The sequence below is a fragment of the Alosa sapidissima genome, chromosome 14 (assembly GCF_018492685.1).
Source record: "Alosa sapidissima isolate fAloSap1 chromosome 14, fAloSap1.pri, whole genome shotgun sequence".
Taxonomy (NCBI): Eukaryota; Metazoa; Chordata; class Actinopteri; order Clupeiformes; family Clupeidae; genus Alosa; species Alosa sapidissima.
In genome coordinates, this window is record NC_055970.1 from 28772082 (window position 1) to 28844170 (window position 72089).

Sequence of the window (72089 nt, forward strand, 5' to 3'; positions counted from 1 at the left end):
TCCATGGTCACTGGTAATGGCAAATGCATAGTGCTTAACTTTAATTTGAAAGTGCTCCTGCATGAATTATGTATGAATGCAGCATTAGACTCTACGGAGTAACATGAAGTAATTGCCCTGACCTCCCACCGTCCCACTTTTGCCTAAACCCTAACTCGCTGCCTGGGGGGATGTGCGTGTTTATGTGTGTTGGGGAGGGAGAGGCTCGACCGCCTACTCCCAGCCCTTCTCTCAGCACCTCTGGCATGCCACAGTTGGCCAACATGGCCATGAAAAATACATGATTGTCAGAGTGTTGTTGCGTGTACCAGAGGAATCATCCTGTTGGGTGCTATTTGTGAAGCGGCTCAGTGTGGTGTTGATTCATGTTGTGCTGTGATAGTGGTTTTGACATTCCCTCAGAGTCGCTCTGCCTCCACACAGCCTGGTGCTGTAGGTGCTGCGTGCTTGTCTCGCTCTCGCTGTCCGTCGTTTGAAAAAGCCTAATACCAGATGGATCGTTTGCCCCCTTATTCAAAATAAAACGCTTAACTGATGGGATAAAACTATTTCACGGCTGGAAATCAGAATGCTCATGAAGTCACAACATCTGAATGCAGAAAACCCATAGGTTACAAGCGGATACAAGTAATTAATGCATCGCATGAACATATCCCATCCAATATAACCCACATAAAATCCATATTTGGAGTTTTTTGGAGTTTGGTTTGTGAAATCAGTTAACATTACCATACGTGACCATCATCTCAAAGAAAATACTCCCTTTTGCACAAAGACATTTGATAGCATGGAGAAAAGATTCTCGAGTGATAATATTCCTTCAGTTATGTTGTGTGGTTAAAAAGCCACCTGGGTAATCCATAACATAACATGTCTGTTGTTTATTGCTGAATCAATGAAAAGTTATGACGAAAACTCATGTAACGCTGGAACACTAGATAGAAAAGAACTGTGTGAGATGTGCTCGATCAATATGCTCCTTATCATCAGTGCTGGGTATTTATAAACATATTTCATTGCAATGGGACTGGGAGATTTTCCAGCTGTAGCTGAGCGGGCAAAGGCGGAAAATATTGATAGGAACTGTAACCTTGGTTGTGCCAGGCAGCTCGATCCAGGACTTAAAAAAGAAGTTCCTCCCCTTGGGTTGTTAAAAAAGGACTTGGTCCATCACAGGGCGCCCAGGCCCGGGTGGAGAGAGAGGTGAGGACCCCCTGCAGCAAGGCTGATAGGATAAATGGAAGTGCTTTAATAGCGGCCGTAATCCAGCCTCTCACATGCCCAGCGTGAGCTCTCACAGGCTCCAGGCTGGGCAGCACTAACACCTGACGACTGACTCTCCATCCACTCTTTCATTCCGCTGACCCTATTAACTCTGGAGATAACAGCGCACTGTGGGACTTTCTGTCACTCACTGAGCAGTCGAAGGGTGAACTTCAGCCTTGAAGGAGCTTCCTCAACTATTCCATCCCAATCAACATCACATTACCTCCTCTAGTCTTTAACTGTCTACGTCTTGATGAACCTTCATAGATTTGATATTAGTCACCTTACACATCACAGAGAAAGTAATTCTGCCATTTAGGCCTATTGCAGAATTGTACTACTTATAAAAGGCCCTTGACCAGGTTATATTTTTATACAGTTTTGTCAATGTAACTCTTTATCAGCTCACAACAGTTGAATTATCATTTGACAGACAGCTTTGAAGTGTTTATTAAGCACTGAGTTGAATTTGAATGTATATTGAGCTTTATCATTATCATTATCTATCAATATTATTATTTTAAAATCAATTTCACTGACAGACATTTTCATTTCAAATGTCTGTCAGTGAAATGGAATGTTCATTGCCTGTTTGTTGATCTAAACCTTTAGCCCCAGATAGAAAACCAAATAAATTGCTCTTTCATCAGAGTATTTAAATCTACAGCAGAGATGGTTGTATGATATAATGTATAGCTAGGAATCCAGTCAGAGATAGTCATACTGTATTAAAAGACTGTTTTCATCCAATTAATATGTCTGTTTAGACATCTATCTTATTATTGTGTGTGTGTACGTGTGTGTGTGTGTGTGTGGTTATCCTTTTGAAATTTTCTTGCTACACAAGGTGAAGTGTGTGTTATTGGTAGCATGTTATTGGTTTCTAGAACATGGCAGCCCCTTTGTAAAAACATTGTTTGGGATTATAATTGGTTTCCCATCCCGACATGCTTGGGCATCCCCTGTCTCCTACACACATTCACACACACACTCTCTTATTTCAAATGTTTGTTCTGCTGGACGGGTGCCACAGCGTGTGCATGTGTTTATATTGGAGCTCTTTGGCACAGATGTCCTCTGCCTGGCACTTGGCATCTGTAAACAGGGTCATGATGAATTTAAAGCATGAGGCTTGTCCTGCTGTCTGTCCACGGAGACAGGGGTCACTGAAGCAGGGCGCAGACCAGTCTCTCATTACAAGAAGAAAAGATGAACTGTCACTTAAGCAGTTTTCTCAAGATGATTTAAGCGTACCAACAAAAATTGAATACGATATGAATACTCAAGCGGATATGAATACTTATATGCTACATATTTGTTTACAAGTAGACTCAAAGCTGGTGCATGTGTTCACTATTGGACATCCCAGACAGCACGGAACAGACTGTGATTTGCCATACTCTGTTGCCTATTGCAGTATGCTTGTTCATGGCTCCTCATTAAAACTGGCAAGCATCATAAATGCCATGGAGGGACGTGAGGGGAGAGCGTTGGTCTGTGATTTAAGTCCCATTCTGAAGGGGTACTGAGCTCCCCAGAGACGAGCCACATCCTCAACCCCTCCCTCAAAGGTTATGGAATAAATATGCCTCACCATGTTATTTTCCCAAGCCTACTTTAATGATTGACCTGTAAAAATGTCAAATGGATTTTATGACGCTCTGAATTAATCGTCTCCTCCTAATGTCATGGTTCAGCCCGAGTACAGGCCTCTAGAAACAGCAGTATCAAAACTTCACAATCAATTTTTCCAATTTTCTGTCTTTACACATACAGCCATGAAACCAGTGCACCATTGCCCTGTCAGCTTGCTAGTCTTAACACAGTGGAGTGTTCACAACAAATGGGAATTCATAGCAAATGACTCCAGAGTGTCATGCAAAGGTCACCACAAATTTCTGCAAAGTGCATTTGTTATTATCTATATTAAATCTAATTTTCTAACACTTTAGATTTATGAGGTAGTTTCAAAATGGTGTTCTTGTTGTATGGTCGAGTAAAACAAGGTTTGATGGCATCCTTGAACTGACTTTTTCTTTGTATAACACACATTCTCAAAATAACAGTCTGAAGACATTCTCTTTGTTGTCCTGAGAAAAAAGGCTGAAGCCATTTAAGAGAGAAAAAAACTGATAACAGAGAAAGTGTTGTTTTCCTGTGCCTTCTGTTTGATGATTTAAGGAAAGGCAACTGGGTTTAATTAAACATGCAACAGGGATAAGACCACAATAACAGCAATGTCAGATGAAAATGACTGCGGATTACACATGAGCACCTATGAATTCCCTAACACATAAAATAGTTATGAAAATTGTATTGAAAGACAATGCAAATACAAGGCAAACAGCACAATACTGACTTAGCAGTACAACTGGTTAATGGAGCATTTAATCAAAAACACATTTGAAATATCAGCTCACAGAATGAGTTATACTTTCTCCTCACAGGTCTTCTGATTAATACACAATTGGAACCATACAGCATTTTATACAACCAGCTTTATAGGGAAAACGTTTGGATGAATCTTTCAACCTGCTTGGGAAATGTGCAAAACAGTTTTCATCAGCTCTCTTTAACATTATCTTCATCATCTAAAGGATTCTGATAGAAAATAGCTATATCCACACCTTAAAAAGACAGATGAAACCTGTGAATATCACTCATAGAGAAAAGTGTGTGCTTATAACTAAAATGTTGGATAAATTGACCCCCCTTATCTCATCAGGCTGCTTGTGTGATGATTGAGAGAGATTTAAATCATGCCACCAAAGGGTGTTGTTCTGAGTAGTGGTGACTCTCCCCAGTAGCTCTCTCCATCACATAGAATTCCAGTTTGGAATAAAGTCTAAGCTGTGGACTGGAAGGGCATAAATGGGACCTGTATGCACTGGCATTCATACTGTTAATTACAACCTAAATCATGTTCTTTCAGATGAACAAGGACTGAATAGTTACATAAGTTTACTGACAGGGCCACATAGAAATGTAGAGTTGGAAAATTATTATAAAACGATAATGAAAATTCCGAGAGGCCAAAGTTTGCCTTGGTAATCATCTGACGTACCAGGCCATTTAAGCTAATGTAAATTAGTTTGAACATACCTATGTGGTGAGAATAAACTCTATTCATTATATTAACTTCATTGAGGAAGAAGAAAATCGGAGACTTATGGGATGTAAAGTTGTTATTTATTCAAAATATTGCAAAAAATAGAATGCAAAAGAATTGCATAAGAATTGCTCATTAATTGATGGAGAGCTGCAGCATTAGTCCTGTGCTTTGCCACACCATCCAAAACAGCGGATCCAAAACCGCTGAAACCAAGCAAACATTCCATCATGAGGTCACATCATGACATGACACACAGAGACAAAAGAAGACAAAAAGACAAATAGCAGGCAACAGCACATTTCAATGCGATGGAGATGTATACAAACCTTCATGCGAGACCTGGATGCCGGGCCAGTGTCCTCTGAGAGGCAGTGCTCATCACCCTCCCCCATGTCCACAGGGGAGTGGCGACCACTCTCCTCATTCTCCACATGCAAAGGCATGGCCTCCTGCGCAGAAGTTAATGCTACACACTGGGCTTCAGAGACGTCCTGGAGATGAGCGGAGGATTCTGGTCTGGACATTTCCATCTTGCCGTCCTGTGCGGAGACTTGAGTCTCATTGTCCAGTGGCACAACTTGATGAGGCTGTTCTGAACCATGGTCAGGCTCACTGAGGTCCTCATGGGTTGAGTCATTACCCTGCCTCCTCAGTGTGGCCATCCAGGGAGGCTCTATCCAGCATGGGAACTGGATAGGCAGTGCCACACATAGTGCGTCACATAGCTGCCAAACGTCATAAAGGAACCAATATGAGCACCAGAGAAAACCCAAACGTTTGGCTCTACTGAAGCACACCTACCATTAGAGCTTCTTAGCATGACTCAGTCAGCGCGTAACACCTTAGTTTTCACCGAAAAGACTGAAATACTCACCTTCAGAAGTCTGGTCATAGCTGGGCATGATCTAACTGAATGAGCTAAAAAGACCGTTGCGACAGCCTCCGCATATTTAAGGGCCTCAGCGAAGTGTCCTGCCCCGAGCAGTCTACAGCTGTAGAGGATCTTCATAGTCTATAGCACAAGATCCAGACAGTAAGCTCATCTAGCGTTAAAATAGCAAAATGACTGATGCACATATAGTAAAACATTGATTAAAAAGTTATCAAAGTCCATAGGTGTCCCTGTGCACAAACCTTCAGTTGAACAGGTGCAGGTCAGGCAGGTAAGTATAATCCAAGAGTGAAAGATCAAGAATCACCGCACACTGATTACTATTAACTTAATTTCTATTTTTATTTTTAAAAGAAAAATTAAGTTAATAGTGATCAGTGTGCGGCGATTCTTGATCTTTCACTCATTGATATATTTGTGCATTAACTTTGACTGCAAAAAGGCTACAAGTATACCTGGAAACGTAAACATTGATTCCCTGTGTTGAAAGACAAAAGGTACTCATATGCCTCAGTCCGTTGTATTGCAGCATCACATACAAACTCCTTCAATGGCATGCTACAGAAAGACAAGATGCAGATCTTGTGTTACTTAAATGAATGTTTCTTAGTTTGGACGGACTTATGTCTGTTCCATGACTAACCTGAAATCCTGTCCAATCAGTGTCAGCTTAGAGTCCCGATGATAGTAACTAGGCTCTATGCGCATGGCCATATAACAGAAATGAGCAGACCACATGTGCCCATTCCTTGCTGGAAGACATTATGGTTTGATTCAATTATTATTGACCTCTGTGTCGTGTACCAGATGTATGGTCATCTGAGAAATGCTTATTCATTTCTTACCAAGAGTATCAGCCAGCATGTTGACCATCACGTTCTGGAGTTGAGGGCAGATGGAATTGGCCAAGATGATGGCCAGATGGGGGCACCACTCTCTCCAGCTCATGTCCCCACATTTCTGGAAGGGAGTTGCCATGATGAAGACAATGACATAACATTCATATTAATCATGCTGCAAAGACACAGTGAACAAATCAACACACACTCCTTTGCATGCATGTACACACTCAAAGAGCTCAAATATACTCACTGAAACAACTCCTGGAATTTGTCCTAGAAAGACATGGTAGTATGTCTTCATTGGGTCAGAATCATCCAGACTGCTGATGAACCTAAAAAAACAATAGCACTGATCACTGTTCCAAGTCTTACAGAGTCAAATGAGAATAGTTGTCACTGTCTTGACTGTCCATAATTCATGAAACTGTCCTTACCTAGTTATGGATGGGACACATGATGCTTTCCTAAAAAAGCTGTCCAGTATCAATGCATGCTCCCAGTATTCATTTTTAATGGCAAGGTTTAGAGCTTCCTACAACACAATATCATCAAGTTTAATATTAGTCATACATAGATGTTCAGTCAGACTCCATATCGCTGCATTTCATATCTGACGTGTGTTTGTATCATCTAGAATCTAGATCTTGCCTCTTTCTTGTTCAGAATGAGCAATTCCACAAGGTCTTGACCATGACTATCTGGAGCTCTAGTTCCATGCAGTTGCTGCAGCAGTTGGATGGCCAGGTCCTTGCCAGACACCATCTGGAAAAGAGAACAGTCTGTCATCAAATATGTAAAGCTCCTGAGATATTTTTTTTTACATTTTCCATAATGATACTATGGAAGTATAAAGGGCAGGCCATGATTCTATCTCTGTTGTATCAATATCTGCCTGACGCTTGACGCTACATAAAAACATCCCAGCTCAAGCAACCAATGCTTTACTTCAGTCACACTTACGCCATTCTTTCTCCACATCATAGCCAGCATACGCCAGACCATGTCAACTCCTGCTTTGTCTTCAATGGATTCATCATTGATACACCGCTGCCACTCAGTCAGAATGTAGTGGTATACTGCTCTATGATCCGTCACACCTCTGCAATCATTAGACCATATATTAAAGTAGTTTCCAAACATTACAACGAGGCTTAAGTAAAAATGTACAACTTGGCTATTCTTTACTCTCCAGATCTCACCTCACAAGTGGCCCAGGAAATATTACTTTTCCATTAAGAGAATCCATCTTCAAAGCCAGCTGAAATGTTGGAGAATGTAATAATTACTGAGTGTGGATATTTTTAGGTAACATAATAGGTATATGAATACAGAATTCTGAAGAGTGTGATTCTTTCTGTACTCAGCACTGATAGCACTATCGGCCCTTACCAAGTCTCTCTGTATCACATCTTCTTCATCAGACTGACTGTCTGAGTCGCAATCCAGATAATCAAGCTAAAGGATCACAAACCACATTTAAAATCTCTGATTATATCTATAATAGTAACACAGCCAAATGGAACTTTCCACACTACAGGATACAACTATCAAAAGGGAATATAATAATAACAAAAATTTGCTTTTTCACCAAATTGGCGAAAAATACATTTGGCCATATGCTAGCAACCAAAGGGTGTTTCAGTTAAGGAAAACTTCAACGTTTCTCTGTTTCCTACAATCAAAGCATTGAAATAGTGTAGCAGATAACTTTATATGTAAAGGTAGATTTAATTGTGACCAGGATTTGGTCTAATAGCCAAAATGTGCAAGTTTTCTGTTACCTTGGGGGTTACAGAGGCAACCTGCGCAAAGAAAGCTTCATATCTCCCAAAGTAGAAATCCCACCAGGCGGCATGAGATCTGCCAATCATAAAAGTGCAGCTTTCAATGTCTTGCACCAAACAATATTTTTTAATAGCCTATATATTTATATTTCTGAATAGTCTGTATTGTAAATCTGCATACCCTGCGTTGGCTCTCTCAAGCCTTGCTTGACAGATTGGCTTTTTAGCCTCAGTCTCACCCAGGACATCCACTTTATGCTGTTAAGAGAAAATAGCTCAGTACTTTAAAGTGGCCCTGTGTCTCCAAACTGAAATGCTGAATGAACTTCACATTCATATTCACAGTTGATATACAAAAGTTTTTTTTTTTTACCAAATTACACAATATAACATTATGGTGATACCTCATGAATCCGGGCCTCACTAGGAACATCTACCAGTTTTTTGACCTGCAGGTGAAGTTCAGGTGAGAGGAGGGCTCCACAAACAGCCTTCGGCTTACGAATATTTCCCTCATTCGACATTTTCACAGACATCTCTGAGGCCAAGCTCACTGTCTCGGAAGTCATGGCGAGGACAGCCAGCAGACTGTAACTTTCCGTTACTCGGGTAGGCTATGCGCTTACAAGTCCGACAAGAAAGATTATTCTGAATGCAGACTGTCGAAAAACGTGCCTCTCTGTCTAAACTCAGGATCGATTTTGAGCACGTTCATGTGCACACACACACAGCTAATGAAATTTAAACATCACAATGGAAAATGTCAAGTAAGTAGCCTACTGCGTCACAATGTTCTGGGTGGAATGATTTTTTTTTTTTTTATAGCGATTGTAGCCAAAGATTCTAGAGCGGAGCTCGGGTCTAGAATCTTTGATTGTAGCCACGGAGAAGGCTCTCTGGCAGAGGCAAAGCACTCTGGAAACTTTGGTTCTTGCAGGGCCGAGACTAACTTAAAACAAAGACGGTTGATGAAAGACGATTCATAACATAAATGTATGCCTTATAGAGAATGTAAGTCCTATATTGACAGTGAGGTATAGAACACAATAAATTAAGATAAGTTGCTCATTTTCAGCACTTTGAACAGCGACGATGTCCAGCAACAAGCTTGTAGGACAGCTGGTCTATGAGCCATTGATGAAAATAAACTATTCCTTTGTCAGTAAGACAGAGGTAGTCTAGCCTACGCATCAGAATTAACAGGAAGCTGGTTATGTTCCATGATAAGTGCTCTGAACTTGCTAAATAGGCCTAAACATTTTTTTGTTGTTGTAATTCTAGCTTAGTTAGGTTGCCATTACACAAACGTTTAGGGAAGCTATCACTACATTTCTCTGAAGTCAGCACATTTTCCATTTCAAAATTCCATACTTTTTCCATACTCAGATTTTCAAACTTCTCGGTAGATTTTTCTGACCATATTCTAGATATTGTCAATGGAGCGTTCTACTAGCATTGTGAAGATCTGTATAATAATGTTTATTATTAACTTGTTAGCCCTCAGAAAACACTTGCCCATTGTTGGATACTTTTCGTTGGGGGGGGCTGTGTTGGAAGGTGCACTCACATTTTTAGTTCTCTAGATACAGCGTAGCCTACATGTGTTGGAGACTAGTGCACTGCTGACAGAGGCCTCAGAAATCACCGAATTATTTGTTTGCAATAACAGTTTATCAGATAATGCAGTATCCATGTCTTGGTAACTTTTACAAAATCCAAAAAGTCTACCAGTGTTTTAGCCGAAAAAAAGCAGAGCTACGCAAACATACCAGTGCACAATGGTATAGGGCACGTGCATAGAACAGGGGTTCTCGATTTGGTTTTGTTACCAGGGTCCCCTTGTGAGGACCCCCATTCAATTGTATCTTGATGATGTGGACTGACAGTTAAGCTACACAACAGTAGGAATGGTTCATGATGACCTGAGTGAAGTGATTAGTACTGTAGATGTAATAGTCTGGAAACATAAATATTTCTCCATACCCTTGTTTCTTTTTTCCATACTTATCTAGACCTGGAAATTACTCAAATCAAATTCCATACTTTTCCAGGTTTTCCATACTGCGTAGGAACCTTGTGAAGTGCTCCAATGCCATCGGCTTTGGTCTACGGTAAATTAAACAATCGGCTACAAATGAATGAATAATTTGTTGATAGAACAGTCCAATTAGGCTGATCTAATTAGGACCACTTGATGGCAATATCCTGGTCTGCTTTTTGCCAGTCAGGCTCTGTACAGTAAAGGGGACAAAATTCAACAACAGGCTACAAAGTTGTTCTATGTTTATCCAGACAATTATGGTGGTGACATTTAGGATATTTGTGTCATTTAGGTAGCTCTCTACGTCAGGCTAAGCTCTCTACCTACTTTAAGTTGAAACTGTTTGCTGTCCATTGAGCATGCACCTATGCTTGTATAATAGGCTTGAAGGCGCTCTAAGCGATGCTGGGTAATGTCACTTCTGTTGACGTTCAAACAAAACAGAAAGCTAGCTCGCTACTCCCTCCCCCTCCCTCCCGTGCACTCTCCTAAACGCGCATCTCTATGGTGATTTGCTGGAACAGTTTGCTTAGTTTTTTTGGGCAAAGTTTGCCCAAGTTGTTTTGTGGCTGTTTTTGGAACCTGGGTTGTCCACAGAGATTGCGTTTTTTTTTTTTTTTTACAGTGTATTCAGGACACAGGCAGCTAGCGGATGGTGAGGTGATGTTTTTCTGTAAGTGACAAAAAATGTTTTAGCCTATAAAAGGGGCAGTCGTGGCCTATGGTTAGGGCTTCGAGCTTGTAACCGGAGGGTTGCCGGTTCGATCCCTGACCAGTAGGAACGGCCGAAGTGCCCTTCAGCAAGGCACCTAACCCCTCACTGCTCCCCGAGCACCGCCATTAGTGTGTGCTTCACGTCACTGTGTGTTCACTCTGTGTTCTGTGTGTTTCACTATATTCACGGATGGGATAAATGCAGAGACCAAATTCCTTGTATACGCAAGTATACTTGGCCAAGAAACCTGATTTATTTATTAGATTTATTAAAACGCATGACATCACTTAGAGTACCTTAAGTGTTATTAAATTAACAATCCTTTGCCTTCAAAGTTTTTTGATAACCAAGATCAGTTTGCAAGAACTACATTTTATACATCCATTTATACATCCATTTAATCCATTGATAGATGGCATTTGCGCTCTCTTTCTCTTTCTCTCACTTACACACACACACACACACACACACACACACAAACGGCAGCAGTGGTGCCAGCTGCCTGGATCTGGGTGATAAAGGGAAGGTCTTGAAGGTTCGGAAACCTGAGGTTGTCTGTGAACCCTGGGCAATAAAGACGGCGCATACTGAGGTAGCACATCTGGGCCCTGCTAGATTAGTGACAGGTGCTGACTGAAGAGTGAGAGACCCAGCCCCAGCCTGCACACTTACTGATGCTTAAAGCTGGAGAAACAGGCCATTTCACCCTTGGGAATCATTATATACAGCTCTGATGGCCATGGAATACATAGTTCACATAGTTCACAATATTCTTTTTGGCCAATATTTTCAAACCTGTGCGTGATCCTGTCCTGGAATTCCAATCATCGCCTTCTAAAATGTGTGGAGACTTGCAGTACCCTAATTTTCAGGCATTCCTTTCCCATTGATTTCTTCAGTCAGGTTTTGACACATCACAATTCTGAATGCTTGTCTTCGGCAGATGAAATGGAGGTGAAAAAAGCAAGGGAGAGGATATTTTTTGACTGTTTTTTTTCTTCTTCTTCTTGTACCGCTGAGGGGATGCTGGAGGCATCCATTAGGCATGTCAAAAATGGCAGATAAAAAAGAAGACGAGAAGTGAGGGAGCGCACAGCAGTAGTAAATCTCTCAGACGTCAAACCTGTAATTTGAGAGACGGAAATTATTCAGTCATGCTTGCTCTCAGAAATCTTGCCCTCATCAAATTGCATCTGGGTTTGCTGAGCTCCAAACAGAAATTGGTTTCTGCCAACTGGAAGATAGTGTCACTGCAGGGGCTCATGTGTTTTGCTCACGTGATTCTTTAGGACTGGGGGAGAGACACAATAGCAAGTAATGCCCTGGTCAACAAACACTCTTGCATTGCACTTTGTGATTTACATTTTGTTTAAATTTGAACATTATTTTCTCTGGTACAGTATGAGCCCCATTATATATTGGCCCTAATATTGAAAGAAATTATGAGAACAATTGGGCTGTAAATGGCATTCAGACAATGTCCATGCCCAAAATGCTACCATTACACTCCATTAAAGTCCTATCTCCAAGTGCAACATTATGCCTCCATTTCCTATGAAATGAGCTTTCATGTTTTTATATTCTAGCCCTCTAGATTAATTATGATGTGTGTCCCTGTGCTATGTTGTTTCAGGCAGCTCTCTGTAACTATTAGCAACATGCTTTTGCTAGCTTGCTCGTACTTTTAAACAAACATCCATTCACAAGAACATTTGTCAGAAAACTGCAATCAGACAGAAAAAGAAACAGAAACAGAAATTCATTCAACATTGCAAGCTATCTGTTTCTTTTAACCCTTACCATGCATTCTCAGAATGTGGTAGGAAGCTTATAGACTATATAATCAGCTGGCACATTACAGGACTGAAACATAGCCGAATACCTTTCTCTTTGGGAGAGTAAGGGATTTAACTGTGCCATCATTTGATTGATTTGGTCTTATTGTTCAAGGTATAAGATTAATTAGCTATCATTAAGCACCATCAAATTGGGTTTTGATGATGAAATACATCTGCTCAATTGCATGAAAGACGTGGGGAATTCTATGGTCAAGCTTAAAATGGTCTATATTGTCAGTGGCACTGAAGCTCAGGACTTTAACAGCTGATCACTTATGACAAGGCAAAGTCTGTGTGAGCAGAGACCTTATCTCTCTTTTTCATCCCTTCCTTTTGGGTTTCTCTTTTCCATCCAGAAACTAATCAGAAGTGTTTATCAGTAGCTCTGGAAATAGCTTTCATCTCTGTCGCAGATACTGAGGGCCGATGACCTTTTGTTTAGGAAGGCTAAATGGGGGAATTTCACAGCTCACCGCTCTGGGGTAAGTGGTTGAGAAATGTGTTGCAGACGTTTAGTCTCGGCGATGCTCCGGGCAGATTATGCACAGAGAGGGCTTGTGGGTGTTAAAACACATTACCGAGACAAAACCTACATGGAATTTCATCAGCTATAGATGTATGGAGCTCACCAGTGTGTGGCTATCAGGACTTGTGGATACTATTTATTCTGACTCCAATCTTAGCACATGTTGACATTTCACTGGAATCCACTTGTGCTTACCACAAATCTGAAGAGGTTAGCGCAGTGTCCATGCCCATTAAAAAAAACTTTTACGCACAATTACATTGTTTGAAGAAAATATTGTTTGAAGAAAACATGTTTTATTTGCGATTTCTACTACACTACCCCACCCCACAAAGGAACACGGCACCATTTTATGTAATTGGGTTATTCACCATCTCCCCTAGTGTTAGATACAGTAAGTGAACAAAAACAGGCGAAGCACTGCTACTTGGGTGCAGAGATATCACACAACACATGGGTACCATTTTTCACTCGCCACAACACAGACAATCTCTGCGCCCAAGTAGCAATGCTTCGCCTGTGCTTCGCCCCAATATAGTCCCAAGTCAATGCATTACTTATCTAACTCTAGGGGAGACAGTAAATTTAAGTGTAAAAGCAGTGTCTTTGATAGTTGGAGATCTAGCTTGGGAATACCCATACGAACCTTTGGCAAGTTTGGGATTTAATGTGCTGGTCCGTCTGGCCAAGAGGCCATTGACGCCCTTTTCCAATGTTCATAAAACCCAGCCATGCAATTACAATCGCTAAACAGGCATATTTTCTTTGGAATTGAGGAAACAGCTGCATTTTGAACCTTCGTTTACAAGACTGCTGCATTTCTGAAATGATTCATTTCTCTGCTAGTTACGCCCTTGCTGAAAGTCATAAGTCAATGAATCCTTTCCAGACCCACTCTCAATCTTAATTAAAGAAGGGTCTGGTGTCAATGAGACATTGCTATGGAAATGTTTCTCTTCTGCCTCAACGCACGCTTGTCACTTATTTGAACAAGATGGTAGTCGCGGTAGTGAGGACCAATGAGTGGCCATCTGATAAAAACATTTTTTTCTCATCTTAAACATGTAATTTGCTCAATACAAACAATTGGAAGTTAGTCACCCTGTTGACTCAAATTCAACAGAAAGCTTGAGGAAAAGTATCATTGGAAAAGGTATCATTCACAATTGTTGATGATTAGTTCCTTCACTGTGAAAATGAAAATGGACAGTCTGGTACCTTTGCCTTATTAGCACAAAATCAAATGTTCTATGATCATGATTCACCATTTAGCTGGTTGGCCTGAGTCCAGGCATACAACTCTTTATTTACAGGTTTTTCGAAATGTCAATGAAAATGTCAAACAAAATAAATAGGAAATATACTTCCAGAACCGGACTGTTGAGCTCTCTTCAAGAGTCTCTGGCATAAGTGATGTCACACACTTGAATTTCCCCTGGGGATCAATAAAGTATCTATCTATCTATCTATCTATCTATCTATCTATCTATCTATCTACACTCTGCACTCTGTGTCTTTAGCTGAAATGGCCAGAGTAGCCCTCTGAATGTTCCTTATGAGTGAGAGTGTGACACTATGGAACCATCCTTCAAATTGGGGCTGTGCAGTTGAAATTGTCACTTGTTTATTCAAAGACAGTGTATGATTGGCATGCTCGGAGTGGCAGTTTACGAACAAATTCTTTTTTGAATGTTGTTTCGAAGAGATGCAACCCAGGTGGAAGTTAACTTGCTGTTGAGGTCAATATCCATGAAATGTTTTTATGCAAACAAACCAAATCCAAAGGTGGTTTCTAAGGTCTCTATATTGTTGATGTCAGATATGTTTTTAAACGTTATCTTTCATATTTCACATCCAAACACCTAGATACAGCTCTCACTTGCGTTATTTTCTGTAAGTGTGCACTGACTGAGTGCTGTGCTGTTAATGGGAAGGGGGAAGGGAGTGACTGGATGGGCAGGAGCCAATAGTTGCTTCTTTGAATGATATTTTCTGCATTGTTTATCCAACCAATGTCAAACTCTGCACTCTGCAAACACTGCACTCGATTGTGCCCTTAGCAAGACACATGCCATGTTTGAAGTCGGTCAGACAAACGGTTTGAGAGATATGCGAAGAACAGACAGACAGGTCTGATCAGACAAATCAGACAAAATCAAGGAAAAGGATTGCTGCGCCGTCTCAGATTTTGTTCAAAGTTTGTCTACCCAATATTTAGGTCCCAAAAACCAAGACCTGTAAAATATTTTTGTTACATGTAAATTCCAATGTTTTCATACATTTTAAGGCCATGATTGGGCATTAATATCTCAGAAAGTATTATTTCTGGCCTGCCCAGACTTTGTAGGGTGGAATGTTCTCAGTATAACTGGATGCCCATTAAGTTTTAAAGCCCTAGATTGCAAAAACTGGTGATATTGAGGGTCTTGTAAACTCAGTTTTTGTATCCACATGGCACCGATCATTATTTTGTCTGCAAATACAATACTTTATTAATGTTGAGCCAATGTTTGAGGTCTCTGTAACAAATGCACATTTGCATGTACTTCCTGGTTTGAAGGCGTGTCTTATTACTAAGGTAAAGGACACACACCATATTTGCACTCATGGCAGCATATCAGATCTGTGTCCTTATAAATTTAAGACATTGTTAGGGAAAGGAAACTTTGCCTATATAGGTGCAGTTCAGTGGAACAAGTTAGACCAGCAAATGAAATGTGTTTATGTTATGTCATTGATTATCACACACTCTGAGTGAGTGTCTTGTCTTGTCCTGGTGTTATGTGTTGAGGACCACAATGGAAATAAGTCCTGGATTTTATTGTGTTGTATCCTTGATTGTATCTGATGTCTGTGTATGTAAGGCATTCTTGATACAATTAAATCAATCAAATCAAATCAAATTCCGTACAAACTTTAATGGTTCAGTCATACTGAGAACAAGTTTGGGCTGCCTATGAATAATACTTTTCATTATAATGTCCAAACATTGCATCCCAGATAAAGTGACCTTCAGGCTGTAAAACTGAAGTAATTTCAAGGGCTGAAAATAATATGAAGACATAAGATTTGAACAGAAATAATATATAATGCAGGCCTATTCTTGATATAGACAGGGTTTGAACAAAATCTGAGACGGTGTCTAACCTTATCTGATTTGACATGGAATGACCCCAGCAGATAGACAGACGGACTTACCTGCAATCATTAGATAGATGATGGCCATAGAGATATCACTGTCGTGGAGAAAAAAAATTGTGTGTGTGTCTATGTGTGTTTGGTATTTTTTTATGACTCATGTCTCCATATCACCATGTGCATGTTTACACTCCCACCAATTGGAAACGGTCAATCAATTCTAGACTGCATGCTGTAAAGAAAAGGAAACCTTCATCTTTGAGTAGACCAGTGTTTCTCAAACTTTTTTTCTGGGGACCCACTTTTTAAAAATGACAGACTATCGCGACCCAACTCGTGACTGTGGTAGTTAACAAACTAGATCAGTGGTTCTCAAACTTTTTCTTTCATTCCCCACTTTGATCAAGGGGGCATTCTCGAGCCCCACCTGTCCCTCATCGCTCTAAGAAAGTGGTATGGTCAAGCTTAAAATTGTCAAATTTATTGAAATAATGACAAGTTCTAAATATATCCTCTTCAACAGAGTTAAAATCAGCTGGTGCTGCAGATATAATAATAAATAAATACATAACACACATATTTCTGTTTTCCAGCAACTTATTAGGAAGCATAGGCCATTTTACAGCATTGTACAATATATTCAATGAAATACCAACATGCTGCATTAAATGGATCCATAATCCAGTCATACTGAGCACTGCTGGTTGGGAAATATTTTTGAAATAAACTTTGCAGGGATGTGATGTAGGCCTACTGTTTAATACATGGGATCACAAGAGTGCCTCCCAATCAGACGTTTCAGCAATTTCGCTCAGAAATCTCAAAGGCATAATACTGTCGCTATCGAGGCGCCTGTCCCATACTCAAGTTTTTTTGGTGAATGCAGTAATCTTATTTGCTAGGTGAGGTAGGTGCTTGTCTTTGCCTTGTAACTGGACATTTAACTCAAATGTATCGCTAAGATATATCAAATATATCGCTAAGATAGGCCAGCTTCGTCAAGAAATGTTCATTAGTGAACGTGCTTGCAGATTTAAACATGCGCTCTTCCTCCAAGAAGAGGCGACTCGGAGCTCAAACACGCACGACAGCACTTTACCTCGGGAAAGCCACCTTGCCTCGCTGTGAAACAGTACAGCCTTTTGGTCAGCTACCATCTCTTCGCAAAGTGCGAAGAATGAAGAATAGACGCGCTTTTAAAGGCCGGGTTTTTAATTCACCACTCTCACAACAACGTTCAAAATCTCATGTAGGTCGGGACTAACTAAGCTGCCTTGACACGAGCGCTTCCCTGTGAGTAACACAGTGTGTCCATTGCGCATCGGGTGCTACCTGGGCCCAGGCTACAGATGAAAAAATAAAATTTTAAAATCCTGTTTTTCACGTCAGTTCGCGCCCCACCTGGCATGTCTCCGCGACCCACAGTTTGAGAAACGCTGGAGTAGACACAGCTGTGTGAGCATGTTTCAGGAAATATTTGCTGTAGAAAAGTAGTGTTGGGAGCTCTATAGAAGTAGTGTTGGGAGCTCTATATAGTGTCATCAGAGGTGAAGGCAAAGTATGGAGTGGAGTGGGGGTGGCCAAGCAGGTGGGATGGCATATGGGCTTCTTGCTGGGTGTTGTGGTCACAGAGGCTAAATGACTCAGCCTTTATAGATCAGCCTTAGAGCAGGTAAATGTCTATGGCCTGTATGACAGATCAATGCTTATGTCTCTTCCTTTATCTAGCACCAGGGTTCTTTATGGCTCTGCTGTTCAACAGTTAGCACAGCAGCCTGGTCTTATGCAAACTGCGACAGTGGTGACAAGCATTGTGGTGACAAGATATCTTACAGAAACATGCATATCTAAAGGTTAGGCCTGTATCAGGAATCCACCTCTCTGGAGGTTAATAGTGTCAAAGAATGTCCTCAGAGTTCATACTTGTGAATTAATGGCTCAGTTTCTGAAAGTCCCTGAGGAAATTTGTACCTAGTGTGTGGTCCAAGTGAATTAAAGGTATGCCTGACACTGTAATAAGGGATCAGCTTTCATTTTTACCTTTTCCCACCTTTCTTTCCTCGTTCCATAATTGTGCTGCCTGTTATAGTATGGCTTTATTAGAGTTTGTAGCCTGCATGGTGAAAGGCCAGAAGGAGTATAGGAAATGAATGCCCAGGGTGATAAAGGATACCACAACAATCTTGATATGAAAGTTTAATGAGGCCCCCGTCTGACATAACAATTTCTCTTCTGAGAGCCTGAGAGAGCAGGGCCAGAAGTCATATGTAGATGAGGGGAGGTCTGGCGGACGGGCAGGCGAGGGGGAGGGGGCGAGTGAGAGGGGCGTGGCGGGCAGCAGCCGGCCAGGGCAGTGGGTGAAGAAATGACGCGTCTCTGCTAATGCGACGGGAGAGAGACGAGCGCAGCGCAGCGCCTCGGGGCCAGGGTAGTCAGGCGATTTGTTGTCCTGTCAGGGCCTGTCTGGCCCTCTGCCTGTCTTTTATTGGTCTGGACAGTGGGGAGGGTGTCAAAGGTCTCGTGTAATATGAAGAGGTGTGATGGTATTGCAATTAATTTTGGACCCGCCAGGCTCCAGCTAAATGAGGGACTGCTGTTGTCACAGGTGTGCATCTCTGTGGTAATGGCCATTAATATGACTAGCCACAGGCACATAAGATGAAGACGCACACACATAAGATTAATCTTTTCAAAAAGTTTATTGGTTTATGTAGTGCTTTTATCCTGATTGCCCAATCTCGTTACTTCTGAAGGTATGAAAACATGCTTTGACTAATGTGAATGAATTTTTTAAAAGTAAATATTTTGGTCTGTATTTATCCTGTGGTAAATGTGTATACAAAATAATGAGAAGAACTTTCATGCAGAATACAAACCAATGCTCTGAAAATGCAGACTTTGGAAATAGACGAACAGTCCCACTGATTTATCTGAAAAGCCGTCACTGATGTTTACAAACCAAACTCAAATGTATTCCTCTGGGTCTGTGGGATTCTGACCAATGAATTAAACATGGCGTGAATAAACACATTACGGAATCACTAGAGGAGAAAAAAAGCTGTAAATCATTGTTCAACTGTCAGAGTCTTCGTGTACACTTCAGTAGTCAATTCTTGACTTTGTCAGGGAAAGACATTATCAGAATAAAAGATGAATATATGAATGATATAAATTATTTTTACACACTATTATGTTTGAAACATTGTTTGCTTATAGTTTTATTTGAAATGAGCATTTGCTGAAACCATGCAGTTGACACCTGGAGGAAACAGTCTGGGGCACAGACTAATTTCTTTTGAAGTATCACATTGCTCTTTAAAAGGCAGAACAAAGGAAACACCACAAATATAAACAAAGAATAAATAATCAGGTAAAAAAAAAATATTAAAAGTATACTTTTTGAAAGTGTACTAAGTACAGTTTGTACTTTTTTCGTCAAATCAAAGTGTAATTAAGTGTATTGAATTATGTATTAAATTCAACTTAATACTAACTTGACTATACTTTGAGTGTAATTAGTGTGCTAAAATGGAACAACTTTTTTCAAACTTTAAGTGTTCTTAAGTACATTATACAAAAAGAGATTTTATGAGCATTCGGAACACAGTCGCAGTACAATTTTGTAACATCCCAAGTGTATTGGAAATGTACTTAAAAGGCATTACAGTATAACTAATAATAGTGTAGTAGTGTATTTTGAATACACTCCTATTATCCTCATTTCTATTCATTTGGCATGCTTCTGTAATATTTTAAATTAACTTCAAATGTACTTCCTGACTACAATAAGTGCCTTGAAAGTTTGCAGTTATGTTAATAAAAGTATAGTCTTAAGATACTTTAAGCATTATAAAGGCATGCAATTTAAGTATAATATTAGTGTTTTAAAATTGTACTATTAGTACTCTCCTACCTATTCTGTTACATGACAAATTACACTTTGATTATGAGAAAAACATTTTATTGACATGAATGAAAACAAAACATAATGTTCATCCATAACAAAAGTAAAACATTTTTCTGAAAGTTATGGATCTCTTGAGCATATCTTTTCAAGTTGGATGTGGTAACGCGATAAAACATGCATTTGGCCGTATTATATTATTTCACATGCATAGATTTTTCGAGTGGCTGTTTGGAGCGCTGGTCAGATTCCTCCTCGCTCGCAGCATTTTCTTCCATGCTTGGGGAGCAGTTTCCTCTGAGTGCGCACACGCAGAGAGAATTTGCACGCACACATTTAATATATACATGTGTGAAATAATATATAATATAATACACCCGAATGCATGTTTTATCGCGCAAGCCACTATTGTGTCGCAATACTCTACAGCCTCATTGGTAGACCATCAATTCAAAATGCAGATTTCATGAAAAACAAAAGTTGTTTACCCTCCTAGGTGAGAGAATTTGCCCTCTAAGCTTGAAATTGTTTACTGGACACCCAGCCTACAAGCCAACAACTTAACAGTCTAACATGGCTAAATTTGTAATGCATGATCATTTATTGCTTATTTGTTTGCAAAGTCTTCTGGCCCAGAAAGAAAACCATGGTAGTTACGGATCATGGCTGAGGAGGAAAGGTACAGTTGTGGTAGAGTTGTGCAGTGAGTGAACTTCCCTCCCAACACTGAGAGTTGGTGGCAAAAGCTGTGGTAGCTAGCTTCCTTACTAGCACACCATCTTCCAGTCCAAGATGCATAAAGTTTTTCGGTGGCAACCCGGGGCTGGACAGCAGTCAAATGCATTGACCTTGGTAGAATTTGTCTCTGTTGTCTGTGAACAGAAAGAAGATGGACAACATTTTACAAGATAAACAATATTTTAGACAAAAATCCATTGGCAATGATGAGATTAATACAGATTATCTGTACCTATTTGACATTTACTTTTTATGGTTCAAATTTGGTATTGACACCATCTGTTTGCCATCCTGGTATGGGTAGACCTGGCCAGGTAGTCTTTCCATAAAGCGTTGTGCACCTTGGCACCGATATGTGTGCAACCACCCTGTTTTCTGCATTTGATTACCTTAGATTCCTTTGTTTTCAATACAACCCTATTATCGTTTTTGGGTCAAATGGCATTTTAAATGGGAGTCGTAGGGGCACTAGCCTACTATTTTGATGCATGAATCATGTATCAAAATAGTTCTGCCCCTACGACTCCCATTCAAAATGGCATTTGACCCAGAAACGACAATACAGTCAAGCTTAATGGTGGCGCTTCTGACTTAATTATGCTTTCAAACGAAAGTTTGACTCAGGTACATTCACAAAAAGACCCTAGGTTGCATTTTGGCTTGAGTTATGCTTTAAGAGTAATGGGGCAAGGTCCTGGATGAAGAATATTTACCTTTACTGCTGATTATTTGAGGCATTCAGACATCTCGGTTTCAAAACTGTCCAGGAACACCTGTAAAAACATAGTTAGGCTACAGATTAAAACTAGGTAAATTACAAACACTACCATGAAATTAACTTGAATGCTCTGTGAAACACGAATAATTAAAAAAATCTAAATCTATCGCATAAACCAAGGCATAATATCAATCATGTAGCATAAGCTTCATAGCACTAACTTAGTAGAACACCAGGTTTAATTCCCCCTCTAATATCAATGGTGGAAAAAAACGTTCTACTTCATAAAATGCATGTAATTTGTCCTGTAGACTCATTTTAAAAGATGTCACCACGGTTAAGGCCTAGTCCACACGTACCAAACCGATCTTTTTTTCCTCCATCTTCCCTGGAACCGTATCAAGAATATTTGCGTCCAAACGGATCCATCTCAACACGACTCAACACGTTACTTCATACACCAGGCCTATAGGTGGCACTGTGTCTTTACAGAAATTCACCAAAACTTACAAAACTTGCGCTTTAAAAACAGACAGAATAGGCTACGGCGAAATGGCTAGTGCAAGGAAACCAGAATTGTTTGTGTGGACTGATGGTGAACTGTCAACTGTAGGTAGGCCTACTAATCACCTTTACTTTCTTTGGTTGTAGGATAGTCCGTGATTCACATTAGTTTTGGCTATCACCGCAATTAGGCTACTAAACGCAAGGCTTACCCAAGTTCTAGCCTATTCTGTCGCCACATTTATAATATTGATATAAAACCTTCGTTAGTAACAGTCAATACTTTGCCTGCATCAAATCGTGCATTCGCATTCAGTGTGCTACCATCGGCTTAACGTGAGTTCTAAGCGTCTTTGTATGCTTATATCTGATTTCACTCGACTGTGAATGCATGTATATATGTTGTAAGACATGTAAAATAAATGAATGACACTGGCACTACGCACAAATTAATGTAGCCTAAACTTACACCGCACTTTCCTAATAACTTAAGTTCTCTCGCGTCACTGACAGCAGCTAGAATGCATAAAAAAACACCGGGAAAAACAGTGTTCAGTCCACCAAGTCATAAGCTATCGGCGCTGCGCAGCATCAGTTGTGACATTTATCTTAATGGAGTGTAATCGTAGGTAATGTCATGTATGAAAACTAGTATTGTTAGGCAATACTATAAGTGCAAGTCCAGGGCAGCTGAGGTGTGGCGATGACATCATCGATACGCAAGCAGGATGTGCGGTTTCGCTGTCTAAACGAACTGAAACGGGCTACGGTTTCAGATTTCTCCACTCTAGGACCAGGTTTCAGAAAAGTGCGGTTTCGGGCAGTGCGTTTACAGGATTCGTTTGGACGAAGACCAAGACGAAGCAAAACCTCTGCGTTTAACCTAAAAAGCGTCTCCGTGTGGACAGGCCCTAAAGAAAAAAACAGCTACTATGTCATTTAGCATGCCTAATGAATGTGAAGTGTGACTAGTCTAGCACCATCCTCCTTTCTGTGAGGTAGCCTACACCACACATAATATTAAAGAACATTGGTGAACTTTAGGCAAACGTTGCTTAATAAAGAACACACTTTCTTCCATCATAGTTTGTGCTAGCCAACGCTTGTCAATAATCCCACAAACACAAAGCAGGCTAATGTAGTTTTCTTCTTGATAGGGATCTGGGTCGACGTTTATGACGTTAACATTAGCTAAATTAGCTAACGTGATCTGGAATTACTAGCTTGTACTAGCAAGGACAAAAACAAACTCTTGAAAGATTGCTAAGCTATCAATTTAACTTCTCCAAAGACTACCAAAGGTCATAAAGAGTAAGTTACATCAGAATCATTTAACAATATGCTTTGGGACTCACCTGATAACGAATAACTTGGCACTTTAGATCCAACTGGCTTCAGCCCTTGTTATCTCATATGACGAGTCCTTCTGGCTCTGTAGGACCAATGTCTCTGGCATGACTAGAATTTATGGTATCTTTAATTTGGACAAACCTGTAACCTTATACGGACCGTAAAACGTATGCATTTTCTGGTCTCTACAGTCCATCTGTCTTGCAAATAAAGTTACAAGCATAGACTGTATAAAATAACGTTAATGTTTGCTTACACCACGTTTTGCTCGAAAGGTGCACAGATCCGTAGCCTAGAAATCTACATTTGCTGCCAGAGCTAGTCTAGCAACTCTCCGTTGGCTTGTGAGCTCCAGAAATCAAAACTTAAAGGAGAATTCCGGTGTGATATTGACCTAAAGTGTATTGAAACATGATACCGAGTGTGAACGTATGTCTCATAGCCCATCTCGGCTTGTCCCCTGCACTCCAAAATCTGGCGCTAGTTAGCCGATGCTACCAACAGCTTTTTCAATAGTGGTGCTTCGGCATCGGGCTAGCCATGCAAATAAATCACTGTTTTACACCCATTTACAAGGCTCAATGTATCTCCACACTTCATTGGTAGACTTCCGAGGGGAGCGCTGCCACTGTCCTATTGCGTGCAGAGGGAATTTGAAAGACAACTGATTATCCCGCCCCTCGGACTGAGCACTGCGAACGGTGAGTGCCCAGACCCTACATTTTAATGTGGGTCTGGCTCGTCAGGCTAACAGATCCGCCCACTCCATTTCAAATTCAAACAGCCATGTTATTGGTCAACTGGACTGCCTATACATTTAACTGTGTTGCCTATAAATTTAACAAAATGCCACATTCATCCTCTCACAACCTCTACTACATCACAAACGTATAGGCTACTACCTTACTAAGACACAAAATCAACAAAAGAAAAAATATTATTTGATGACCAAAACTGATAGATCAGTGTGTCTAGGCTAGGTTATTGCACATTGCCATCCATGCGGCTGACATATCAGGCCTAAAGGCTACACACATTAGTATTTTATTAAAGGTGAGATGACTATGAAACTATACAAACAATGTATTAGGCCTACCAAAAAAATATACTTTCCATAAGTACACTATATTACAACTCTAAGTATTAGCAATGTAATACACTTAAACTAAATAAACTTCTTTACCATTTAAAATACACTAACAACAAAGTACACTTTTAAAAGTACATTACAAAAACACTTTGAATATTGCACAATAAGTATATTTAATTTTAGTACACTGAAGTTGAACTTTCTAAAGGTACACATTAAACATACTGTACATAAAGTATAAAAAGTGTAAGCATACTTGCTTTATACTTCATATACTTTAATCATATTTCTAACACACTAAAGTATACTACTTTTTTTTACCTGGGTAGGACCCTTTTCTCAGGTTAAATATTGTATTAAACGTAACCTCTGACAGCCAGGAAGTGTATTAGCCATCGGTGATAAAACTATATGGGTAGGAAAAGGAAGACATGAACTGCCCATTGAAATGCCAGACTCAATTATCTCACAAATCTCTCATGAATTGACAATTAGTAAATAATAGTTTCATGTTGCATAGCTTTAATCATTACTGAGACTCCAAATTAATTTTCTTGAATACATTTCTACAACTAAACTTGACAACATAAACCAGCACTGACACATGCCTACACTGTGTAATGCGCTTGGTCTGGAGTGGACCCAAGTGTCCCAGTTAATGCACATCCTGACTTATCCAGTGCCCTGATGAGGTTAAATAAATATTAATACATGCTGCAAATTATATGGTGTTTAACTTATATGGTGCATTGCCACTTTAATTCATAAACTCTAGCCTTGTTTGTTTGTGCCACATTGATAACATAATATTAACAATACTAATATTAAGTTTATTAAGTTTTAGTAAAAAGGAGATATCAACAATGACAAGCCACCTGGAACCTGCCAGCCTCTCTCTCTCTCTCGTCCCTTGGTGCCCCTTGGTGTGTGATGCGTATGGTGGGAGTGGCGGTACTGTGTAGCCTGTGCAATGTTGGAACATTTCCTATAGTCTGTTACCTATACTTGACCTGATGCACTCCTTGACACAGACACACTCTCACTCGCTTTTTCCCCCTGCTGCTGTCCCTTTCTGCATTACCGAGCAACTAGGCTAGGCCTACTAGAAAGGCGCAGCAGTTGCTACTGTAGGTAATAAGGTAAACGGAATTTCTGCTGCCAGTCAACAAAAAGCATGCATTTTATGTCTGTGTAGGCCCTACGTAGGCTACACAGGATTTGATGTCCGATAAACACAAGGAAAAAAAAAACAAATAGCCGCTTCATTTGAAACTAGCAGAAATTATCATCAGAAGTTCATTTTCACCAAAAACAGGGACAATTCATGTCCCGAAAAATATTATTAATTATCTGGGACCGTCACTCAAAAAAGAGAACATTCCCGGAAAATCCAGTATGTGTGGCAACACTAACTAGTGGCAATTAGTTATTAACCAGTAATAAGCAATGTAGGCCTACTTCTCCAGAACAGTAAAGTTCTGCCGTCAAAGGTTTATCTGAAATCATAAAGGCTCCAATTCTGATATTCTGTTCTTAGTTCATGGCTGACTGGTTTGAGGTTCAGGGACTCTAATAGTTTGCAGCTTGCAGTAAACCTGTCTATTCAGCTCAGGGACTACTTACATTGGCTAAGCCCTCAGGGACTCAATGCAGTTGAACTAAAACAAACTGTTATGTCCAATAAGTACCAGATAAATAATTTCCCCTTAGTACTGGCAGCCAATAATCTTAAAAAAGCAATACTACAGATACAGTTAACAAGAATTATTACACACTACAATCAATCAATGCACTGATGTTTGTCCTTCTTTCAAAGGAACTCTGGATCTCATTCATAGTGACCATTGGGTCCTTGGTTACCTGTCTGACCAAGGCCCTTCGTCCCGGATTACTCATTTAGATAGATAGATACTTTATTGGTCCCCAGGGGAAATTCAAATTCATTTTGGCTCAGCGGCCAGATCTAGGAAGACTGTTGGTTGTTCCAAACTTTTCCATTTGAGAATGATGGAGGCTACTGTGCTCTTGAGCACTTTCAATGCTGCAGAAATGTTTTTTGTATCCTTCCCCAGATCTGTGTCTTCACACAACCTTGTCTTGCAGGTCTACGGACAATTCTCTTGACCTCGTGGCTTGGTTTTCACTCTGACATACACCATCAACTGCGAGACCTTATATAAAGAGATGTGTGCCTTTCCTAATAATGTCCGATGGATTAATTTAGGCACAGGTGGATTCCAATCAAGTTGTAGAAGCATCTCAGGGACCATTGAAAGAAATAGGATGCACCAGAGCTCAATTACAAGCGTCATAACAGGGGTCATATTTCGTATAAATTTACAACACTCCAAACACCTGTTTTTTTGTGGAGTGTTGGAGTATTGTGTGTAGATTGATGAGAAAAAATTAATTGAAAAGGTCACGTTTAAACCTTCCCTTGGCCAAACGCAATTCTTCCTGAAGCGCGTCTTGTGCAATCTTTACACCAGTACTCCATCATTGCAAGTGCTCCCAGTAGGCCTTGCAGAGTTTTGATGGAAATGTGGGGGATGGTGCGTTCTGAACCCCTCATAGTCCTACACTCATTACAGAACCCCAACCAGCGTTTGATGTACTGTTTTTTTTTTTTTACACTCCTTTAACTTGGACATTCCACACACATCTAGGCATACCGTAAAGCAGTGTATTCTATAATGGTATAGATGAATACTTGTGCAGTGTTAATACAAACATAGATTTACATGTCACCAAATACTTTGTTTTTGACCTTGTAGAGAATATGAGGTTGAGTATGACTTTAGAACACATGTATTTTTAGAATTTGAACATTTTGTGAAATGTATACGTATACATTAGCATAAATGTGAGTTTAAACAACTTATGAGCAACCAAGGGGAGAGCATGTAAGACTTGTAGTTTAGACTAAGGAGTTGCAGGAGTAGGGGATGGAAAGAAGTTGAGGCATGATTTATTTTCTTTGGATATGCATGAGCGCCATGCGGGACTTATATTATGTACTTCTACTCTCAGTATTCAATTTAGCTCTTCAGGGAACATGAGATATCCAGCCTACTGTATGTGTAATCTCTTTGGATTTAGCCCAAGTCTTTTTCTCTGTCCCTACTCCGTCCCACACGGCCTGCCTTTTCTCTTTTCCTGCTCTGTCCCTCATAAAGTGCCTTTTCTCCTGTTCTCTGTCCCTATGGCTGACAGACCCAGTGTAGATGTTTGCCTCCTTAGTGCTTTGCTTTGACATTCTTGTAATTGGAAACTGGATTGTGTTTTACTTGATCGCCCTAACCTCCTCCCCCATGCACTGTTCCTCACCTGCCTCGTGTTATCGGGGCTTGCACCTTGACTGTTGTTTGGAAGCCCCGCTCCGGCCCACTCTCCCAGCGCACAGGTTTGGGTGTGCTCACGCATCCCCAGTCATGCTCTGCCTCTTTGCAAGTAATTAATTTAAATGGCTCTAATTGTCAATCCATATTTAATAACCTTATTCTATTTCAGCTGTGGAAGATCCTCACCAGGGAAATTACCACATCTTCAAGAGATACGTGGATTACAAAGTTGACACAGTTGTCATTGTGCAGCCGACTGTGCTTAGGCCAATAAGTTACCGTGAAAGAAAGAAGAATATATTGATAGTGTTAGCCTTCAGATAATTATATAGGTGGTGTTAAATTAAATAGCTTGGATATGTATTAAAATAAAGGAGATAGTGGAATCCACTGTTGGTTATTGTCAAACAAATGAGACTTGCAGACAATTAAAGTATTAAAGCGTAATCTCAGTATAACATGTAATTTCTTTCACAGAATTTGGAGAATCTTTGTGTGAGTGTCCACAAATACAAAGCTTCCAAATGTGCATCCAGGACCTAATCAGTTTTTTTTTTTTTTAAAAGAGGTGGATTGGAACATTTAGCCCTACCAGTCTTCAGCCATTGTTCACAAAAGAGAGAACTGTTACAAACCAGTGTTTAATTAAATGATTTAACCCAGTATAGTGGCTAGTTCCTTTATTGATGCTTTCATAAAGACTATAGGGTAAAATCTGAAAGGCAAAGACATGCTCTATCCCAATTAACCCCTATAATTTGTTGATCATATTCAAGCAAATGCATCCAAAATCCTGTGGTTTCTTCTGAGAATAACTTGCACTACTGCAGTATTTGAGATTGTAGAGGGTTGCACAGTTACAGCAACTGTGCCATTCAAACACAAAAAAGATTTCTGAGGGATGTTAAAGTGTGGGTCAGTGCAATTATAGTGACTGACAAAAAAATATCTAGGAAAAGTCAGTTCCACAGAATAAAAAGTTAAACAGAATTTTTTGTCTTTCTATGTTGTCTCCACAAGTTCCCAAGTATGAGTTTTTCCAGGGTTAGCTATATGACACACCGGGGATAGATTCCTTAATGGACGGGATATTGCTTTCAACATGTCCTAATTGGCTAAATTAATAATGGCTTCGCTCTTCTTCTGCCAAGAAGAGGAACAAATGAATTTGAATCGCCCTCTGAAGAATTGAATCACTGTCCAGCCATTTTCAAGACCTTAATATTTAGCATTCATTTTTTAAATTACAGAGTGACAAGGTCACCTCTGCATGCACAAAGCCAGTTAGTATGTCCACTGCACCACAGACTAATCAATACATGTAGTCCAAATCAGCCCATCTTATTTTTGTTGCCGCTTTCCCTTGCTAAGGCCACTTGCCTATAATGCAGCACCCCCCAACTCTAATTTGTGCCATACATGTGGAGCAAATTCTTGATTGTAATGCAAATAATGAAATCATTCTTCATCTCTTGCTGCTGGAGACATAGACATGGTTCAATTGTTCTTGATGAGACCTGGCCTTATCTGATCATTTCTGTGTGTTCTTTGATGTGTCTATAGTATAAGTATATACTCATTTGATCTCTGCATTTATCCCAATCCGTGAATTAGTGAAACACTCAGCACAGTGAACACAGTGAGGTGAAGCACACACTAATCCTGGCGCAGTGAGCTGCCTGCAATGACAGCGGCGCTCGGGGAGCAGTGAGGGGTTAGGTGCCTTGCTCAAGGGCACTTCAGCCGTGCCTACTGGTCAGGGTTCGAACCGGCAACCCTCCGGTTACAGGTCCGAGGCGCTAACCAGTAGGCCACGGCTGCCTCCTGTCTATGTCCCCACACACTCAAAACACAGCTATGATGGTAAAAAGGATAATCATAAATGATCAGACAAGTGCTCTCTTTGAGCAAGCACTTTCACTAAAGTCAAGTCAACTGTCAGACTCTGTAGAAGACTTATTTGATCACTTTAATGCAAAAATGGCAAACATTATGGATGACATTGCTCCATTACAATTCAAGAAAGTTAAGGACAAACAGAAAGCACCATGGAGGCAAAATCCAGCAGTTAAACTTCTAAAAAGAGAGTGTAGGAAGACAAAGAAAATGGCGTAAATACAAACTTCAGATCCACTATGAAATCCATAAAGAGATGCTCCGCACATATAACTCTGAAATATGCAAAGCAAGACAGTTTTTCCTTTTCTAACATTATCAATAGAAGTTCAAATAACACTCGTATTCTATTTTCAACTGTTGATAAGTTAACAAATCCCCCCTCACAATTAGCGCCTGAACTTCTCTCAACTAATAAATGCAATGAGTTTCTTTTTTTAAAGGTAAAATTGACAAAATCAGACTCAACATCTGCTCAATTACAAATTCAACAACCTGAACTTCCAGCAACAAACAAAGGGAAACTAAACTTGATGTCAGAGTTCAGCTTGATAGACTACGAAACACTTGAAAAAACGGTACAGAATCTCAGCTCTTCCACATGTGTCAGGGCACACAGACTCAGGAAACAAGGTTAGGCTCAATCAAGTCATTTTAATTTGAAAACAGCAACCAAGGCAGGAGAATTTAAACACGGTCTTGAAGTGTAGTTAACGCTCAGAAGAGCTTGACTTGACAAATAAGGCAGTCCTACATAAAGGCTCCAATCTTGCAAGAGGATATCGTCCAACAGAAAAAGTCCAATAGAAAATGTCCAACATAAAAGTTCTACAACCTGGGACGTAGCAGGAAATTCCAGAAACAAGGAGCTGGGCTTGGAAACAAGGACCAGTCCATGCGCTGGAGTAAGTGTCTCCGTTGAAGAGGTCAGACAGAGAGAGCAGAGTGACAGGGGTTTATAAAGGCAGTAGGAGATTGGCTACAGGTGCTGGGGAGTGGCAAACGGGAGATTGGATGATTGGGTAATCAGTAGACAGGGGACTTAGATTGGGAGATCGTTGGAGCAGAGTGACGAGAAGGAGAGACTGGTGGTGTCGTGACAATGTGTCTTAGACACTCTGCCTACCAATTTCTTCACCTCATAGCGGCGGATGTCCTTCAAATTGTAAATGTATCACTGCTGTCTGGCACTTTTCCTAAGTCACTGAAAACAGCTGTTGTAAAGCCACTTCTCAAGAAGAATAACCTGGATGCCTCCATGCTAAACAATTACAGGCCCATATCCAATCTACCTTTTATTGGCAAAATTATTGAAAAAGTAGTCTTTAATCAATTAACCACCTTCCTAACATCAAATGGGTATTTTGATTACTTTCAGTCTGGTTTTCGGGCAAATCACAGCACTGAAACAGCTCTCATTAAAGTTTCCAATGACATACGCCTCAACACAGATTCAGGTAAAACATCAGTCCTAGTGCTACTGGACCTTAGTGCAGCATTTGACACTGTTGATCACAATATTTTACTACACAGACTAGAACACTGGGTTGGATTTACAGGCATAGTTATCAGCTGGCTAAAATTAGATCTACAAGAAATGAGCTTCTTTGTTGCCATCGGAAACTGTACCTCAACACCAACGTCCTTGACCTGTGGTGTTCCCCAGGGGTCGACCTTGGGGCCACTATTATTCAACCTCTATATGCTCCCACTTGGACAAATCATTCAAAATAATTTGATTTCATATCATAGCTATGCAGATGACACACAAATTTACTTAGCTCTATCACCAAACGACTATGGTCCTCTTGAATCTATGTGTCAGTGTATACATGTAGAACAAATCAACACCTGGATGTCTCAAAATTTTCTTTTATATTTGGTAAAAAGGAGGAAAGACTTAGGGTTGCCACTCTCCTTGACACAAAAAGGTTGAAGGCAAAGGATACTGTTAAAAATCTTGGTGTATTAATTGACAGTGATCTAAATCTCAACAGCCACATGAAAGCGATAACTAAATCAGCTTTTTACCACCTCAAAAATATTGCCAAACTCAGATGGCTGTCAAAACATGACTTAGAAAAACTCATTCATGCATTTATCTCCAGCAGGGTTGATTACTGCAATGGACTGTTCACAGGCCTTCCAAAAAAGACTATTAAACAGCTTCAGGTGATACAAAATGCAGCAGCTAGGATTCTAACAAAAACGAAAAGAACTGACCACATTACTCCAATTCTTAAGTCCTTGCACTGGCTTCCAGTAAGTCACAGAATTGACTTTAAAGCACTATTGCTTGTTTATAAATCAGTAAATGGAGCAGGACCTAAATACTTGTCAGACATGCTTCAGCAGTACACATCTTCTACCTTCAGGTCCCAGGTGAAAAACCTGCTAGTAAAACCTACAGTTAGAACTAAACATGGTGAAGCAGCTTTTAGCTGCTATGCGGCTAAGCTGTGGAACCAACTTTCGGATGACATCAAAAAGGCCCCAACTGTAGCCAGTTTTAAATCTAGACTTAAGACCAAACTGTTCTCAGATGCTTTCTGCTAACTGTGCCGAGTTACAAATTCTGAATCTGCATTGATAATTATTCTACCTTGTCTTTTATTACTTTTTTTTACTACTTTTGCCTTTGTTTTTGCTTACTAATTATTCTTTATTTTTAAATGATTTTACCTTGTGTTTTATGTTTTCTTTTTATTATGATCTTTACCTTTTAACTATTCTTTGACTATATTGCCCTTCTATGCTTTTATTTGTTATTATTGTTTGGTTTTGTTTGTATGTTATCCGCACAATAGGCTTTACCAGTAAATCAAACAGCTGCTTTTAATGCACCGATTTCCATTTACTATCTATTTAGACATCCCTTTTCTCTGTACAAAGTGGACTGAAGACTTTATTTGACAAGCAGAGATGAAAATCAGGAAAAGGTTCACTGATAAAATGTTTACTTGGTCACAGTATACAGAGAGATGGAATAATAGACGTTAGATCATACACTGATGGACTGATCTCCTTAATGGATAACCTTCTGAACAATTGCTCAAATAACTTACATTTAACTACACTGTAGATATTTCACTTTTATTAATGGTGATTAGGGGCGTCGGACTGGGGGTAAAACCGGCACTGATTACTAGGGCCCCAAGGGGAGAGAGGACCCTTGAAAAGCCTGGAATATAGTTTATTTTACCTGGATATTTGAATTTCCTAATTAGTAAATGTCAGATGAAATAAAAGTTGGCGTATTGGCTGAATAACTTGGTTGATTGACACATTTTGTATACAAAAAAGTGAAGACTAGGCCTATCTAAGGTCTCACCCACCCCTTGCTAATGCACCACATGGTTTAGTCCATCTGCATGCATTTTGTTTATGTTAGTAATTAGTACTAGGGGGCATGGGGGCCCATCAGGACAGCCTATGCATAGGGCCCAGGATCTTATGCTACGCCCCTGATGGTGATTCAACAGAGAGTTTTCTATTTACTGTGTAGGCATATTATTTTCTATGTAATTTTATGTATTATCTAATTTAGTTTTGAATCCTTACAATGTCAGTGAGGCTCTAATTTATTTTGTGTTGAGCAATGAGCTAGCATTAACAGATGTTTTTGACAACCATAATATCAAGTAATACTCGTTTAATTAAATTTAAACAAATCATTGGACTCTTTCACTTCACACTTGGAAAGAAGTGCCAGTGAAAAGCTGTTTGCTCACTACCCCTTCAGGAGCCAGTGAGTGGTTATAATCTATCAGATTTGCTTAATTGCTCCACCACTGTTTTTATAATGAGGGCCCATTAAGTTGTCAAATTGATAACATAGATGACCCTGCCTTGAGCAGTGAGAGATTAGCACTCATGCACTTCCCTTCTCGCTTGTCTGTCCTTTGTCACCCCCCGTCATCCCCTCAGCCAGGCATAATAAATGAGTGATTGGGCAGCCTTTTTGAGTTGAGGACAGGTGCTTCAGAGACAGGAGGAGGAACAACATGGGGACAGTCCACGGGAAGAGCTTTTTGTCCTTGTAGCATTGTCAAGGACAAAAGCTTTGTTTCTGTTTTTCACATCACCATATTCACCAAGGTAAAAATGCCAGCGCAACATTTTATAATGACAGTTGTTTTTTTGGCTATTTAGAGATGAACCTAAATTGTGTTACACATCCTGTCTAATGCTTTCAGCCGGCCAAACCATTTAAATACTTCTCCTCCTAGCTGCACTGTTATTTATTGAGCTGCCTTACTGAAGCACTCACCTGCCCTGCTCAGCTGTACTGCTTATGCTTGTAAACTCTGTATGGCACTGTTTCCTCAGACCAAAGAGTTATGAATCTAATACTTAGATGTAACCAAAAGTGAAAAGCCAAGAATAAAATAGTCTGATAGTTTTATTAACTTTCATCTTCTTATTAAGCTACCTCGTGCATCCTGACAAGAGAATGGGCTCAGTGAACTATCTTTATTGACTTTTAAATGTTTGCCATAAAAACATACTCTATGTTGTGATACATTTTGACCTGTCCATTTAGATAATGAAAATGAGAGAGGTAGTTATACAAGGGTGATGGATATGGATCTCCTTGGCTAAACTGTGGTGTAGAGATGGGGATACAGATTATGGACTGTACACTTGCCGTCTGCTAACTGGCAGAGCTGCTTTTAAAACAGGTCAACAAGTCCTTATTACAGCAATATATCTTAGATGAAATAACATTTGAGCCCTGTAAGGCAAGACATCTAAGTTATGGTTTTTACATTAAATACATTCTCTGAGTGACATATTGAAAGTATTCGATATCACTTGCACTGCCTATATTTCATTTCTGACCCCTAGAATTTATTTGACATTCCAGGCACTGCAAAACAGAATTGGTGAATGCGATTTACAATGGCCACTGACACGCAATGCAGCTAATTTAATCTATCTTGTCTGTTCACTTTTCCATGATTGCGATGCACTGCATATTGTCATAAGCCAGAGGGTCCAATCTTTCACCAGGTATCACTAGCTTTTCACTGGTTTACTGTGCAAAGTGCCAGGCCTTGGTCAAGTCAAGTCAAGTCGGCTTTTATTGTCAATTTCTTTACATGCACTGGTCATACAAAGAATTGAAATTTCGTTTCTTACTTTCCCATGCAGACATAGACATGCTTTAAATACAGACATAGACATACTATAGACATAGCCATAGACAATAAACATTAAATTAAAGTGCAAGACTGAAATATAGAACATGTATGTATCAAAATAGAAATATAGGACATATATATAAAAAAAAATAGAGGTAGTTGTGTTGTATATTTATATAGTCTTAACAGTTACATGAAGTTTAAACTTGTGCTTGTGTGACCTGTATATTTACATTGATATGCAGTATGCAGTAATTTCAAGTATATCAGGCTTGATGTGAAGCAGCAACACGTTTGGCTGCGCAGTCACAGTGCAGTTCCACATGGCGGTGTTGGGGGGGGGGGGGGGGGTTTGGTAGACAGGATCCTAGTTTCCTAGGTTCCTGGTTGGCTGGTGGGTGGGGGGGGCTGTCAGTGATGGGAGAGTGGGTAGAGTGTTCAGCATCCTGATTGCTTGGTGGATGAAGCTACTTGCCAGTCTGGTGGTGCGGGAGCGGAGGCTCCTGTACCGCTTTCCAGAGGGCAGGAGGCTGAACAGTTCGTGTGCAGGGTGGGTTGTATCCTTGACAATCAATAGTGCTTTGCGGGTGAGGCGGGTGGTGTAAATGTCCTGCAGGGAGGGGAGTGGTGCTCCAATGATCCTCTTAGCGGTGTTAACAGTGCGCTGGAGGGTCTTCCTGTTCTGATCTGTGCAGCTTCCGCCCCACACTGTGATGCTGCTGGAGACGATGCTCTCGATGGTCCCTCTGTAGAATGTAGTCATGACAGGAGGCGTGGCACTTGCCTTCTTCAATTTGCGCAAGAAGTAGAGGCGCTGCTGGGCTTTCTTCGCCAGTGATGCTGTGTTGGTGGTCCAGGAGAGGTCGGGGGGCTATAGCTGATGGTAAACTGTGTCCTCTGTCACCTGGGGAATCTCCATGCCCTCTGCCAGCTCCCATCAGGACTTGGGCCATGGACCATTCTCACAGGGCAGCACCAGAGCCACGCCTCCATATGTCCTCTCTCACCGATGATAACTTGCTCACTAGGCGTAGGACTATTATGTAAAATTAGCTCAATTATCTTTGACAGCTCATTACCATGTGCATTAGTCGACATCCTCCAGCCTATTCCTACTGGCTACAATCACACCTTTTCCTTGCTTGAGGTGAATCACGATTAGCATGATAATATAGCACTTTTAAGGGGTGGAGGGTTTTGGGGGTAGAGGGGTTAGTCCTTTTGTGGTCCATAAGTTCATTTGCAAGATCTAAACGAGTGATGCTCCCTTCTTAATGTAAATTCCTCATTTAGATTGTGTATTAGAGGGTATCGGAGAGAGCTAGAGTGACATAGTGCTCTATTAAATTTGATTAATTCAATTAAACAGATACTGTGGGTAGTTTTTTTCTTTCTTTTTTTGTAGGTGGTTATTAATGACCTCTTTTCCATGTGGTGATTATGAAATATAATGAGGAATTGATATAATCCACTGACTTTCAAACTTTGAACTTTGTAGCTATAAATGTTATTAAAAATGCTATGGTCGATCTCATCCATTTTTCCCTTGTGAATATATTTAACTGACCCCGAACTGAACCTCGCTCACCTTGCTTTTGTTAATGCCGTAGTCAATCTTTATTCAGACATGATATGTTAGTCTATTAGTAGACCTAAATAAGTAAGTAAGAAGTAATTAACACAGATAGTAAGTACCAGAAGTTGTAATTGTACAAAATGAAGTACAATAACAGAACGTGAAAATTAAAAACCTCAAACTGTTAACAGCTTAACAATGCCTATCAAAGCCCTGCCCTCCAGTTTGGCCCTGAAGTGATGAGTGAAGAATGAGCATCAACCACAGCTCTAGTGTGTAATCCCAGTGATGCTCTCATTTGGGTAAAATCATTACTGTTCCTCAAACTAATTTGAGATCAATAACAAAGGTACCAAACCGTTGGTGCAGCAGCAGCAGCAGCTTGACTACAATGCCAAAGAGCTCATTAGTATGGCAGTCAGAATGTATACTCAGCTGTTGTGATGGCACTCCTTCACATTACTTTCCCCTTCGGCATGTGCAGCCATGTGCTTCACACCCTCAGGCATCCCTCACACATGATCCCCCATCCATACTTCTCCGATCCCAAGGTGTCCACCAGACCTTCACCAATCTCCAGGTCCCTCACACAAGTTGGTAGTCTGAATAATATTGATGTGAGCTTGCAGTATATACAAAACTATAACAATTTCTTTATTTCAGGCAGAATAAATACAAATGCACTGCTATCACTCAAGCACAACATGCAATGCTAGATCATGAGGGCATGGTTTAGTCCGGATTGAGTTTACGGCATACCTGTCAACACACCCGTTTTTTCCGGGTTTCTCCCGTATTTCAAGGTCATCTCCCAGCACCCTCCCGTTTTGTTATTTCACCCGGAAAATTCCTGTAATTTGCATGACCATCAAACTTCATTTTAAAATCATTCTTCCATTCAGGTTGCCAGGTTGTGTTTGAAATACACCCTACACCTACACGATCACTTAGTTTCAATTTCAACTGTTTTGTCATAGGCTAAACCCTGGCGACCCAAAACCCAAATAAGGAAGCGGGTGCCAGGGTTTAGGTATAGGCATAAGGTGCAAGCAGGCTAGTTGAATGGCCTACTCCAGAACTAGCTGTTGTGAAATTGTTGGGAATTTAATTGATTAACACATCACATAAACTGTTATTGAGTGTTGTTGATACACTGAACTGACAGCAAGCAGCTTCGGAGTTTTAGAAGTAGGCTGCAGGCAGCTGGTGGATACAGGGGCGCAGGAGGCACGGGGGACGTGGGGGATATGTCCCACGCAGTGCTGAAGAGACAGCCGTCGTCCCCCTCACTTTTGATAAGGAAAAAAAGCCTTAACTGTAAAACTCCCCATTAGCAGCATCAAATCACTAACCACAGCCATCTACAGTACTGTAAGACTGCACAATCTCATATTCACTCTGTTGGATATCTGAAGCCAGTTTGTCTACTAACAATCATAAAATAATCCAGGCTACTTGCTTAGCATAAATCATTTATCATCATCTTTATTTGTAGTCCGGTGGACAGCCCATAGAGCCCCATTGTGGACCTGGAAATGTTGAGTACACCAAAGTTTTATGCCGGATGCAATCAACGTTTTTGTTCTAAGACATTTATTTCAAACATAATTTCAAGACACATATTGGATACTTCAGTTACCTTGGTCCATAAATCCCAGAGAGTAGGCTACCACACCCCAGAGTGATGGGCCTAGCGTTCTTATGCATTCAGTGTGGGGTATAAACAAGCTGAGAATTTAGCGGTGTCACGTCTGCCTGTCACAGACGTGGGGAGCTCTTTGAAGCTTGGGATAATGTGATACAGTCACTACAGTAACAGTATTTTATTTTACTTCTTATGTTTTTTTCAATTTTATAAATGCTTTGTTTAAATGAAGTTGGAACAAATAGTTGATTATAAAGGCAACTTTCTGTTGCAATTTTCTGTGTGTTCTGGACTGGTAACTTGTTAAGCCAACACTTGTTAAGTTCTAACGTTGCATAAATATTAACTGCAAACACACAGTGGAGAGTTGATTTGGTTTATACCAGACAATTTAAGTAGCCTAGGCCTAACTAGGCTATTTGATCATGTAGTCTATGTTTGGATCATAGGCATGATGATTCATTCATGGCTTCATAAAATATCAACATCCCATGTTGCTTTTTTCTACCATTAGTCCAAGTAGTGACCAGTATTCTACCATTGGCCCAAGTAGTGAAAACAATTGTTTGAAAACAATCAATGGTATTATCTTAATATTCTGGCAAGTTTAAAATATGATGGTCGAAAGTGGGCCAGAGGTGGCAATCCGATATCTGGAAATCTGATCTCACTATGGGTTTGTGTTCACAATTTGGTCCCCCTCACTTTCAAAATATCTCCTGCGCCCCTGCCCGGAAGGGATTGTTCTGATATGTGTTGGAATATAAACAAGGAAGTAAAGGTTAACTAACGTGCATACAACGTCTCCACGTGTGTCATTTATAAGTGCACAGACACGTTGATAGTACACCTCAGACTTATACATTCTCTATAAGCTAAGCCATATATCTGTTATGAATCCTCTTGCTTTATCAACCGTTTTTGTTGTTACGGTTAGCCTCTGCCCTGAAAGAACCAAAGTGGCAACAATCGCTATCAAAAAAGACAATAATTTTGCAAAGTTCTACCCTGTACATTGTGACGCAGTACTTACTTGACATATTCCCATTATGATGTTTACATTTCATTAGCTGTGTGTGTGTGCATATGGACGTGCTCAAAATCGATACAGAGTTTAGACAGAGGTACGTTTTTCAACGGTCTGCATTTAGAATAATCGCAACTTGTTGGACAGTAAGTGCTCAAATACAGTAAGCATACCTGAGTAACGGAAAGTTACAGTCTGCTGGCTGTCCTTGCCATGACTTCCAAGAATGTGCGCTTAGCTTCAGAGATGTCCGTGGAAATGTCAGATGAGGGAAATATTCGTGAACCGAAGGCTGTTTGTGGAGCCCTCCTCTCACCTGAACTTCCCCTACAGGTCAAAGAACTGGGAGATGTTCCCAGTGAGGCCCGGATTCATGACCGGGTATCACTATCATCAATGTGTGATTTGGTAAAAAACTTTTGTAGGCCTATACCAACTGAGAATATGAATGTGAAGTTTATTCAGTATTTCAGCATGGAGAAACAGGGCCACTTTCAAGTATTGAGCTATTTTCCTTTAACAGCATAAAGTGGATGCCCTGAGTGAGACTGAGGCAAAAAAGCCAATCTGTCAAGCAAGGCTTGAGAGAGCCAACACAAGGTATGCAGATTTGCAGACTATTCAGAAATATTGAAATATATAGCCTAGGCTGTTAAAAAATATCTGTTTGGTACAATATAAATAATGAATGCTGCACTTTTATGACTGGCAGATCCCATGCCGCCTGGTGGGATTTCTACTTTGGGAGATATGAAGCTTTCTTTGCGCAGGTTGCCGCCGTAACCCCCGAGGTAACAGAACATTAGCAAATTTTAGCTATTGCACCAAATCTTAGTCTAATGAAATCTACCTCTACATATACATGTATCTAGGCTACACTATTTCACTGCTTTGATTGTAGGAAACAGAGAAACTTTGAACTTTTCCTTAACTGAAACACTGTTCTGTTGCTAGCATATGGCCAAATGTATTTTCCAACAGTTTGGTCAAAAAGTACACATTTTTGTTATAATATTCCCTTTGGACAGTTGTATCCTGTATATTTTCCATTTGGCTGTATTACTATTATAGATATGATCGGTGATTTTACATGTGGTTTGTGATTCTTTAGCTTGATTATCTGGATTGCAACTCAGACAGTCTGATGAAGAAGATGTGATACAGAGAGACCTGGTAAGTGCTGATAGTGCTATCAGTGCTGGGTACAGAAAGAATCACACTCTTCAGAATTCAGAAAAAACATGCACCTATGTTACCTAAAAATATTCACACTCAGTAATTATTATACTCTCCAACATTTTAGCTGGCTTTGAAGATGGATGCTCTTAATGGAAAAGTAATTTCCTGGGCCACTTGTGAGATGAGTTCTGGAGTGTAAAGAATAGCCCAGGTGTAATGTTTGGAAACTACTTTAATATATGGTCTAATGATTGCAGAGGTGTGACGGATCATAGAGCAGTATACCACTACATTCTGACTGAGTGGCAGCGGTGTATCAATGATGAATCCATTGAAGACAAAGCAGGAGTTGACATGGTCTGGCGTATGCTGTCTATGATGTGGAAAAAGAATGGCGTAAGTGTGACTGTCCAAGTAAAGCATTGGTTGCTTGAGCTGGGATGTTTTTATGTAGGCCAAGCAAGTGTCAGGCAGATATTGATACAACAGAGGTAGAATCATGTCTTCCCCTTTATACTTCCATAGGCTACATGTGTATCATTATGGAAAATGTAAAAAAAACCCTGCAGTTTGTGTATGATCTCAGGAGCTTCACTTATTTGATGACAGACTGTTCTCTTTTCCAGATGGTGTCTGGCAAGGACCTGGCCATCCAACTGCTGCAGCAACTGCATGGAACTAGAGCTCCAGATAGCAGTGGTCAAGACCTTGTGGTATTGCTCATTCTGAACAAGAAAGTATGGGGGCGCAAAATGTAACATGCCTTATTTCGTGGACAGAATGACTTTTGTGTAACGAAATACATATATTCATTACGAAACCATGTTACATGGTAACGCCTTTTGTCCACGGAATGCACAAATTGGTTTGCATTGTGTCCACGAAACATTTCGTGAGTCAGCAGTTTACGAAATGAATTACTTCTTGATTGTTTTAAATATAGTTGCTTAGCCTACCCACGAGTTTGTCAGTTTCACTTGCACAGACAATCATAGACTTTGAATGAGCACTCACAGCCTACCACTACCACCTAGGCTAATGTTATGCCTCTATATTTGATGAATTAAGAAGTAGGCCTATGCATTGATCTGGGAAACATTTAGTTTCTTTTTCTTTCGGTCCACGGTTCCAGCAGTTGTGCCGCAAAATTAACAGACAGAAGCACCGGGCATAGGCCTAATCTAGCCTAAATTCGTGGTCCAGTGGACCAGCAATCTACTCGTCGAAGAGGCTCATAGTTTGAAGATCATAGACCATAGATTCCATAGAATGCCAATCACCGTTGCAAAGCCTCTGAATGCAGCCAGCTGCCCCGTTTACCGGCAATGCTACAGCGGACTTAAGCTGCCACCTCGTGGCGAAAAGTTGCAATACATTTCACGCAGCTCTGTGAATAACTGGAGGCGTGAGTGCCACTTCTAAATGGGACCCACTGGCTTTCATTCCGCAAACTGCTGACTCACGAAATGTATTTTAGCAGATTACAAAACTGATTTCGTGATTCTCTCATGCATTTCGTCCACGTAATGAAATTATCCTGACACATAATTCATTTCGTAAACTGCTGACTCACAAAATGTATTGTAGCAGGTCACAAAACTGATTTTGTGATTCTCTTATGCATTTCGTCCACGTAATGAAATTATCCTGACATAATTCATTCCGTAAACTGCTGACTCACGAAATGTATTGCAGCAGGTCACAAAACTGATTTCGTGATTCTGTTATGCATTTCGTCCACGTAATGAAATGATCGTGACACATAATTCATTTTGTAAACTGCTGACTCACGAAATGTATTGCAGCAGGTCACAAAACGTAAGTTACGTAACTTTGGATCTGTGAGACTGAGGGATGACCGTCACTACGGTCTAAAAAAGGAATGATCACCTTTGTTCTGCCCATCACCGAGACCATATGTCAACAAAGTCATGCCCATGACCTCCGGAAGCAGAACAACTCGAGCTTATAAATAGCGGAGATTGCTCCCGGTTCAGTCTCCTACCTTGAGCGCCTCAGGATGGTCCGAGCGACAAGGATAGTGACGGTCATCCCTCGGTCTCACAGATCCATAGTTACATGCATAACTTACGATCTGTTTCGACCTCACTCTGACCGTCACTACGGTCTAAAAAAGGGATGACACATACCAAAAAAGTCGCGAGGAGCTCTAAGCTAACCATTAAAACCTCGCTCGGTCACGGACATGAGGGCAGCGTCGCCAACCGGAGCTGGGCGAGTGACTTCCACCCTATAAAGCCTGGTAAAAGTGCAAGGCGTCGCCCATGAAGCCGCTGCACAGATATCGCTTGCTGGTACCCCCTTAAGGGCAGCCCAAGACATAACCATACTCCTGGTGGAGTGAGCCCTTGTACCCGAAGGGACTGGCATTCCCTGAGCCCGGTAGGCATGGAAAATAACCTCAACCAGCCAATGTGACAGCCGCTGTTTGGAAAGCAGTAGCCCCTGCTTCGCCGCTCCATAACAGACAAAAAGTTGAGTGTGTTCCCTCCTCAACGACTGTGTACGGGCCAGATAAGCTATCAAAGCCCTGACTGGGCACAGAGTGAGCAACTTGTCGCGCTCTGCCTGTGAGGCAGCAGACGGCTGGAATTGGGTCAGCTCCAGAACCTGGTTGATAGACTGCTGATTTAGAACCTTAGGCAGGAAGGCTGGATTAGGCCAAAGTGACACGCCAGTGCCCCCTGCCTGCCACCTTAGGCAGTCTTTGCTGACGGAGAGGGCGCACAGCTCCCCCGACGCGCTTGGCCGAACAAAGAGCCAGGAGAAAGCAAGTTTTAAGAGACAAAAGATCGAAGATCTGCATCTAAAATGGGCTCATACGGGCCTTCAGTAAGTGACCTTAAAACAGTGGGGAAATTCCAGTTCGGTGCCCGCAAAGTGCGCACTAGACGCAACCGGGGGGCCCCTTTTAAAAACTGACCAGTGGATGCCTACCCAAGGGTCTGTTATCCGCACCCTAGTGAAAGGCTGAAATGGCTGAGGCATAAACCTTCACAGTACAGGACTGCCTTGCCTCGATCCAAATAGGACTGCAAGAAGCGCAAAACTTGTGGCACAGGGCAAACCGCTGGCTCAAGACCCAAGCTGGCACACCAATCCGAAAAGATCCTCCACCTGAGTGCATAGCAAGCTCTAGTAGAAGGAGCCCTGGCATTGTTCAGAGTCTCCTGCACAGACTCAGGTAGCTGTTGAATGACGGACTCTGCAGGGGCCAAACCCAGAGGCGCACGGCACCTGGGTTCGGATGCCAGATCTGCCCGTCTGCTTGGGACACTGACCCTGCAGGAGCCGGAGAAGGTCGGGAACCAAGGCCTCGCCGGCCACCGTGGAGCAACCAGCAGAACTGTGTGTCGGCCCTCCCTGATCCTCTGCAGGACCTGAGGTACAAGAGGGGATGGAGGAAAAGCGTACAACAAGCCTGTCGGCCAGTCTTGTGACAGAGCATCTAGGCCGAAACTGCCTCCCTGTCCCACGAGAGAGTACCACTCTGGGCAGTGAGTCGTTTCCGCCGACGCAAACAGGTCCACTTGTGCAGTCCCATACTGAGCCCAGACCTGGCTGACCACCTCTTGGTGATTGACATGATACACCGCCGAGGTGCTGTCTGTCCTCACCAGAACATGTTGGCTTCGCAACCCTGGCAGGAACCTCTGCAGGGCGAGATGGATGGCCTTCAGCTCGAGGACGTTGATGTGCTCTGACGTCCAGGAGGGAGGCCACACGCCCCTCGCTGACAGCCCTTCCCAGACAGCTCCCCAGCCTGTCAGAGAAGCGTCTGTCGAGATGACTTGCCTCTTGTGAGGAAGGCCCCCCAGTGGAACACCCTGGTGCAAGAACCTCCTGTCCCTCCAAGGACGCAGGGCTCAGATGCAAGCAGGAGACACCCGCAACTTCACATGCCTGTCGTCTCTCGGGTGGAGCTGAAAGGCATTGAACCAACACTGCAGGGGGCGTGCCTTCAACAGGCCCAATGGCAGTACCGCTGCTGCCGCGGCTATTAAGCCCAACTGCCTCTGGACTTTGTGGGCGGTGACCAGTCTGTCCAGCCGAAAGCCTGTCAGAGCCTTGGCTCAAGCTGTCTGCCCTCCGTGGAGTGAGAGACGCCGTCATGCTGACCGAGTTGAGGAGGACACCAAGGAAATCCGCCTGCTGGCGGGGCTGAAAATTGCTTTTTTTCCAGTTGACCGTGAAACCCAGGGCCTGGATATGGGTCAGAACTGCTTCGGTGTCGTGCACCACCTGCACCTGAGATGGGGCACAAATTAGCCAGTCGTCCAGGTACGGTAGGATCTGTAGGCCCCGGGCCTGGAGGGGGGCTAGCGCGGCTGCCACCACACAAGTAAAAATTCTGGGGGCCAGTAAAAGGCCAAATGGGAGGACCTGAAACTGGAACACCCTGCCTTGGAAGGCGAAGCGGAGGAAGGACCTGTGTGCTGGGCAGATAGGGACGTGGACGTACGCGTCTTTTAGATCCAGAGACGTAAACCACTCCCAGAGAAGAGGATGACGTGCCCTGGAGACCCTCCAGGCAGTCCATCCTCCTAGCCAGAGCCTGGAGAGCTGAGAGAATCTGAAGCGACTCCCTGCCACCACTCTCGGTCACGGCAGCTGGAGCCGGGCGTTTAGCAGGTCCAGGGACCTCCACCTGACCATGCCTGGAAGGGGACTCATGTTGCTGGTCCCATTTACGCTTGTGCGTATGCTTACGGCCATGCCTATGCGAGTGGGACGGTCGGTCGGGTGAGCGCCGCCTGTCCTGTCTGCCCTCACGCACGTGTCCACATGCCTGGTCAGCCCGGCGGAGCCGTTCCTCCCTAGGAAGGTCACAGGCTGCGCTGCAGGGACTGTCGACATCCTCCAGGAGGTGGGCGGCCCCAAGGCAAGCAGGACACTCTCTATGCCCGTCATTGAGGGCCATCGTGGCCCTGCAGACTCTGCAGTAGTGTGCCGCCATAGCCTACCACAGAAAAACACAATGCAATACAATACAATACAATAAGGCACTTACCTTGGCCGTTCAACGCACCGGGTCTGCAAGCAGCAGCCCGTAAAAGAGATACACCAGTGGTGTAATACCAGTACACGGGTGGCCTGAAGCAGCGTGCGGACACGCTTAGCAGGCTCACACTGGCCCAGCTAGCTGCGGACAGCGGCGACGGGGTATAAAACAGATGTACAAAGAAGGCGGTCACCAGTGCGTAAACGCACGCGCCGACGTACACTATTGGACAACTGGCAAAGAGACACACAGCAGCCTGCACCTCGTGCAAGACTGCACCTAGCAGGCACAAACAGCTAAACTTACCTTTTCAAGTAGCCTAGCACACAACAACAAAACTATCACGAAGCACACAGTAACAGTAGCGCCTATGCGGCCGAGCACATATGCGCTGATCAGGCCCACACAGGTTCTGGCTGCCAGAGCAGTTAACAAAAAACAACCCGGAAACCTGGCACACACAAAAGGGTGGCCCAGCAGCAGTGCGCGAACGCAGGCAGCAGGCTCACACTAGCCCCTCCGCCGCGCGGTATGGGGTGAACTCAGGAAAGGCGTCAACAAGTTAAACAAAGTTAAACGAAGTTTCCCGAAAAAAACACAGGTTACTGCCACATGCAGACTAACGAACACAGTCAAAGCAAGAAAGCAGTGAAAATACGTACTCACGTCTCACAGGTCTCAGATGAGGCGATCAAGGTGAGAGACTGAACCGGGAGCAATCTCCGCTATTTACAAGCTCGAGTCGTTCTGCTTCCGGAGGTCATGGGCATGACTTTGTTGACATATGGTCTCGGTCTTTTTTAGACCGTAGTGACGGTCAGAGTGAGGTCGAAACAGATCTGATTTTGTGATTCTGTTATGCATTTCGTCCACGTAATGAAATTATCGTGACGCATAATTAATTTCGTAAGCTGCTGACTCACGAAATGTATTGTACGTGATTCTATTATGCATTTCGTCCACAGAATGAAAGCATATGTCACTGAGTGCATTTCGTAAGTTATTAAGTTACTATTGCGTGGACGGAATGCCTTCTGTAACACAACACAATACTTTCGTGGACGAAATTGAAATGGGATTCACAAAATGATGTGTGTAGGTGCATTCCGTATTTTCGTAGACAGAATTACTTTTGACCAAAAAAAGAGTTTATTTCGTCTACGACAGTGAATAGTGCATTCAGCATTATGTCTACGAAAGGAAAAGGCCATCAGTCAATTTCGTCCACGAAATGATGTGCTCTCTTAGTGTTTTGTGGACACAATGCAAACCAATTTGTGCATTCCGTGGACAAAAGGCGTTACGATATAACATGGTTTCGTAATGAATATGTATTTCGTCACACAAAAGTCATTCTGTCCACGAAATATGGCATGTTACATTTGGCGCCCCATAAGAAAGAGGCAAGATCTAGATTGTAGATGATACAAACACACGTCAGATATGAAATGCAGCGATATGGAGTCTGACTGAACATCTATGTATGACTAATATTAAACTTGATGATATTGTGTTTTAGGAAGCTCTAAACCTTGCCATTAAAAATGAATACTTGGAGCATGCATTGATACTGGACAGCTTTTTTAGGAAAGCCTCATGTGTCCCATCCATAACTAGGTAAGGACAGTTTCATGAATTATGGACAGTGAAGACAGTAACTATTCTCATTTGAATCTTTTAGGCTTGAAACAGTGATCAGTGCTATTGTTTTTAGGTTCATCAACAGTCTGTATGATTCTGACCCAATGAAGACATACTACCATGTCTTTCTAGGACAAATTCCAGGAGTTGTTTCAGTGAGTATATTTGAGCTCTTTGAGTGTGTACATGCACACAAAGGAGTGTGTGCTGATTTGTTCACTGTGTCTTTGCAGCATGATTAATATGAATGTTATGTCATTGTCTCCATCATGGCAACTCCCTTCCAGAAATGTGGGGACATGAGCTGGAGAGAGTGGGGCCCCCATCTGGCCATCATCTTGGCCAATTCCATCTGCCCTCAACTCCAGAACGTGATGGTCAACATGCTGGCTGATACTCTTGGTAAGAAATGAATAAGCCTTTCTCAGATGACCATACATCTGGTACACGACACAGAGGTCAATAATCATTGAATCAAACCATAATGTCTTCCAGCAAGGAATGGGCACACGTGGTCTGCTCATTTCTGTTATATGGCCATGCGCATAGAGCCTAGTTACTATCATCGGGACTCTAAGCTGACACTGATTGGAAGAAACATTCAGTTAAGTAACACAAGATCTGCCCCTTTCTCTTGTCTTTCTGTAGCATGCCATTGAAGGAGTCTGTATGTGATGCTGCAATACAACGAACTGAGTCATACGAGTACCTTTTATCTTTCAACACAGGGAATCAATGTTCAAGATGAGCTTACTGTCTGGATCTTGTGCTATAGCCCATGAAGATCCTCTACAGCTGTAGACTGCTCTGGGCAGGACACGTCACTGAGTTCTTTAAATATGCGGAGGCTGTCGCAAAGGTCTTTTTAGCTAATTCAGTTAGACCATGCCCAGCTCTGACCAGTAATACTGACAAGTATTTCAGTCTTTTTTTAGTGAAAACTAAGGTGTTAAGCGCTGACTCAGTCATGCTAAGATGCTCTTATGGTTGGCGTGCTTCAGTAGAGCCAAACGCTTGGGTTTTATCTCTGGTGCTCATATTGGTTCCTTTATGACGTTTGACAGCTATGTGACGCACTATGTGTGGCACTGCCTATCCAGTTCCCATGCTGGATAGAGCCTCCCTGGATGGCCACACTGAGGAGGCAGGGTAATGACTCAACCCATGAGGACCTCAGTGAGCCTGGCCATGGTTCAGAACAGCCCCATCAAGTGGTGCCACTGGACAATGAGACTCAAGTCTCCGCTCAGGACGGCGAGATGGAAATGTCTAGACCAGAATCCTCCGCTCATCTCCAGGACGTCTCTGAGGCCCAGTGTGTAGCATTAACTTCTGCGCAGGAGGCCATGCCTTTGCATGTGGAGAATGAGAGGAGTGGTCACCACTCCCCTGTGGACATGGGGGAGGGTGATGAGCACTGCCTCTCAGAGGACTCTGGCCCGGCATCCAGGTCTCACATGAAGGTTTGTATACATCTCCATCGCATTGAAATGTGCTGTTGCCTGCTATTTGTCTTCTTTTGTCTCTGTGTGTCATGTCATGATGTGACCTCATGATGGAATGTTCGCTTGGTTTCAGCGGTTTTGGATCCGCTGTGGCAACGCACAGGACTAATGCTGCAGCTCTACATCAATTAATGAGCAAGTCTTATGCAATTCTTCTATATTTTTTGCAACATTTTAAAGACATTTTTGCATCCCATAAAAGTTTCGGAGTTTCTTCTTTCTCAATGAAGTTAATATAATGAATAGAGTTTATTCTCCAAATAAACATGGTGGTTTTAGCACCAAATAATCATAAAGTTGGTCAAAGTAGAAAACGTTTTTTTAATTAGGCCTACTGATTCAATATTATGCTGTTTTTGGTGTTGGTATGATACTATGAGTGTCCATTTGAGAGAAAGCCTACCACATAGGTATGTTCAAACTAATTTACATTAGCTTAAATGGCCCAAGTATGTATGTCAGACGATTACCAAGGCAAACTTTGGCCTCCTTGAATTTTCATTACCGTTTTATAATAATTTTCCAACTCTACTTTTCTGTGACCCGAGCCGTCAGTAAAGTTATGTAACTATTTAGTCCTTGTTCATTTGAAAGAACATGATTTAGGGTGTAATTCACAGTATGAATGCCAGTGTATACAGGTGCCCTTCAAGTAGTTTTGACTGTGACATGCTGGGACACAGTAAGCCTATGACATTCTCTATTCCTGTATTGACAAGAAATAGAAGATAAGTGCATAGAGCTTCTCCTACCCGTACCACAACAACCCCAGTTTTCCCCCGTGGATCATATTTCACCAAAACTTACAGTAAAACTAGCACTTCTAAATATCAGATTACTTCTTAATTCTTAATGATTTGATTTGCACACACAACCTTGATACTTTTTACTTTTAACTGAGACATGGTTAAATCAAGCAAACTTTGCTACTACACTGTAAAAAAAAGTCGTTCATTGCCCATATGACTTCATTTTTAAAACTATATTTACTGCAATAAATTAATTTATTTTTCTTTGAGTTACCAATAAGTAAAAGCTGTGAATATTTTCTATAAGAAAATTAATTTCATTGGACTTCAACACAAATTGATTTTCCAAAACTCATTTTAAAAGTTTATATCAGACGTAAAATGACACGACCCGCCCACCTGCAGCAATACATACAGTCGGTTTAGACGTTTGGAAAGGTTACCGCCCCCCATGAGGGGGAAAGCATGCTAACATCACACAATGGAAGTCAATGGGCGAACTTGCTAGCAGTTAGACTTTATACATTAGTTTTCCATTCAGGTGGAGTTCTGCTTGTTTCTGAACACAATGATTTGAATGATTTGTGTGTTTACTTAACTGTCCAGTGTATGCCAACAACCTAATTTACCCTCGATTGCCCAATGTTAACGCTATATTCGATGGTAGCATCATTAGGTTGCTAACTAGCTATCTTTATATCGTCAGTGTAACATAACCAACTGGTACACATTATTGTTAAAACTATTCCCACGGACATTGTAGGGAATGTACATTCATGTGAGAATAAATTAAGATGCAACTTATGAGTATGTGGTGTTATGGCAATAAGCTTAGCTTGCTAAACCGAGCTACTCAGTCCAGCCATTGAAAGCAGTTCTACAATGAGTACACTCGAGACAATTCTGGCAGTTTAACTGGAATTAGCAAAATGAGGGAACTTAATGTTACCCTTAACCATCCCAGTAGCGCTGTCAGAAACGTAAGACTTTCTGCAGGCACTTATGGAACCTTATGGATCCTGTGGCCGGAAGCATGCATAAGGATGTAGATCCAGGAATGCACTAATATTTTGTTCATAGTACCAGTTAGCAACAATTATTAGTTAACACTAAGTTAAATACTTCGGAAAAAAATATTAAAAACTGGATATACCAAAAAAAACTTTGATGTAATCGCTTCCTGCCAGGACTTTTACGGGCTTTTCCTACATCACGGAAGTAACGTTGACGCAGCGGTAGATAGCAGCAGAGTAGAAGCCATCAGGCAAGTGTTATTTAAATAAACTCCTGGGGTACTTACAAACTTTCCAATGCCTCGTTTTATGAGTACTGTAGAAGTTTCGTACCATTCAGGGCATTATTAGTGGGGTAATTTACGAGATACTCCATAGGTTCCATAAGCGCCTGCAGAAAGTCATTAGTTTCTGACAGTGCTACTCGACCAGGGTTCGACCAAGGGAAAACAGGTTCTGGGAGGGTGTTTGGCTCGGGGTCATGTTGCAAAGGACCCTAGGGTGACATTACTCCGAACCATCGCTTTAAAGGGACACCAGGCAACGTTTTCGTGTTAATTAATCATCTTCGTAAGTCGGTATATGGTTAAATGACTCATTACGGGGCGAATGAAGGCTCTCTCGCCCGCCCCTACTGCCTGTAGGAAGAATATCCCACTTGCAAGTTCGGTGTATCCTACCCGCCGACCGAAGCAGGATCAGTTTACAGCACAGAGGCAGGCTAACGAAACGCTAGAGATTGTTGCAAACGTGTGTATAATGACAGAGCCGGCGAAGAAGCAGCGAAAACCCTTGACGGAAGACCCAAAGAAAAGGAAAAGAGCTTCAGACCGAGCGAGGGGAAGTTTCATAGAGAAAAAGCATCAGGCTTGCCTGGTGTCCCTTTAAGAGATGTAGCTTCCGGGTGTTATCTTAAAATGTGAGATCTTACAAGGCAAGGCATGGCTGTGCCCAAAGGTCCCATAATGCAGTCTATAATGCTTTAAAATGTCACTCTTTCCTTGTACCACAGTGCTGCACATTTACAGGGCCATCCCATCTGTCAATGGGAATAAAAAAAAGAGTTAGCTATCTCAAGCCTTTTGAATACAAGCCAGAAAGCCCTTTAAAACATACACTTAAAATACAAGTGAAGATTATCCTGGGGGTGGTGGTAGTGTAGTGGTTAAGGAGCTGGGCTAGCGTGCAGTAGCCTGAAAGTTGTCGGTTCAATTCCCGGCTTCCACCACTGTGCCCTTGAGCAAGGCACTTAACCCCAAGTTGCTCCGGGGACAATGTGATCCCTTGTAATAGCTGACATATGTAAGTCACTTTTCAAGAAGTGTCTGCTAAATGTAATGTAATGTAATGTAATGTAATTATCCTGGTGAACAAGACAAGAATGATTAGCTTTAATGCAACACCAATACACAAAATAATGGATGTGAGGGATCGAGCAGGCTGACTTAAAGAGACGCAGGTTTTTCAGTTTCAAAAATGAAACATTTTTTTTTCTTCTTTTTTTCAAAAAACAGATATGATAAATCATATCCAAAATGATAACTTAACATAACATAATAGGCCTATGAGGTCAGACAAACAGAACATAACTCAAAGCATACGAGCAAACTGAACACAAAAGACTGACCTAAATAAATGGAATGACAGGGGAACATATATGCCGGCCGGCTAGACTAACAAGACACAGAAGGGATGACAACAACTAATTGACATTTAGAAAACAACAAACATAGCAACTACGGCCAGTTCAACATAAGCATAAAGGTAAGGCCGTCACAATGGAATAATGTTAAATTACATTAAAATTCTGTCCTCCTGGTTCTTCCGTAAGCAAAGGGTCTCTCCTTGTAGGCTACACAAACCATAACGACAGAGCTCCACCATGGTTATTGTTCTAATGTAAGCCATCATTATGTATAATAATAGGCCTGTCATTTACAGGAGACAAAGCTTGGGGGCAGCCGTGGCCTACTGGTTAGCGCTTCGGACTTGTAACTGGAGGGCTGCCGGTTTGAGCCCCGACCAGTAGGTACGGCTGAAGTACCCTTGAGCAAGGCACCTAACCCCTGCTCCCCGAGCGCCGCTGTTGTTGCAGGTATTCAAGGATTGGGATAAATGCAGAGACCAAATTTCCCTCACGGGATCAAAAGAGTATATATACTTATATACTTATACTTGGGCTACTTGTAGAAAGCTAATGTTAGCATAGTTAGCTAATCGCTGGCTAGTTAGCTAATCGCTAGCATAGACGTGCTGCAGCAGTGCAACATTTATTTATTTACCATGAGTTAATAAAGTTGAAGAGGCTCTGCAATGTAGGCTGAGTTTATTTGCATTACACTGTTCCTTATGTGACGTTTATTTGCTTTAAACTGTTCCTTAAGTTACATGACACCATGGTGCTAATGTTATTTTAAAATGCATGCAAGCCTACTGTATCTAGCATAGCTAACGTTACTCTTCATGAGTCCACTGCTAAACTATGTTGAAGCCACGACAATGTTTTTGAAGAAGTTGCAAACACCTCTGAAACTTTAAACCGTCACACAAAGACAGCATTACCTATACAACTTACACACACGTAGAATTACAGTACATGGCTCAAGTTAACAAACTGTTTGAGATAACGTTAGTGTTAGAGCACATAAAGTTCAAAGTTCAGTCGCAAAAGTTTGTAAGAAACAGCGAAGCTTTTGCAGATTGCGCAACACAAACAATATAATTAAGGTAAAATCTAACGTTCAACAATATACAAGGTAGCCTGGTGAAGTATAAACTATCCGGCTCCGTGGAAAAAACTGTTTAAATAAACTCCTGGAACAGACAAATGTGAAGGATTTTGGGGCTTGATCTTCCATTGCTGCAGGTGGGCGGGTCGTGTCATTTTACGTCTGATATAAACTTTTAAAATTAGTTTTGGAAAATCAATTTGTGTCCAATGAAATTAATGAAAATATTAAGTTACGAAAATATTCACAGTTTTTACTTATTGGTAACTCAAAAAAATAAATAAAGAAAAATAAATTAATTTATTGCAGTAAATATAGTTTTAAAAATGAAGTCATATGGACAATAGCACTGAACGACTTTTTACAGTGAAGGCCTACCCTTGAATCAGCTCCTCCAAATTTCAGTTTTTTGAGTGCTAGAGCAAATAAAAGAGGTGGGGGATATCAACAATCTTCAAAATGTCTTTTCAGTGTAATCAGTCATCATTCGGTGGCTTTACATCATTTGAATACCTGTGTGCATAGTCTTCTCAGATTTTATTAGTGACTATTTACAGGCCTCCAAAACATTCAGCTAAAGTCTTTTTTGAAGAGCTAGGTAAACTGCTGTCAGTCATTTGCATAGAGTTTGACTGTCTTATTATATCAGGGGATCTAAACTTACATGTGAATAATCCTGAAAACAATTATGCCAAGGAATTAATTGCACTAATCGATACTTCAACATACTTCAATCAACATACCTAGAGATTGGGATGGTTTTATTATGACCACCGCGCAGCGAAGCGGCGGTCATATAGGTTTAGTCAGATTTTTTTTTTTTTTCTTTTTTCTTTTTCGCATGTCCAAATTTCCGTCAAGGATTCCCGGGACACTGTAAGACCGGGGTACACGAAACTTGGTGGGCATATAACCCCACATGGATAGCATGAAACCTCCTGTTTTGTTTTGATCTGTAGCCCCCCCGCTGGACTGGACCCCCCGAAAGGAGGGTAGGGCAGACACAGTTTTCTGTGAATATCTCGAGAACCGTAGGGTTTAGGAGGACCATTTTTTTTTTATATGTTGATCTCAAAGGGCCATATCAACCCATTCCATAACCACTCATTTCATGTATAGCGCCACCTAGTTAAACACAAAAAAGTAAAAATGAGGTGTTTTCCTCACAATATCTCTGGCTGGTCAAAAACTGGACATGGTCAAAACTGCACGAAATTGAAAGTGTAGGATCATTATGACACCCTCCGAATGCATGCCAAGTTTCGTGGACTTTCGTTCATGGGGGGCCTTACAATAAAATAATTTATGTGTACATTTAGTGACCGTACACCAACAAGGATTCCCCGGGACACTGAAAGACCGGGGTACACAAAACTTGGTGGGCATGTAACCCCACATGGATAGCATGGAACCATCGCTTTTCGTTTTGATCTGTAACCCCCCCGCTGGACTGGACCCCCCGAAAGGAGGGTAGGGCAGACACAGTTTTCTGTGAATATCTTGAGAACCGTAGGGCCTAGGATGACCAATTTTTTTGCATATGTTTGCCTCCAGGGGTCATGTAAACCCATTCCATATGCACACATGTGCATAAACAGATACACACGCACACACATACATTCACAGTAATCCTACGTATGACACATACTCACACAGTAGACATATATACGCATGCATGCACATGCACACACAGAGGCACATAAACAGGCAAAGACACACATGCACGCACACACACCCACCCACACACACATAAACATAAACATGTACACGCACACATTTCAAGAATTTCTCTGAATTATGAACAGGCAAGATGGGGGTGGGGTTGTATAAAATGTATATTACATGTGAAATCTATGAACTAATCATGTTTTGGTACTTGTTGTCTAGCAGATACCAGTGAGAATTGAGTGTGCGTAATGCAATTCAATGAGACAGTTAGAATCATATGCCTTTCAGCGTGACTTATTTTTGTGAAAACATGTGCTGGACTGGGCGGCGGTCATATTTTGTACCGCTCTGCGGTACATCTAGTTTCAGTTAGCCTAATAGCTGGTTTGATTTGCATTGAGAGATGATCTTATGGAAAGTACCCCATGCCATTCCTGAGATATGGTAAAGGGTATGTGATGATGTGGGGTTATTTTAATTCCAAAGACCAAGGGATCTTTATCAGGATGTATAGTACCCTGGATCCATGAAATAACTGGCCTTTAAAAATAAAAATCTGCCTGCCTCTATGGGAATTCAACATAGGTTTAACGGGATGTAGGGGTATGAATTGTATTGAATGTACTCACTCTCAGCGATTATGGAATAGTATTTTGGACTGAAATGCACATCCCTAATATTAGTTGAATCACAGGCTATTTTATATAATTTTATATCAACCAGTGAGGAAAGTCAAATAGTCAACTTATTTTTTTTTTTTTAATTCTTTCAAGGTTAAACATGTGTCTATTTTCCTGTATGATTCATAATGCAAAATATAACCACTTTTCACTCAGTCAGAGAGTGAGTAAGAGATAAGAGTCATCCATGTTTTGTCTCATAGATTATTTAATTTTTTTAGTATTACAGAATGTGCAACAATACCATACTGCTGCATTTGTTGTTGCAATTGATGCTCTATATTTGTTGAGGTCAAATAGTTGGTTGTTATAGATGCTGATAAGAAGGGTTCTTTTGAACAAGATGACCTCTCCTAAATATTACCAGGTAACACATCCCTTTTAAGGTCTATGGTAAAGATTCCTCCCTGTTCAGGGCTGACACTTGAGTGAGGAGTGTTGTGAACACAGCTCAATTTCCTCAAACTATAAAAGTTCAAGGTTAACAGTGTCTGTCACACAATATATTGGCATCTAAATCATGAGGTTTTTGACTGATTGATGATTGACAGATAAAGATGAGTTTATGGTGCCTGTGGGAAGGAGTTGGAGTTCCTGCTGATACATATATAGCATTTGGGATGCTCTCTTCGTCTTCCTATATGGATGACATGATGACACTGACAACAACGGCTCCATGTACTCGCTGACTGTTAGTAAATGGGCAAGAATAAAAGTGAAGCCTAGCAAACAGACCCAAAAGCAGACAACAATTCACGGACAGTTTCCAAAGGGGGCACAAATTGATCCACTGTTCACTGTTGGGGGAACAATTGATCACGTTAGATTAAGATTTTAAGTCTACAATGTACCCAAGTAGTCTAAATGTATCTAAGCAACATAACCTACAGTATTGTTGTCTAAATGTGCACAAGGATGGAGAGAGAAGGCGAGAGAATAGTGGTGTCAATAGTGTCAGAAAATAAATCCACAGACAAGCCATGTTCTCGTTCATTTGCTAACCAAATCCAGATAGAGGGAAAGGTGATTAGCCTCGAAGTTACAGATAATTCAGCTTCCCTGTGTCCTCCGACTAGGTCAGAAGTAAATACAGGAAAGGTTAATGCTATCAAACAAAGCCAGAAACTACTAGGCTTGCTAACTAAGCTATATGAGACATAGCCTACCTGCCAGCCAATAAGTCCTATATTTGTCATCAGATGACCACACCTTAGGTCGTTAATTGCCACACCCCTGAGCGCATTGTGTAATACAAGAGAAGGACATGGTGAAAAAACTCGAGTGTACAATAGGAATGCGCTTTGCGTCGGGATAACAATACGCTTTGCGCCGGGTTTTGCGTTGTGAAAATAGGGCCCTAAGTGTTTTCTTTGTTATGGTGTGAGTAGGTCTTCTTCAAAAAGGAGTCTGCACACTTTCTTTTTTCCTTTGTTTTATTTTATTTTGTCACGCTTGGTTTAGAATAACGTTTCAACCCTTTGGTCTTTTTCAGATTCAGGGTCAAAACGTTATCTTACTGTATGCCAAGCATGACAAAATCAAACAAAAAATGGAAAGAATCAAGAAAATGCCCCTGGGATATGCCAGAGAACTCCCGGTCAGTTAGAAGAGGTCATTGTGCAAGATGTTGTGACATACTCTCAATGACAGCATGAAAGAACACTCAAACAAGGGAATACACAAACTGTTGTAGCCTACCTGCAGTTTCTCACATTTGTAGACACTAAAATACTTTTAAGAACTTGTGAATGCCTCAGTGATGACCATTCAAACAATAACTTAATAGAGAGTTTTGCGGCTTCTTTATTTTTTCTGTTCAGTACGTTGTAAGGTTAAGCAGATACTCAGGGCCTGTTTCAGACGTTCAGACATTCAGGACCTTCTGTTTCAAATGTTACGTGCACCTTAAAACATAGCATCATATGTACGAATGGAACGCACATGCATAAAAACGTGTTTTGCCTGCCACAGGAATGCAGAATCTCAAACTGCACTTTTCTTACTCACACATATGCATTTATGGGAAGGTCGAGGGAAAAGAGGCAGTACCATGCTCCATGGGAGAAGTTTTAATAGCGATGGATTAATTCCTGCATATGTGTGAAATCAGCGCACATCTGTTTTTTTAATAGCAGGTGTAATCCAAATTGATTGATATGATGTAATGCAAGTCTCCTGTCAATGTCCAGCAGAAAAGACATGGTCCACATGCAAAATTAAATTCCATACACATAAGTACTGCATGGAAGATTGAGAGGTCTCCATTGCAACGTTAATGGGTGGATTGAATGAAGGAGGTTTTCGGTGAATCGAAACCCACATACATACATCAAGCTGTACTAAAGGGCCTACTGCTGAACAAAATATGTAGTTCAGGAACTGCAGCTGTCACTTAAGCAAATATCTAGTCTTAGTACCTATTTTCACATCACAAAGGAGAGCTGGCAAGTGTGAATTGTGAGGATAAGTGTTTGCCATGAAGTCATCATTATCATCACAGTGCTTAAATTCCCACTTATGTTTGTGTCCAAATCGTAGACTGAGCGATACATGCTGGGTGATCATTTACCCAAAGAGAATAATGAATCGGTGAACTGTGTAATTACATTGCGCACAATACAGGTCACTTTAATTAGCAACCTTGAGATACGTGTCAGTGTGCTGTCACCTCTCAAGGCTGATGAATGTTGGGAGAGATGTAATTTATGAAATAATGGGGCCAGATCACTTTTTTTTATAGCCCCCGCTCTGCAGGTTTTGACTTGACTTCATTATGGTGGCACCGTGTCTATGTTGAGCTATAGTTAGCAATGAGCAGGCACATTTAGTTTAATGCAAATGACCTGCTCTAATGACCACATTAGGGATTTTCAAACTCCGTTTAGAAAATTATTAGAATAAATAGATGTGGCTGTGTTTGAATCTTGATGAGAGTCATTGTTTTGGGCCAGAGTTCAGGACCATGCTCAAACCTTTTGTTTACGGTTAATATAATTGAAAATATAGCAACCGCTACCTGATCCTGATATTTTAAGATAACTGAATCCCTTTCGAAGTTTGTCTTAGTGTAAACCTCATAGGCCTATACCTGTTTATTACTATAGATAGGTTTAAATTACTTTCACCTGTTTCTGTTGTCCAAAAGCAGCCTGGCAAATCACTTAGGAGAATGGGGTACATTTGAGCCTTACAATGCTTGTCAGATATGGCACCAAACATGGGGTGCATGTCAGGGGAGATGTGCTTGCATTTTTTTTGATAAAGCAACAGAACAGACCTTCCACATTTTCCAAAAGCTTGGCATCGGCATTTCTGAAGTGTGCTTACCAACATTGATAAATGGAACACTGGGACCTTGCCTAACATTGATGACTTTCTTTTCTAATAAAAAGGACACAAGCAAGTATTTTTTACAGCATTTGTTCAAGACATGTTTGGGCAGACTACGGGGGACCGCCTCCCACACATCCCTCTTCATACCTGAACCAATTGCCCATGATCTAGATTGCTCACTAGAAATGACTGAACAATGATTTTCTTTTTTTTGTCATTTATCTTTGAATGAGATGAATAAACAGAAGCACACACACACACACACACACACACTACAAACAATACCCCAAGAGTGATGAAAAAAGTAATGAAGAAAACAATTTGATTGCCAGACTGTATGGGTCAGAGAAACTCACTGACCCATTATGAGCCATAATAGTTTACTCTGTTCCCAAGGCAACCCAAAGCTTGTGGAACCACATGGTAAAGATTACACTCTAAAACAAGTGCATGAATAGTCTAGTTTAATTCCAGCTGGATGATACTGTCACAACCACAAGCCAGGTATTTCAAGTAGTTCATGACATAATGAACCCTGAAGAGGTTCCCAGGCCCAGAACATCACAGACAATTGGATGACCCCAAGATGCTACTTTTATTTATATCTCTCCAACAGTGAAGGATTTCTTAACCTCTCTTACCATTGTCTTCATTTACACTTAGTCATTTAGAAGACACTTTTAACCAAAGCAACTTACATATGTCAATTATTATTACAATGCAATTTATTTTGATGTTGTGAAGTTGCCCCAAAAGGGCTTTATGCTATTCCATTCTTACTCAAAACTGCACAGATTGATGTTGTTACACTCGTTACCATCCACAAATAGACCCTAGATTGTTGTTAGATGGAAGTTGTCCTTAATCACTTCAAATGAGATTGTATCAACTCTAAATACAAAAATCAACTCTTAAATAGAACAAGAAGAACAATGTTGTTTTTTTCTTTGCAGTTTTTCACCTGTATTGGCTATGGTGTAACTGCAAAACATCAGAGAAAGAGACCTAAAAACTGCTTAATGTGCCACTTGATAAATTGGCTCTTCCTGATAAGTTGAGTAGTAATACATGCATCAATGTACATGTAAAAGACAATTCTCTGACAAACATAAAAATGACAAACATTTGACCAATATAATAACCTGTATGGATTCAATTATGATAATGCAAATATTACATTATGATGGTGCAAATATCACTTAAACTTTTAAGTTTTCATACTTTATGATGAAAAGAGAGAGACTTAATGATGAAATGAGAGTTACAGTCCCTACACTGTGCCAAGGTAGAGACCTCACAAACATGGGCCTGCCCTTCATTCAGGATGACTGTAGTGAAGGTGTGGGATGTTGTTTTCTTTAACACCAAAGGCAAATCACCTCCATGGTAGTGCATAGTCTAGTGCTGTGTCTTGAATGGAACTGTTGCTGATGTCTGATAATGTCCTAAAATATTTTCCATATAGATATTGTTCATTTAGGAAATGTTGGGGGCAGCCGTGGCCTACTGGTTAGCGCTTCGGATTTGTAAGGGTTGCCGGTTTGAACCCCGACCAGTAGGAACGGCTGAAGTGCCCTTGAGCAAGGCACCTACATGTAACCCCTCACTGCTCCCCGAGTGCCGCTGTACCTCACTGTGTGCTGTGTGTGTTTCACTAATTCACGGATTGGGATAAATGCAGAGACCAAATTTCCCTCACAGGATCAAAAGAGCATATATACTTATACTTATTTTAGAAGGTGTGCCACATGTTTAGGTCCTGTGTGCTATGTAGCTGTTGAGCAGAGACCCAAGAGGATCTACTGCAACAAAAAGCATTGATAGAGGTAGAGAAAATCTCAACATGTGGGGACGTGAGCAAATCTGGCTGGTGCACAAAAAAAATCTGACACAAGTACTGATGCAGTTATGCTGGGTGAAAATGTAAGATATTCTGTAGACCGGCTAACCTGTAATTGCCTCGTCTTTCAGAAAGTATGGTGTCTGTCACTCGTTGCTAGGTTACGGGGACGCTGGCGAGACACGCCGCTCCGTCTGGCATTATGTTTTTGTTTGTTTTTATGTAATGTTCGTAATTTTATGTAATGTCATGTTTATTTTTTGTATTGATTTGTCTAGTTAAATGTTTTCCCTATTTATTTACACTATTTTTGATAGTTTTCGTGTTATTATTAGTCCTTTTTACTCCTAAGTCAGCTGATGTCGTTGACATTTGTCCATTGGGAGCTTGCTATGGCTAGCTTTTGCCCTAGCTGGGCATCGGACATCCTTCCATCTATCCGTGAGCGGTGCAGCACTTCACTGTCTGGTCGAGGGGATCTCTCGGGACAGCCGGACCTAGGCTCTACTCTGCGAGAGATCTACCGTGGCCGCCAAGCTGTTGCTGACCTGCGGGCTACCTTGCCAACTGCAGACTGGTGTTAACAGTGAGGAGCTGCATTCTCACGGAGCGGCAGACGGTCGCTGTTGGGTCCACCGAGTTGCGGATCTGCGCGATCGCTCAGTACTTTGGACTGTGCTTCCATCATCTCCAGACTGCAGTCTAGCAGGCCTAGCTTCTGACGTTGGCGTTGTCTCCGGACTGCCAGTGAGTTCACCGGGTTGGTCAGTTGCTGAAGAACTTTGTTGGCATTGCATCGGTTGTGAAGACACAGCTCTGTGCGCAGTTTTCGCGGATCATCATTGCCCTTGGACATTTTCGGCTTGTTTGGAGATTGGACTAATTTTAACATCACTTTTTCCCCTTTTAAAATATATTTTCTTTTTTTTATTTGTTTTGTTGTATGTCTTGGTGTCACAGGTAAGCTGGCGACTACGCCGCTCCGTCCGGCATTTTTTGTATTTGTTATTTTTTAAATGTATTTGTCTTGTCTTGATGTCATGGGTACGCTGGCGACTACGCCGCTCCATCCGGCATCTTTTGTCTTGTTATGTGTCTTGTTTGTGGAGTGCTTTGGATTGCACTATGTGCATGTTAAATGCACTTTAAAAATAAATCTGACTTGACTTGACTTGTGTTGCCTCTATGCCAGCAGAACCATCCTGCTCATTAGAGATGGGTTCCGTGCCAGGGCAAACCCGCCAACTGTGGATTTCAAAGTAACATAATCACCACACCACTGATGACACAGAGGTCATGTTCATGTAATAAATGTAGGGAATAAGGAATAGACTGTTGTTATCACTAAACAATTTAAAGCAACACCAAAGAACTTTTCCTCTGTCGCACGCACTATTTTTTTATCCAGCACCGGCTTTGGAAATAACGATGTCCACAGACAAGGTAGAATATGTTACATGATTTTATGAAAGTAAGATGTATTGCGACATCAGATGCAAGTCAAATTTGTAGTTTCTTATGTCTCATTCCATCGAACTACAGATCCGCTACCCGATCTGGCAAACTTACATAGTGCGGTTATATCCGATAGAGGGCCGCGAAGCGAATGCAGAAGTGCCGTTCACCCTGTTATGAATTGATGAACCACTGAAACGATTTTGAAAACATTATTTTAAGGTACAAAAAACTCTTTGGTGTTGCTTTAACAGGGGAGTCTGGAAAGAGAAAAAAACGCAGTAGCCTATCGCAGAGAGTTTATTCTGAATCCTGCCTATCTTTGGCCTCAACTGTTATGTTTTTGGTGAATTGTTTTTCTTGTTTGGGGTGACACTGAAACTCCATAGGTCACTAGCAACTACAACCTCACAGACAATGGAGTGAGTATGACCTCTTAACAGATTTATGATGGCTTCCTTGATGAATAATGGGCAAATGAAAAACAAACTGGATGAAATGCATGACTCCATGCTGCTAAGTGTACCAACTAAAATGATGTATTAGCTACCTGGCTCCAAGGTCAAACCAGAGGCCTCATTTGGCCTCATAAAATGGCATCCATCATGAGCTTCCTGGCCTCTGGACATGGCTTACTGTTGAAAATAGCCACTGATTATTGAGTGGAGTGCAGAGATCTCATGAATATGACAGAATTACAGACTTTGAAAAATAAGGATGCATTGGCATTTTTGACTGACAAATAATGATGCATTGGCATCTTTGACTGACAGATTTTCATTTTCTTGTCCAGGTTTTAGAGGCAGAAAAGCTGAAACCTTATTCCTTTTCTCAGGCATTCTGAACTTCTGAGTTTTGTTTGGTAAAATCAATGCCATTACAGATGCCCTTGCCCAGACACCTTTGACCTCTCTCTACCAAAGACACCAGACACATTTATCAGGTACGTGACGCTAGTGGGCGAGACAAAAATATGACCTTATCCTGCCAAGAAGAAAACAAGGAATGTTTGATGAGCATATACATAAATACAATTCTAAATGGAAACAAATAAATACACACTCCACCTTACCTTTTAGGCACGGATATGCATGGCTTGATGTATGTTTCAGAGAACCCTCATTTGAAGATGATTTTTTTTAAAGCCTATGTTGTGGAATAGAAATATATGGTGTGGTGTGGGCTTTTAATCTGAGTGCAGTTTGATATAAAAGCCGCTGCAAGGAAAGTGAAATGACGCTGTGAGGGTGGCCAGATTTTCTGTCAGGCAACAATCTAGAGCAATACAGAAAGTGAGTGGAGAGAGACACAGAGAGAAAGAAACAAAAATATAACAAAAGGCAGCTGTGTGTGTGTGGGGGGGGGTTGTGCAGGGAGTTAAACTTCTTCCTGACGATTGAAAACTCATGAAAATGCACGATCTGGATGGTTGCCGCTATAGGTGGCAGTCTCGCCAGGTCTCGCTAGGGCACCACACGCCAGGTCAAAAACATTAGAAAGAGTGACTGTCCACCGTGCTGAGGACGGAGTTCCATGACCACCACGGGCCGGGCCTGTAAAGACTGTCAAGGCCGGGCAGAGCGGAGTGGGTGATAGGCCGAGTCGCACTTGCAAGAGGGCACGTCCTTGCCAGAGTGCCGAATATGTCGGTGATCAAGAGGAGGAGGAATTATAGAGCCCGACAGCAGTGGAAAGGTAGTTTTGTGAACAGAAAAACTATATTTATCTTACACAAGTCCTTTGACTGAAATGTAAGTGTCAGAAGAGTGACAGGCTCAAACAGTGCATATTTCACAAAAGACGCTATATCTCCATTTCTAGAAAAATACAGGGATTTTTATGAAAAGTAACCACTTTTTAGCTTGGGATTTCTCAGGAACAGAGGCATGTAGAAATCAACGGTCTGCACCCACTGAGAGCTTAAATTCTCATCTTTCAAATAAGCCATAGCATGTGTGCATAGAATACGCTGTGGGTCTACAAAAATTGTCAACAATGATCTAGATTGCTGGCACTCTGAGCCAAAGCTTCCGAAAACAGCGCGGCATTCAAAGTGTTAAACATCACACACTATTTTTCATACCTTTCTAGCATATTTCAAAAAGGAAGATGTCTCATTAGACAGACTGGTGGTCAGAACCTTTCAGTACATGTAATCTCAAAACAAAAATTGTGGTTGCATCTATTAAAATCACAAGCTTGTCCAAAACATGCAGTTCCCAAACCAAAGTGACAGGCCACTCCATCCTGTTGCATCTCTTTGACAATAGATGATGATGATGATCATGACTGCTTGCTCAGGCCTTCCTCCCACAGGAGAGAGAAATACTCTTGTTCTTTTTTCGAGGCTCAGCACCATCTGGATGCTTACCAACAAACAGAAGCAACATAAGTCCTCTGTTAAACTTGTTCCTGGTGGGTAAGAGGGATCAAGAGAGAGAAAGTAGATTAGCAATTGGACATTGGTCTTATTAAGGTATTAAATACATTCAGGTTAAAAAAATACCTTTTTAAATTAAGTCACTCTGTTTCCCCATATGATATGCAACTGTTCTACACGTCTGTTTGTGGAGAACTTATCATTGAAGATGACTTCCAAGTCACCAAAAACCCAGGAACCAATCAAAATTACTTATCTGGCATGGGGTGGGGTTTATTTGATGACATTTAGAGGAGAGTTAGCAGCACTGTTTGTTCAACACAACCGGTGGCTGCACTGATGGCATCAGTGTTAAACAACATAGACATGTATTTTCTTTAGAATTGAGTAAACAACTAGCCTGGATTTTCCCATGCTGCCTTGCACACGATTTTATTCATGCTGCTAGGCAGCCTGGATTCTATGGACTTCATTTTCACCTCAACGAAGGCACCAATCACAGAACGGAGGGGGACAGCAAGATGATGACGACACAACGAAGCGGTTATGAGCTACGTACAGACGCATTTGATAGACATTCGTAGCACCCAATACACAGCTCTGGCCATTCGTAAACCACGTTTCAAATATGAGAAAATGAACGTGTAGTTCCCAGACCCCATCTCAATGAGATGAGGTCTGACATTAGCCAGGCTAGTAAACAACAGCATTTAGAACTTTTGTTTGCTGTTCTTCTGAAAAGAGAGTTTAGAATGAGATAGTTAATGTACCAATTACATTTTTATTTCACTTGAAAATCAGAAGTAAATGAATGGTCCCCAGACCAATTCTCAATCTCAACTGAGATTTGAGAATCAGTCTGGGTTTAGCAGGCTAATATCGTAATGGAACACACAGTCAGTTCATGAGAGTTAGAGATGCAATGCTTTGCCATACAGTATTTGAAAAGTATAACCTGGATAGGCTTCTATTTTATTCCAATTTGTTCTCATTACTTGTGGATACAAGCTTTGGCTGAACGGCAGGACCTTGAGTATGTTCTTCTCTTTCTGCGCATATACTAAAGTGTTTAGCACTCTCAAATCAAGTCTCAAAGTCACATCTTTTGATTTTGTTGCTGTCGGCTTCACTTTTCACTCCAATAGTCCCAGCAGAGAACTGCAGCATAAATGAGCTTCACCCACTTCATCACTTCCAAACTTATAATTTCACATCATTTGAACTCAGATGACAGAGATTTCTATCTTTCCTGCTGTGGCACCATAGACTTGAAAGCAGACATAGATTTTTGGGGGTCAGTGGTATTGAGTTTCACACCTAAAGCTGCATCAACAGCTTTGTAAGCATCCTGTACAGCATATCAAGCGAATGAGGTGAATAAACACTGGAACGAGATGGACAAAAACTGCCATGTGTCTGACCATACTGTTTACAGCACAGAACAGTTCTCCGCCATCTTGTGTTGTCTGAATGTTCTACGCTGATAATACGAAGGCAGATGACTTTGCACAGAGATGGACATTATTTGCTCTAGTCTATGCCAAATTATCTCACTAAGCCATCTGACAGATACTATACATGCATGATTGCCAACCAAAATGGTGGTTTGCAATCAAAGCTGGGAGATTCAACTGGAATACTAATGGAAATTGTAAAGAAACTGATCAGCATACTGCTCTCTCACTTCTGGCTGTCCCTTTTGAGTGCTTTTGCAGTTTTTGACTCTGTCCCAAGGCTCATTTTGAGAGGACAGGAGGGTTCTACAATAGGATACAAGTAAAGCAGCACAATCCTCACTCCTCCTGCAGGATTGCACCCAGGGTGCATTATTGAGCCCACCCCAGGAAATTGGGTCAATGGCCAGTCCCTAGCTCTTGAGCAATGATTTGAATCAGATGGCAGAGAATCCTGTAGTCTGCCTTGCCATTTGCCCCCTATCACTACCTTGCCCCACTCCATTGTTTCTATGGTATCCCTGATAGACAGGTCTATGGTGCTTTGGAAAGGTTTTGATGAAGATGTAAGCTTATTGATTTAGGCTAACCACATTACCGTCTCCCCTGTATTGTCATATCTGGATTTATTACAAATGGTATCAGGAAAGGTACAGAGGCCACAATGACATAGCTTTAGGAGAATAGATTATTAAAGTATTGGTCTCAGACATATTCCTTCTTTTGTGGTCAACAATGACTGATCTGAACACTATTGGCCTTAAATATAATGGTCATCCCTTCAAAATGATCATGTTCTAAAGAAAACTAAACAAAAGCTGTGTGATCACAGTTGTTTGTTTGGTGTTCAGCACCCACTAGATACAATACCCACTTTGACCTCCCCTCTTTTCTCCTTGCCGACCCATGGTGCTGCGCAACCGCGTTCACGCCCGTGTCTTTTCCCCAGCCAGGGAACACGTCCCTGGTTCTCCCTCACCCCTCTTTCCCTGGATTGGTGCCACCACCCTATCCCGTCTCGGCATTTCATCAGAGATCATGTCTACATGAAATAGTAACAAAACATAATCTATGTGATGATCACAAAATGTATTTAAGGGAGCATCGCTTTTACCCCAACTCAATGCCAGCATTGGCGGTAAGGCAGCTGAGCTGTTGCTCTGTCGCTCATTGCTAAGAGGGCAAGGAAAGGAATTTTTCTCCTTTAAGTGTCAGGAGTTTTTTCGCCTTCCTCTGCGTTCACCTGCACCAGCATGTAGCTCTGCTCTGTTCCTCGGAATCCTCTCTAATAATTTGTTGCTGCTCACCACTTCTCTTGTTGTTAGCTACCGCGGTTAGCTACAGTATTTGAATTGCTTCCTAGCTTTCTTCATTGCACTTCATATTGCTAAAATTAGGGTGCATTAGATGTCGAACTTTACAACCGCGTGTTTTGGGCTGTCATTTTCAACATCTCTCTCCTGCAGCCCTATACAATTTTGGCTAATTACATTTACTACTACAAACGCTCCTGTACTCGCTTCTGGTTTCAAAAGCAGTTCAACGGTGTCCTAACACAAGTCAGAATCCCAGCAGGCTGTTACTCTACTCATCATTTTATGGTGCAGCCACCAATGCTGCAAATAACGGTCTGATCAAGCTCTCAAAAAGCTCTCTCGGCCCGTGGTCCTCCGACACCTCTCACTCTTATATCAGATCAAATCTCTCTGATCTGAGGAAAGCGCACCTCGCGCTCTCCCATTGAATTTGTTCGCGTGGTCCTGGCCATAGGGTCCCTCATCATTAATGCAATTGTTGGGGTGTATGCCGGAATCCTGCATGACTCCTGTCTGCGCAGTTGACTCCTGCACGATACCGCAAATCACTTCAGGACCCTGGCCAGAGACTTGCCAAACATGCTTTTCTATTATGCTATTATATCTTTATACAAATTACAGAATGGGAACTAGTGAAACGGAAGTTCGGGAGGAACGTGATGGAATTTGCCACACCTCCTTCTTCAATCAGTCAGGTTACTTATGTGTCTTTCCATTTGTCTCATAAGTCCCCCGCCCGAGTTGGAAAGTGTAAATTACCCAGCTTTCTTGCGGCATTTCATGCAGGGACAACCCCCTTTACCTCGGAGTTCTTGAGGGTACCCCGAGGTGGCCGTATGACCTTATGACAAACATGGCTGCGCCCATAGTTGAGATGAGATGACATGTATTTTCTTTGCATTTGTATTGTGTTGGTCATTTTAATGTCGATGCAATGCTCTTACACACTAATTCATGCATTTTATGGTCTTGCTGTGTGTGCAATACAATGTAACAATTTGTTTTCCAGCCGGATAGCTAAAGAGGCTACATAGCACAAAACAATAACAATGACTAGCCTCAGGGATGGATTACTACACGGGCCTACCGGGCCCAGGCCCAAGGGGTCAGGGGGCCCTGAAGCCCAAGCCTTTGCATGGAATCATTGCCTCAATATCAACAAATCAGGATGAAGGCTATGAATCTGATTAAATTTAGTATTGGCCATCCCCAAAATGCACCAGAATACAGGAAATCACATTAAAAAAAAGTAAAAATTTCTGGGGGAGGGCCCCCAAACCCCCCCTCCCGCATATACGACAATAAGTGGGGGGCCCTTAATACATCTGGGCCCAGGGGCCCGAAAGTTCATAAATCGCCCATGACTAGCCTGCTAATGCCCCTCGTGGCTTGACAGAAACGCAACAGCACTTGTTGAAATTGAAATAGGCGAAATTGACTTACTAAAAAATGTTTTTATTATTAATTCACATTAACCACATAAGGATACAAGGATACAAGGAAGTTTATTGTCACATGCATATAGTTACTGGAAGTAAGAAATGCAGTGAAATTATGTCTGGTGTCAGCCTATTTGTGCATTAATGGGGGGGGGGGGTAAAGAGTGCAGTAGAAGAGGTGTTTAGTAGATTAAGTGGCAAGGGCTGCATAAAAAAGGTGGGGGAGGATTGGGATTGGGTGGGGGGCACCAACAAGGAGCACCCAAGAGCAACAGGGGCAAGGAAAAACTCCCTTACCAAGGAAGAAACCTTGGGCAGATCCACGGCTCAAGGGGCTAACCCAACTGCCAGGGGTCTTGGTGTGTGTGTTGGGGGGATGACAGGGGAGATGGGATAGTGTGCTGTGTATGTGGGGAGAGGGCAGTGTGCAATATGTGTGTTGGGGAAGCTTCCTCATGAGACAATGTGCTGTGTATTGGGGGGGGGGGGCAGTGTGCTGTAAGTATGTTGGGGATGTGTGTTGGAGAAGCTTCCTGATGAAATAATGTGCTGTGTATGTAGGGGGGGGGGGGGGGGGGGGGCAGGGGACTTACTATTGCAAGCAGAGTACTGTATGTATGATGTATGTGAGTGATGACAGTGAAGATGTGTGTGTGGGCGGGAGGGGAGTGGAGCAGTGACTGTGTGTGTGTGTGTGTGTGTGTGTGTGTGGGCAGTGTGCTGTAAGTATGTTGGGGATGTGTGTTGGAGAAGCTTCCTGATGAAATAATGTGCTGTGTATGTAGGGGGGGGGGGCAGGGACTTACTATTGCAAGCAGAGTACTGTATGTATGATGTATATGAGTGATGACAGTGAAGATGTGTGTGTGGGCGGGAGGGGAGTGGAGCAGTGACTGTGTCAATAATAAGTGAGAATGAGGGACGTGTTGTTGTGTTCTGTCCAGCACTAACGAGACAGCTGCTGCCCTGGTGGCATCCATGTTCTTCCTAAAAAGACTAAAACCCTGTGTTAGCGCTAGCAACTCATTCGTACATGTCATACGGGTGGGCGTACAAGACTAATGGAAAGACCCATTATTCACAGTCTACCTGCCGAAGTTGCCTTATGCCTCCCGTCTTCCATATTTAAAGAATAAATGGGTGTATGGTGGAATCCTGCACAACTCCTGCCTGCGCAGTTGACTTCTGCTCGATCCCACAAATCACTTCAGGACCCTGGCCAGAGATTTCGCCAAACATGCTTTTCTATTATGCTATTATATCTTTATGCAAATTACGGAAGGTGAACTAGTGAGCTTCATGGTGTGTAGTTTTGTGTATTATAAAGTGTCACCAAACATGCCCAGTTGATTTCGCCACTTCTGTAGCATGTCTAACACCAGACCATTTCTCAAACCTCAGTTGAAATTGAGCATGGGTTCGAGGACCTTTCTCTTGATTTCCAAAGGAACAGTGAAATTAAACTGAAACTGGTACCCTGAACTCTTACCAAAGCTTTTCAGAAGTACAGTAAACATATATTTCTTGTAAACAAAGGTTTTGAATTCAGTGGCTCAATTCCAAATCTAATACACGTCCATATAATTTAGCACTGACACACATGCACACACACACACACACATGCACGCACGCACACACACACACAAGTTTATGAAATTGTGTATGTTATCCATATACAAAAAAAAATGAAACGTGTGCTGTGAGTTTATCATGACCAAAACATAGTCTTTCCTCGTTTAAAATGTGAGGATTCATTTCAATTGTAACTTTGTACTCACCATTTGTACTCTGGGTTTAGTCATAAAGGCTACAGATTACATATAATACACATTATTTCCTGTTGACAATATAGTGCTAAACATGCAGGTCATGGGAGGACAGTCATGTGAACAGAATCTACACATATTTGTGAAAAATGTATATTTAACACAGTTAAACACATAATACAGTTTACCTGTTCCTTACCTGATGGCAGTTGGTTGAATGTCCAGATAGTATTGAAATACACAACAGTGACATCAGTTTTCAATAGTAGAGCTCATTCCAGCAGTCACAATGTAACTACCTTGGCTGTATTGACACTAAATTGTTGGACAGACCACTTATGTTGCAAAGGTATCAAAATAGACCTCATTTCACTGAAAAATAAACTGCTATCTTTTTCTAAAATTATAGCATAGTTTGGGTAATCTGATGCCATTTAGGAAGATGGCTTGGTGATTTTCTTGAGAGGTTACAGGCACTCCCAGTGGGAGATGTGTGTCTGGTCCAGAATTCTGTGGAGAGTGAGGAGTCCCAGAACTCTTTGCCCTTCCTAACATCAAAGGGTATGTGAACAGCTGATTGTCTTCATTTCCCTTTGGTGCCTGTTATGGCAGAATCACAATGTACAAAAAAGGAGCATCTCGCCATTGTGACTTGGTACACACAGAAAATATATCAAGGCAATATATAATTTGGTGGATATGGCGTGCAAGACACTTTCCACTAAACATCCAGATCATGCACTATAATTTGAGACAAGGAACATACAGGAATACTTTGATCTGTTTGAGTGTATAGAAGATAACATTTAATCTGATCTTGTGAGGTTTCCTCTATGCCTTGTGCAAAAGAACACAAGGCAGTTATAAGTGGTCACATTGCCATTAAAATAAATTGAATCTAATCTGACTCTACCATGAGTAAGTCCCTTCTGTAACATCTGTACTCAGCTAAAAGGTATTTTAATACAGCCACATAATTACCAGGGCCAGGAACAGAGAGGGTCTGTGCTTTGTAACATTTCATATGAAGCAAAAAAAAAGAGATTCATTTCATGTTATCTGGTTCTCATCTCACCTGAGAACACTTCCGAAGTGCATCAAGAAAATTTCAGGGAAAGTGCTACTAGGTCTATCAAATACCATGTTACATACAGTATGTAAGTAATATGCTCAACAAAGCATGAAAGGGTGTAATGTGGCATGTTCCATTTCTAATGGACATATATGATTTAAATAAGCATGAGTTTTTATAAGTAAATGTAGCTAATGGCAGTCAGAGTAGCCTCATGCATCATTCAGAGAGATGTGAGAATTTGGCATGATGATGCTTTGAAGTACCAACTGAATGTGACTGAACGTGAAAATAATGTCTTGCTTCACAAAGGAAACAGACAGTGGGTTTAGGCCTACACATCAAAAACACAACATATTTATTATCACCTAGCTATCCTTTTGCTTTTATCATAGAATTTCACATGATAACACATTTTAAATGTTTCATTAGTCAATGGTAACCAAAACACCTGTATATTGATAACAGTTGATTAGTCTAATAGTGCACAAGAGGCAGAGGCAAAAACACCACTGCTACAAGGGCTGTTGGCACAGTATGAAGCTAACATGGCACAGTATGAAGCTAACAGCTACAGTGGCCAGCATTTGACATATTGATGAAATTGTCTTAAAACTCCATAGCTAAGTTAAAGTGTAACTCTCGGCAAAATGCAACATAGGGTCTTTTTGTGTTTCAGAGTTTACTAAAAAGAAAGGTTTTGAACAGCTCGCTAAAAATGACAAAGAAGTCCGCACACTAGAGCTCCATTATTTTTTTC

At 41.5% G+C, this 72089-nt stretch overlaps 2 protein-coding genes and 3 long non-coding RNA genes across 5 annotated transcripts; 3 read left to right on the forward strand and 2 right to left on the reverse strand.

The window, feature by feature from the left end:
* Positions 1 to 4438: 4438 nt before the first annotated feature.
* Positions 4439 to 8616, reverse strand: LOC121682355 (protein transport protein Sec16B-like). The gene is made up of 15 exons (XM_042062467.1): positions 8301 to 8616; positions 8078 to 8154; positions 7894 to 7972; positions 7502 to 7567; positions 7312 to 7370; positions 7073 to 7211; positions 6761 to 6874; positions 6547 to 6644; positions 6363 to 6444; positions 6116 to 6230; positions 5914 to 6022; positions 5726 to 5828; positions 5253 to 5390; positions 4705 to 5103; positions 4439 to 4581 (listed from the first exon to the last, which is right to left on the reverse strand). Exons 1-15 carry the CDS (start codon positions 8463 to 8465, stop codon positions 4534 to 4536), a joined length of 1791 nt encoding a protein of 596 aa, XP_041918401.1. The 5' UTR covers positions 8466 to 8616; the 3' UTR covers positions 4439 to 4533.
* A 12236-nt stretch (positions 8617 to 20852) lies between these two features.
* Positions 20853 to 23637, reverse strand: LOC121682356. The gene is made up of 3 exons (XR_006022532.1): positions 23374 to 23637; positions 21510 to 21569; positions 20853 to 20930 (listed from the first exon to the last, which is right to left on the reverse strand). It is a non-coding gene; the product is annotated as an uncharacterized LOC121682356 (long non-coding RNA).
* A 15735-nt stretch (positions 23638 to 39372) lies between these two features.
* On the forward strand, positions 39373 to 39832 carry LOC121681912. The gene is made up of 3 exons (XR_006022343.1): positions 39373 to 39495; positions 39611 to 39687; positions 39800 to 39832. It is a non-coding gene; the product is annotated as an uncharacterized LOC121681912 (long non-coding RNA).
* Positions 39833 to 40218: 386 nt separating this feature from the next.
* LOC121681913 lies at positions 40219 to 40987 on the forward strand. Its single transcript, XR_006022344.1, has 3 exons — positions 40219 to 40260; positions 40524 to 40662; positions 40893 to 40987. It is a non-coding gene; the product is annotated as an uncharacterized LOC121681913 (long non-coding RNA).
* Positions 40988 to 46698: 5711 nt separating this feature from the next.
* Positions 46699 to 47756, forward strand: LOC121681911 (protein transport protein Sec16B-like). Its single transcript, XM_042061874.1, has 5 exons — positions 46699 to 46906; positions 47004 to 47085; positions 47218 to 47332; positions 47426 to 47534; positions 47659 to 47756. The coding sequence occupies exons 2-5, from the start codon at positions 47035 to 47037 to the stop codon at positions 47729 to 47731; spliced, it is 348 nt and encodes a 115-aa protein (XP_041917808.1). The 5' UTR covers positions 46699 to 46906; positions 47004 to 47034; the 3' UTR covers positions 47732 to 47756.
* Positions 47757 to 72089: the final 24333 nt, after the last annotated feature.

Coding starts and splice junctions, on each gene's coding strand:
- LOC121682355 (XM_042062467.1), bottom strand. CDS start 8,465: ATGACTTCCGAGACAGTGAGCTTGGCCTCAGAGATGTCTGTGAAAATG. Junction 6,875..7,072: donor TGATGTGGAGAAAGAATGGC/GTAAGTGTGACT, acceptor TCTCTTTTCCAG/ATGGTGTCTGGCAAGGACCT. Junction 6,445..6,546: donor TGTGTCCCATCCATAACTAG/GTAAGGACAGTT, acceptor TTGTTTTTTTAG/GTTCATCAGCAGTCTGGATG.
- LOC121681911 (XM_042061874.1), top strand. CDS start 47,035: ATGAAGACATACTACCATGTCTTTCTAGGACAAATTCCAGGAGTTGTT. Junction 47,333..47,425: donor CATGCTGGCTGATACTCTTG/GTAAGAAATGAA, acceptor AATGTCTTCCAG/CAAGGAATGGGCACACGTGG. Junction 47,535..47,658: donor CTGATTGGAAGAAACATTCA/GTTAAGTAACAC, acceptor CTTTCAACACAG/GGAATCAATGTTCAAGATGA.